The sequence below is a fragment of the Podarcis raffonei genome, chromosome 3 (assembly GCF_027172205.1).
Source record: "Podarcis raffonei isolate rPodRaf1 chromosome 3, rPodRaf1.pri, whole genome shotgun sequence".
In the NCBI taxonomy this organism is placed as follows: domain Eukaryota; kingdom Metazoa; phylum Chordata; class Lepidosauria; order Squamata; family Lacertidae; genus Podarcis; species Podarcis raffonei.
The window spans coordinates 61391897-61463985 of NC_070604.1; the positions used below are offsets into that span (position 1 = coordinate 61391897).

The 72089-nt window shown below is 43.0% G+C and overlaps 2 protein-coding genes across 2 annotated transcripts; both read right to left on the reverse strand.

Annotated features, from left to right (window-relative positions):
* Positions 1 to 21403: 21403 nt before the first annotated feature.
* Positions 21404 to 52653, reverse strand: STX7 (syntaxin 7). The gene is made up of 10 exons (XM_053381934.1): positions 52519 to 52653; positions 44663 to 44804; positions 36703 to 36772; positions 35155 to 35245; positions 33526 to 33663; positions 31556 to 31608; positions 31058 to 31148; positions 30227 to 30299; positions 28754 to 28836; positions 21404 to 23403 (listed from the first exon to the last, which is right to left on the reverse strand). Exons 2-10 carry the CDS (start codon positions 44745 to 44747, stop codon positions 23308 to 23310), a joined length of 780 nt encoding a protein of 259 aa, XP_053237909.1. The 5' UTR covers positions 44748 to 44804; positions 52519 to 52653; the 3' UTR covers positions 21404 to 23307.
* Positions 52654 to 63742: 11089 nt separating this feature from the next.
* Positions 63743 to 64762, reverse strand: LOC128411629 (trace amine-associated receptor 5-like). The gene has a single exon (XM_053384052.1). It carries the CDS (start codon positions 64760 to 64762, stop codon positions 63743 to 63745), a length of 1020 nt encoding a protein of 339 aa, XP_053240027.1.
* Positions 64763 to 72089: the final 7327 nt, after the last annotated feature.

The following is a 72089-nucleotide window of genomic DNA, read 5'->3' on the forward strand; positions in this document are numbered from 1 at the left end:
GAGCGACGCGCGCCCTGCCAGGCGGAGGGTTTCTCAGGTACCAGGTAGATAATAGGCAGCACATCCAACACCTGTAAGCCTGGTTCTGCAACAGGTAACAGAGTCAACCTGTTGGTCCTCCACTTTTGGCTCTAGATGCCAGAGAGGCGGAAGTAGATTTGCCAGTTCTCTCCATCCCCACCAGGCACAATAAGATCAGACAGAGCAGACATGTGTACCTGTGGCAGACACACAGGACAAGACAGTCTGATGGCAGAGTTTGCCCTGCCTTATCTTTGAAAACTTGGCTGGAGGGGAATGTCACTTGTTGGGACAGCTTCGCAGCTTCCATTTGCTTATGGACCTCTTGCCTTGCTCATGCGCCTTGGAATCCTGACTTCTGGGACTTGTGCTTGCCACTGAGCTCATACCACTATGAGCATGAACAGAGACATCTTCCTTATTCTGAAGTCACAGGTGCTACCAGTGGGAGCCTGTCAATGGCAAGAACCTGTAAGCCTCAGCATGGCGGTGCCAGGACACAGCCTGGTTCTGCACCCCTCTAGTCCAGGTGGCAGAGTCAACATGTTGTGTTGCAGTGCGTTTGCTTCACCAGAGGTGCTGCTGCTGCGCGACCTCTAAGTGGTTTCCACAGGTGGTCCCTTTCAGGTGTCAGATGTGCTGCTTTGGCTGCACTGCACTTTGGCCCCACTGCCCTGAACTGAATCATAGAACTGTAGAGCTGGAAGGGACCCTGAGGATCATCGAGACTAGAGCAGGGTTTCCCAAACTTGGGTCTCCAGCTGTTTTTGGACTGCAACTCCTAACATCCCTAGCTATCAGGACCAGCAGTCAGAGATGATAGGAATTATAGTCCAAAAACCAGCTGGGGACCCAAGTTTGGGAAACCCTGATCTAGACCAACCCCCTACAATGCAAGGCAGGAATATGCAGCTGTCCCATACGGGGATTGAACCTGCAACTTTGGCATTTTCAGCACTATGCTCTAACCAACTGAGCTATCCAGGTTGATCCTTTCTTAGCAGGCCATGTGACTGGTGGTCTGAAAGAGTGTCTTTAAAACAAAACCCCCCGCAGTGATTTACATCTTTTTCAGTCAGTTGCCCCTTCCCCCCAGTGCCATTCAGGTAGCTTGGCACCACAGCATTGAACCCAGACATAGGTATGGAATGAAGGGAAATGAGACGCTTGCTGAAGTGAAACAGACCTGGGAACTGTATGCTTGTTGCCTTGGGTTCTGTGGTGGAAGAAAAGTGCTATGAGAAAAATAATCCAAGCTGCAGCCTGGACACGACCTAGTGTATCATGTAGTCAGTATGATTGGGACATTAATTGTCTTACCCTATCAACAACCACATAGTGAAAACTACATTCCAAAAGTTTTAAATGAAAAAACACACATCAAAAACATAACCAGCTTAGCTGCTGTTTAATAACCATTAATAACCAGAATGGCTGAGGCAACCCTATCAGATGGGCGGGATACAAATAAGTTGTTGTTGCTGCTATATAACGACCTTGTCATATTTGGAGTAAGGCTGGGGAAGCGTAGGTTTTTAATCACCTTTTCTGTGCATGGTCATGGACTAATTTGGGATTATAATTGTTAACAACTGTGAACAGATGGAATATTCATCCAGATACAGTTAACAGCATTTTAGTGCAAACTCAGTTGTGGAAGAAGATGATGTCTGTACGAACCTAAGTTTCCACACACAGCAAAGAGGACTACTTATGGTAAATGGAAAGCATTCTGAAAGGCTTGATATATTACGGTCACTTTTAAAAAATATCAATAAACAAAAACAAACCACACATCATTTAGAGAAAGCAGAGGAATGCCAGACTTTCCAAAAAGCTCACACTTTGGCTGATCCCTGCGATGGCTGTGTGTACATTGCCATTTACTCCAGCTCCAGTGCACTCCCACTGCTGGTGTTTGAAACAGAGTACACATGACGTTGGCCACAACCCATATGTATCCTGAAATTTCTCGAGAAATACAGAGGTTTGATGTGATTGCCCTCAAATCAGCTTCTGTCTGACTTGTGAGCTTAAGCTGAGGTGTGAGAGTTGAGCTGAGGTGTGAACATTTCAGAAAACCTTTGTGCATGCTCAGATGACCTCATTGAATAGGAGTTTAGTGGGGTCGCAGGCATGGGGAAACCAAACAGGTAAAGCTCATTGGATGAAGATCTCTCCAACGTCTGTCTAGTATGAACAGCAATTTTAAAATGGAATGGGGCAGAGAGGAGAATGACCTCACTGCATTTTAAGCTGCTAATGTGTACATAGCCAATGTCTTCTGGAATTATGTCCCATTGTGAAGCACATTTATATATATTTTCTTTCTGTTTGTGCATGTAGGCTTTAGGACAGCATGTAGAGAATGGGATCTAATCCACAAGAAAGGGGGTAGCAAAAGGACGCCACCCTGTATGAAAGTAGAAGGGAGAATTGCCATTTATTTCAACCACAATGTACACTTTTCACACTTTAGTTTGTAGATAAAATGATGTCATCATAGAATTAAGGAGATGGAAACCGTTATTAAAAAAAGTACTATAACGAAGGAAAGAGGCCAGCTTTTAGAAGTGGTTGGGGGTAGGTGGGGGTTCATGCCAAGTGTATGGTACACAAACAGAGCTTCTTACACCACACTGCTAAATTAAGGGATGAGATCACATGTTTCCACTTAGTCTTTTAAGCTCACTTTTTGAAACCTTCCTTTAAAGCTGTGCCATGTAGAAATTTCCAGCTGAAATAGTTCCTGCTTTAGACGTTCACATCTTCATCTCAAACACCTTCCTCCATGGCGCATGGTTCAATGGGGCAGATATTCTGAAAATGTCTCCAAAGCTTGAATGTCCCCTGAGCCTTCAAAGAGCATTGCCTCCAAGCTATCAGGCTTTTCCACACACTTATGTCCCTGGTTTAAAACTCATATATCCATCAGTGGCCTGTGTGCTAATTTGTTTGGAAGTTTAGCAAGCTGTACAGGACTATATCCAGAGAAGAGGTAAAAGACCTTTGGATAAAAGTGGAGAAGGGCCATTTCAAGCTAGTGAAGAGGGGTAAACTACACACACACAAAAAGTCCAAATTGGATTGCTGCTAGTATCAGCAGTACATAACTTTGGGAGTGCACTTTACACTGAGTTACAAGGTTAAACTGACTTGAGGCTGTAAGAGGATATACTGAATGGATATCCGAGGGTTTTAAAACGAAGCCTGGATTATAGAAGGATCTACTGAGTGCATTAATTCTCAGTAATCACAGTTCCTATAACTGTTGTTCTGATTTCTCCAAGATTATATCTTTTTCAGATAATCAATCTAGGGTACTCTTTCAAGGCTTTTTGTAGGTCCGGGTTGCAAATACAGAGCCTGTGCTTTTAAGTTTCCACATGCCTTGTGTCTGTTTTCACAGTCTGATGAATGCACATAGAGTGGGGTGTGGGACCTGCCACTACAGCCCTGCTCCCTGCTGCCAGATGTGTTCATTTAGCTCACACTGATCGTCTGAAAATAGCTTACCGTTATTATCCCTCTTGCTTAAATGTAGGGAAATAAAACTGGGACTGTGTCTCTTGCTAAGTGTCATCCACATAGCATCCAAAGCTGGGCCTTGAGTTCTAGTCACCAAATTAATTACATTTCCTACCTTCCGGCTTTCACCACAGCTCTGAGTGCTTGTCGGGTGAAACTTGGGAGTAGGAGAAGATGACCAGTTTTGGTTGATAAATATAAGCTTGAGTGACAGAATTGCAAATTTAATAACTGTCTTAATGAAGGCAATGTAAATGTGATGGTAAATAGAACTTGTTTAGTGCTGACCTTTATCAATAAGCTTTTAGGAGGCCAGTGGGAAATGTTAGAAAACTCTGACATTTACAGAAAATCTCAAGGTCAACTGAGCGTTGCCAGTAAATTACAAAGTTCTGTCCTCATTTCCATCATTTAGTATTAAAGGACAAGATTCACCATAGCTAGTTTGTACTTTCCCAAAACAAACTTTGTGACATAAATATCTCTGATTATTTAACAGTGAATCTCAATGCCAAGCAATTTGCCCCAACAAAGAGCTATCACCTTAGGGTAGATGGCAATATTTTCATTGGAGCTGGGGTAAATGTTGAAAATGTGACTCATTCATTTATGCAGTTCACTGGTACATTTCAAGAGCCACCAAGTATCTTCTGTAAATTACCAATTTTTATCTTAATTTCTATCATAACATTTGCTGTTGGGATCTACTAGGGCAACAGTACATTGCTATGGATTCTTGCATTTATTATGAATGCTTGTAATGGTCAACGTATTGTTATACAAATGCAAAATGTGAGAATATGGAAACCAATGGATTTCTGAATGCTTTTGGGATTTGTCAGTGAACAGGCTACCCTTTCACCCTACTTTCACTGTGAAATGGTAAAATTCATTGGGCTATCAACATGATTTCTCATGGGCGCCTTTTCATCATTGTGGAGCTGATGTTGCCATTTGGTATTCTAGATAGCTCCAGACAAAGAAGCAGACTGGACAACAGCTAGAGCATGGATAGTGCAAGAATCATAGAATTGTAGAGTTGGCAGAAACCCTAAGGGTCATCTAGTCCAATCCCCTGCAATGTAGGAATTCTGCCCACAGATGTCCCTGTACTGTGATTTGAAGTGCTGTCAACTGGGGCTTCAAAGCACAGTATCACATGATGTCCCTATGACATCAGGTGACACACAGGTGAGTAGCCCTGTCCACCTGTGAGTTTTGACATGCCAGGAGCGTGGAGATAAAGATCTGGCCTGCTGGGCAGATAAGTTTCCCAACCCCTGGTGGAGAATTTCATCTCTTCTCCAAACTATTTGCCTCACTTCCTTGCGTTCCCTTCCTGAGAAAGTTAGTTGAAGCACATCTTCTGCAGTGAGGACAAAGAATTCATTCAGCTTCTCTGCAACTTCCTTTTACTGCTTTAGCACACTTTTCACTCCCATGTCATCCAAAGGTCCAACTGCTTCCTTAGTCAGCTTCCTGTTTCTAATGCATTTTAAAAAAATGATTGTTGGTTTAAATATTTTTTAGCAATTTGCTCCTCATATTCTTTCTTTTCTTTTCCTTTTGCTCGCTATTGCCTGCTTGCATTTCTTTGCCAAAGTTTGTGTTCCTTTTTGTTCTCTTTGTTTGGATAAGACTTGTTTTCTGAAAGAAGCCTTCTTGCTTCTAACAGTCTCCTTGACTCTGCTTGTGAACCATGTTGGCACCTTCTTGGCTTTGGTGGTACCTTTTCTAATCATCTGAGCTTCAGCACACAAAACCTGGAACTCCCTGCAGGGATCCTTCTTTCTAGTCAGAGCATATTGCTGGGGGTCACATTCTTTAAGAGATTACCCAGAACATTGCAGCACCTTCTTGGCAGTAGCTGTTTTCTAAAGAGCCTGTTTTCCAATGATCTTGTGAACCACTGTTGCAGCCAACCATCTAACACACCCATGCTGACTCAGACGGTAAGGCCATTTATTTTTTTAAAAAAGACATTTATCAAGAAACCACAAGCAGGGATCAGCCTGGTGTTCCCAGCTTCAAAAGAGCTTATTCCTATGTTTATATAATGGGTTCAAAAAGCATGCTAAAGGCTGCTCTTCATTCATGAGGCATTATGTTTCCTTTCTTTCTAGCACAAGCATATGGAACTTATGACTCTTGAGGTGTTGTTGGACCACAGCTCCCTTGACCATTGGCCATGCTGGCTAAATCTGATAGGAGATGGAGTCTAACAACATTTGGAGGACCACAGGTTTCCCATCCATTCATAGATCCTTCCACCCATTCAAATGATAGTGCTTGTTGAGCAGGAAACATGACTGTGGTTGTTGCCCCTCCCGCTGCCCCATATGTATGTTCTGGTGAAGGTCTGAAGGAGCCTATGCACATTCAACTTGTCAAACTGTAGTCCATGTGGTTACGGATGCTCAAATAGGGTCTGCAGTTGCTCGGACAAAGCCTATGCACATAGCTTGTATGTGCACATAGGTTCTTTCTCACCTTCCTGAGCACCTGTGTGGGGCTCTTCCACACTATGAATTTTCAGTTGTGTGTGCAAAACATAAAATATATGTTCACCATAACATAATTCTGGAAGGAAATTTAGTTTTCAAAGGGGATAGGAATTATTATGTACCAGGTTTCTAGTGTAAGACTTAACATTGCCCACCTGCCTGTCTACTGCAAAATTTCAGGATCTCTTTAGCAGTCTTGCCAAATGGCAAAACATGTAATGTAAGCTGGTAAGCTGGACATGCAGGGAATCAATCTGCCAGCTTCATCAACCATACAAAGAACTCTGCACAGATCAAACTGTGTTCCTAGCAAACCATATATATGGTCATGTGAACTGGCTGAAAATCAGTTTTTAATCCAAGTGCTTTGATGTAAGTGTGCTATGGATTAGGCTACTAGAGATCCAAGCAATCCCATAGGGCTTAATTTTTAAGAAACAGAAATGAATTAAAGTCCTGTATCTGAATTAAGGTTCAGCGGAGCTGGCTCACTGCTAGTTAAATTCAACTTTGCATTAGTTTTAGAAGAAGGAATGAAACCCATACATTTAGCAAATTTGCACTGCCTTTACATTCTCAATGATCCATTAATAAGCCAAGCTCTCTTCCACAAAGGAAAAATATTACACTACCATTGGCACTCAACTTCCAGAATTTTAAAAAAAGTTTTGATTTGCTGATTGAGAAATAGGAAAGTCAATTAAGGAAAAAGAGAATGGACCACAGTTCAAGAGGATCTGTGGAGCCGTGATGATTGATCAATGTTAAATGGTTTCAGGAATGTAAATCATGGCAATTATGCAACTAGACATGCAACTAATTTTGTAAATTATAGTTTTTTGCCATCTAAGGAGGACCTTTTTGATTTTGAAAGGAATTTTGACTATAGAGTATGGATTGTTTTTGTACTCCCTGGACATTTTTTAAATTTTCATTTGCTGTCCCTGTCTATTTTAATGGTTCAGTTTTAGCACATTTATTTCTGGTTGATCAATTTTATTTCCAGTGTGCTAAACCAACTTGAGTATATATTTAAAAAGAAAAACAGAAAGTGGGGTATCAATGCTTTTAATAATTCAATAATAAATACTGTGCACATTGAAATCAGCAACAGCAAATAATACAATGAAACAATGGACCATAACCCAGCAAATATTAGCTGCAACTAAAACCACAATTTCTGTGTGAAAGAGCACATAAAATGCAAAAATTAGCAAGGAAGGAAATGTTGGGAAGAAGAAACAAAGTGCCATCTGAATGCAGCCCTAGAGTGGGTATAGAACTGAGATGTAAAGCATTAAAAGGGAATTGTAAAATATTAGTACAGTCTTGATCCTACAAGGTGAAGAATATCTTCAAATCTCTTTATGACACAAAGACTTTGTAAATGTTCAGTATAGCTCTTGGTTCAGATCTATGAGTCAACTGTACTCACCCTTTTTAATAACAGTGATTAAAGAAAATAAAAAGGGATTAGGGTGTGGATGTGACAGAAAATACCCAGCTCTGCATTTGTTTCTTCCTGGGATAAATATTTTGAACATCTTATATATGCCAAAAGCAGGTGTGTGTGGGGGAGTAGAGGACAGAGGGTGAAGAAAGAACTGGGAGTGGATAGGGGATCTTTACCTGTCTTTTGGATCCACCAGGAAACTCAACAAACCTACTGTACCTGGAACTGGGTGTGGAGAGTTCAGCTGGGTGGGCAGCACAACTTCCTGAGGAAGTAGCATCCACCTTGGGCCTGCCCATAAAAAACAAGTCTAGAGTGAGAGACTAGAGTGATGGCCGCTGTTTGCAGGAACTCTTCTAATTGTGAGGCTTTTGTGGGAGAGCTGAGATGTGTGTGTGTGTAACTTTGCATTAATGTAACTTTTTATGTAACTGCATTTTTGTAATATTTTGTTTAAGTTGTTGCTTTAGTTTTTTGTATAGCACTTACAGTTTTTTAATGTATTAATCAGTATAGAAATTAAATAATCAATAATCAAAACTTAGAGGTTTCAACTGCGTGGGCATCACAAAAGGTCAGCAATAGTTTTTAGTACAAGCTCTATTTTAAAATAAAAATAAAATTTGAGCAAATCAGTTGACACAAAATAACAATTACTCATCAAACTCAATAGAAGCTTAAAAGGTTAAAGCAGATGCTTCCAACTTTTTTTGGGATACAAGAGTCACCAATGATTAGATGGTGGTTTTGAAGGGATTTCTTGGTAAAAAAGATAAATAAGGATCTATACCTCAGAACCATGTTTTTGCAGCACTGGCAGTTACCAGATCCATGGTTTTTATGTTCATTCAATGGAAACAGATGTGGTCTGTGATTTGGCAGAGGTGGGGAACCCGTTAAAAAAGGCTAGTGGGTTTTAAGACTCCAACAGCATCTGGAGGACACCAATTTGGGGAAAGATTGGAGTAGACTAGAGTTTCCAAAACTTGTATTCAGCTGTTGTTTGACTACAACTCCCATCATCCTTAGCTAACAGGACCAGTGGTCAGGATAATGGGAAGTGTAGTCCAAAAACAGCTGTTTGGGAAACCTGGACTAGACAATACATGTGCACACAATTCTTCAACTTTTTGATGAAGGAAAGCTATGGGAGTCTGCAAGTCTGAGCAGAGGAATTGGCTGTTTAGCCCTTTCTCCTCTGGCCATTCTTCTGCTAAAAAAGAGACACAAATTCAGAGGAATTTGTTTGCATCATCAGGAGGACTGTTTTTAACCACATTGCACAGAATTTTAGGTAGCAAGACTTAAAGAAGGGAAAGGGTTAAGTATCTCCTCTTTTCACTGTTCCTCTGCTCAAACTTGCAGCATCCTTAGGCCATACATTAAGTTTAAAAAAATGTCAGGAGATGTATACTTCATCTGCCTTGAAACATCTCATTTGACCTGAGTCAAATGGTAGACTTGGGAATTCTCAGCACATGGGACCATAATAACCCCCAATAGCCTTTGTGGGATATTCTTTAGAAGATATGAGCCCAAGAACTTAATCTTCTTTGCATTAATTGTGATTCCTATTTTTGTCCTGCTGAAATCCTCCTAATGGAAAGCAGAGGAAGTCAAGCCCTGCCTTTTAGCAAACCCCAAAGCTAGAATCTGAATGGGAAGCCTAATTTTTCCCCATCTTGATATCAACAATTAAATCTAAATTAAAATGTTCCTGGAAGTTTTCCACAGCCAAGTGATTAAAAAAAATCTGCCAAATTTAGTTCTCATACAGCAGTTGCAAATGTGTTATGCTGTATAAGCTTGAGTAAAAGAAAACTATTTTTGTGATAGGTAGGTAAAGGATTTCTAGTATGAGATTTAAAAACAAAACATGAAAATTGAGGAAAATGTTAAGTACATAATTAGGGTAAGCCATGGTACTTTGATCATGGCAATAAGCTATTAGCACAGAGGCTGCCATGCATTTGCAGAGAGAACTCAGTGGTCTTCATATGTCTAAAATAGAATCACTGATGAATAAATGCATAACAAGAAACTTCATTTATTTAGTTAATTTAAGTAACTGTTTTTATTTAATTAACAATTGTAGAGAACTGCTGTGTTGAATCCATCGTGGCAGCAGGTTTTCATGCTTCTTTCTCCTCACTGAAGCCCTCTCTGCTATCTAAAATTCTCTCCTGAGGGATGAAGCACTGTGGTGATCACACAGGGTCCCAGGACGTTTAACTGTCTATTGATCTCTGTGCCACCACTGTGCTTGCTTCCCCACTGCCACCAACCAGTTACTCTCTGGTGAAACACTGAGTCCAGACAGTTGTTAAAAGTGAACCAAAAAAAAAGTTTATTTTACAAACATTAACAAGTTTATGGTTTCTCCGATAATATTCCTGTCAGTACCTTAACTTTAGTTTCTTTACCGGCCTATACCTTCCTAATACCTTCTGACTGATTATCTCAACTGTTTGACTGACTCCTCTTAACAAATTCTCTCACTCTCTCACCCCAGACTAGCCCAACCCACAGACTTATCTGTCTCTTCTAACTCTAGACTGTCTTCTCAACCACCCTAACTCTAACTCCCCTCCCCAAAAAACCCCCCTCTGTGCTTAAACCTTATACACAGTTAATGCTGCCCCCTGGGTTCACATTGGTTAGTCATTTTACAATTAGTTAACCCTTTCCCTATGAACCCAGTATGATGTCACACACCTAGGAGGGCAAACGCCACAAGCACCCTCAAGGAAGACCTGGGATGTGCCCTTGGCCTGCAGTGGAAGAAAGGAATGTTAATATTCAGTTGGCTGTGATTCCTGAATTGCCAGGAGTTGGACTAAATGATCCTTGAGTCCCTCCTAACTCTACAGTTCTATGACACTATGATTTATGAAATTGCTTGTATAAATCAGAAGTTGTTTGCACAAGCTGGCTCCACCAGGTTTTTAACTCCCCACTTGAAACTGCTGCCTGCATTGGCTTGTGAAGAGACATTCAAGTGCCACCATGAATACAGTTGTAGTTTTAGCTCACTGGTACTAGCCTACAGTGGTCTCATTTGAACATCACAAATGTTTCAATCCTGACCACTTTGCTTGTCCCCACTTGCATTGGAAGAAACTAATCCCCGTCCCTGGCTTAGTGTTACATCTGAACCAAGGATCACAATTTATTTCATTCCCAAAACCCCACAATCTGTAGCCAAGGTTTATTGGTTTACTGACCATGATTTGTTGGAGCAAGAAATACCACAATTTCTGGTACAGAAATAACATTAAGTCAGGGAATTGTTTCCATACCAGTGAGGATGAGAGAAAGAGCCTTACCATGACATGTGAACTGGAATGGCCTGGAAATGCATTCAATAAGTCTGATCTTGAGCACTGAGACATGTGTGAGTGACCAGCTTGTGGATTAATAGCCTCATATAACAAACATGCTTAAGACAAATTAATGCATGAAGGGGTTAACACCACAGAACAAGCTGTCCTGCCAGGCTTAGCTAGATCACTCCCCCTTATCTTGGGAGGGAGGCTTATCAAGCCTTTGTTCTTCCCATTCTGCCATGTGAACCCTACCAGTAAGCATGTCTAAACTAGATTCTCCAAGCTTAGACTGTGAGTCTTCAGTGAGCTGTCTTTGTTTCTATACCAATAATTTAGAAACTCTCACCACTTTGGAAGCTAAGTTATACTGTCTATGTGTCCTGACTACCATGTTGAAAAGCACAAGAATCTGACGTTTGAAGACTTTGTAAGTGAATCATTTTTAACTTACCAAACGTGTGGTCTCTTTCTATGTTAAGATAAGAGGTGAACTTTGGAAGCAACATAAAAAAAGGTAAAGTTAAAGGACCCCTGACAATTAAGTCAAATTGCGAACGATTCTGGGGTTGCGGCGCTCATCTCACTTTACTGGCCCAGGGAGCTGACGTTTGTCTGCAGACAGTTTTTCCGGGTCATGTGGCCAGCATGACTAAGCTGCTTCTGGCGAAACCAGAGCAGTGCATGGAAACGCTGTTTACCTTCCCATCAGAGTGGTACCTATTTATCTACTTGCACTTTGACGTGCTTTTGAACTGCTAGGTTGGCAGGAGCAGGGACCAAGCAATGGGAGCTCACCCCGTCGTGGGGATTTGAACCCCTGACCTTCCAATTGGCAAGCCCTAGGCTCAGTGGTTTAGATATTTTAAAAGCTTAACAACCTATATTTCCACCCTTCACTTTGCTACATATTTTGTGATACTAAATCTCTACTGGGGTGCTCTCACCCAAGAGTACTTGCTCCAAACATCCAGGGAATTCTCCTTTTATATCTATATATATTTTCTTTAACCAAAACAAAAAACCAACACAGGTCATGGTAAGCAAGGAGTCAGCAATTTCAAACAGGTTCCTAGCAGCTGTCAAAAGTCTACTAGCTGTTTTGAAGCAGCCTTGCATTGTGGGTTAGGCTGTAGCTGCCACATATACAAGTGAAGATCATATTCAAGATCATGGAGGTTTAAACTCATGGTGGTAAACTAATAATAATAATAATAATAAATAAAAGCTTTGGCCAGAGCCAGAGAAAACTGCAAATGCTGGAGCAGGGTGGGGAAATCAATAGCCAGGGTCTCATGCAGAAGAACACCTACACATCTGCTTCAAAACTTTATTGGACTAAAGCCCAGGGTTGCACACTGCTCTCAAAAAGCATTAAAATGCTCTCTGGGGATGACAAAAAGCTGGAGATTGTTGAGCTGCTCTACTACCGTAAAAGTGTTAAACTGCAGTAGTAGTAACAATTTTATTTGTTTAGCTATGAGCCATTACAAAGATAAAAGACATTCAGAGTCGAGCCACAAATTGGGCTCTTAATTTTCTGGCAGCTAGCGCAAATAGAGAAACATGCAAAGTAACATAATGTTTCTTGTCCAACAGCAAAAAGCACACAAACTCACTTGATTTAGCATCCCCCCCACCAGCTATACTCAGATATTTTTCATAAGGATCTTTATATGGAGGGAACTGCGAAATGGAGTGAACAACATCCTCTATAACCATTTTACAAAACACACAGAAACTCTGTTCTAAGGGTAACTTTTTTTTTTTAATATCATGGCCTTCCAGAAAGGCAGGGGACATAAAAAGTCTTAATTCTGTAAAATTAATTCTACATGCATCCAAAGTAACTAACTGTAACATATGTGAAAATAAAATAAATGTAGCACATGCAAATGTAAAGTTTCTTCTTGGATAGAGTGTGGTGCTGCTGATAACACCGAGGTTGCAGGTTCAATCCTCGCACGGGGCAGCTGGATATTCCTGTATTGCAGGGGGCTTGGACTCCATAATCCTCAGGATCCCTTCCAACTCTTGTTGTTGTTTAGTCGTTTAGTCGTGTCCGACTCTTCGTGACCCCATGGAGCAGAGCACGCCAGGCACTTCTGTCTTCCACTGCCTCCTGCAGTTTGGTCAAACTCATGCTGGTAGCTTCGAGAACACTATCCAACCATCTCGTCCTCTGTCGTCCCCTTCTCCTTGTGCCTTCTATCTTTCCCAACATCAGGGTCTTTTCCAGGGAGTCTTCTCTTCTCATGAGGTGGCCAAAGTATTGGAGCCTCAGCTTCACGATCTGTCCTTCCAGTGAGCACTCAGGGCTGATTTCCTTCAGAATGGAGAGGTTTGGAAAAGGGATGCCAGAACTCTCCATGAACACTTCCTTGTTCTCTTATAATGGCAATGGTGTCCACCTGAGAGGTGCTGGAACTGAGTTCCGGTTGGAAAAAGCCCTGTTCGCATTCCAGATGGGCATGACTCACAAAAAATGCAACAGCATCCAATCTCTAACACCCAGAGACAAATATAATTCCCACCACCCCAGGAAAAGGAACTAATAAAAGCCTCAAACCCCAAAGCTTTCAGGGATGCTGGATTTTGTAGGTTAAGTAGCATAACTGTGGAGAAGTGGTGTGCGTAAAGCATGTCACAAAATCAAAGGATCTTATACATCCTATGGAATTTATATCATTTAGGTGCACTGTGAGAATCCTGTTGGTTTTTTAAATGCTAAAATGGTTAATAAAAATATGTAATGTATAGAAGACAGCTGCATAAATACTGCAGCCCAGAGACAGCTCTGACAGATGCCGTCTTGCTGACAGATTGTGAAGACAAACATGTAATTATTCTGTCATAAAATTTTCTAAGATATTTCAACATTAGGTTTATCGCTAGTCTGCTTCAGTTGAAGACAATGGCATGTCCTTTCAAAGCTTCCAGAAGAAAGCCTATGGCGTGTTTTCTTGCCCTGGTTGGGGGGGGGGACATTTTAGTGCTAATTTAACTGCAATGGGAAGGAAGGAGGGAGGAAGTATGGGTGATTAGCAGAGTTATAGTGTATGAAGATGAATCTAACTGACCCGTCCCTTTGCAATTCAGGAGGCACATCCACTTTAACATATGTTGAACAGCAATGTGATGAACTCAGCATCTATAAACCTTGACTGCCGCTGTTACAGATAATGCTCTTTTTGTCCTCATCATGAAGTGTAAAGGGTGGCATGCTCAGGAATTCTGGAACTAGGAATTCACTGAAAATGGAGACAACAGGGAGACAGATGCCTTTTAAAGTTAGGAACTGAATTTGTCAATGAGAGGCTGAAATCTCATCTTAAGATTTTGGTGCAAAGCATAGAGTTTTGCCACCAAGGGAACATCCAGCCACCATTCTATGCAAGCAGTGTTCCAGTGAGGCTGACTGCCTTTAAAGTGCTCTGCATCTTATGATATTTGAATTATTTGATTGTACGTCACCATTGGATTCTTCATCTTATTTATTTGAATGGGGTTGGTGGGTCAAAAATACTCTTATAAAATAAGATAAAAAGTGTGCATAGGATGGAAGCCTTACTGCCTCTTGTTTTGGTACAATAGTGCTTGGTATCTAGTTCTGCTAGACAAGGGGTGCTCAGTTTGATGTTCCATTGATATTGTGGAACACCAGCTCCCATAATGCCTGATCATTGGCTGTGCTGGCTGGTCGGGTGGGAGCTAGATAACATCTGGAGGCCACCACATTCGCTACATTCATATTACTCCTGAATATGTGAGTTGTAGATGACTGGCGTTCTGATTCAAAGCACTAATCACCAGCTCTGTGATTGCTCATGTGTGTGTGTGTGAAGTGGGGAAGTAACTGTAGCAGGCATAGCAGAAATGTTCACTATTCAGAAGATATAGAAGTGATAATGTATTTAAGTCAGTGTCACCACTACCACCTTAGGTACTGTGTCCCAATGGGAAAACAATGAAATAGAAAAGGAAGGGAATTCACAGATGATCAAAACTGTGCCATGAAGAAGGAAGCAAAATACCGAAAGTGCACATATCAGCAGCTGAAAGCTCCTTACAGTCCCAATTCAGTGTTTCAAAGATCTTACAGTGATGAGACCTTGAAACTTAAAAAATAAAGAAAGAATCTAAGAGTTGAAATCTTAATTAATAGCAGGATCTCTATACAGGCTGAAGCCACATCTGTGTGCAATATAAATGTGAAGGTTTTATCCTACTACAGGGACAGTGGCTCACCATATCTTAGCAATTTTCCTAGTATAATATTTTTCACTAATATAGGCATTTTAATGCACAGTTTGTTGAAGAAACAGAATTTGGAGAAGAGCGGGTTAAACAAAAATAGCTGTGTTCTTGCTCATCTATTGTTTCATCAAGTGCAAATTAGATAAGTTCAAATTAGATAAAACTTGAACCAAACTGTTTTTTTACTCCTGGATGCATCTGCAAGGTGGCTCAGGGCAGAAGACCTCTGCATGCTGCTGAAATCCATAGCAGGGGGGGACAGGTCTAAGTGGCAATTAAAATTATCAGCATGACACATAGTATAGCACCATGGCATTATACAACTTTAGAATGCAGGTAAAAAAAATGTGTGTTTAAATATGCTCCCATTTCAAAATATTTCACAAAACCAATAAAACAAATTTATGGCAAGCTGTGCTTGTTTAGTGAGGCTAGAAGAACATTACTGAAAAAGACATTTATCATAAGGCGGCAAGGTGCTTTGTGGGAGGTATTAAAAATGTAAAAAAATGAAAATACAGTCAAATTCTGAATATCTTTTGAGAATGAACAGGAAGCGAGAGAAAATAGGGCAATGAGGATAAATTCTAATGGGAGAGGGAGAGGGAAAGGGAGAGAAGGGTGTGTCCCCCCCCCCCGTTTTCAGAAGAAAATTGAAGAAAGCATTGGATTGTATTATGAACCTGCAACTGAAGAATGAGCACATGGGATTTAGTTTCCTTTGATGAATGGCTGTCTCCATTCCATATCTCCGTTGAGGCCAAATAATAATAATAAATTTTAATAAATCCTGCAAAATATCTTTTAAAGCTACAAATAAATGCTTTGCAGGTAAAGGCAGCATCTGTACTGGAGATCGTGTAGGAGTGGATGGATGCAGTGAGAGGGAGTTGCAAGGCTGAAACAAGATCCACTCTTTCCTTGGAGAGGCAATTAGATTTGAGCCCTTCAGAGATATTCCCTTTACCCCCCCACCACCACCCCAACTTAAATTGTGGGAAAAAAGAAAAGGTCAGGGAGAGGTAACTGACTGTGCCGTCTGTTCCTGTCACAATTGTGCCTTTTGCCCCTTCTTTTGGTATGTATATCCGTCATAACAGTAAAACGTACACACACACAGAGATATGTACAGATGTTCCCTTATGTCAAGATGCCTTTCAAGTGCTGGGAAAGAACCTCATCTTTCCAAAACAGCATTTGCTTTAAAGCGTCCCGGCACTGGACTGCTTTCATCTAAAAACTGCAATCAGCTTCAAATATGGGGCGTTTTGAAGCAAAATGTTCTCGCTTTGATACGATTGTGGAAAGTTGTGTTTTAAAGAGATCCTTTCTTAGCTTCTCTAGGGAGTTCACACATAGGAGAGACGCACAGCATAGGTAGTAGGCAGAAGAAATGAAGCTGTATTCAAGCCAAATCCAATACAAACTTATGTCATAAATAAATCCCATTTAACTCAGCGGAGTTTACCGGTATTTGTAAATGAACATGTATTGAATTGCACTGTCAGGATGTCAGAAGACGTAAAGGAAGGGGGGTGAGAGAAGCTTTCTTGCATTAGGGAGGAGCTTCTCACTGAATTTAATGTATGAACTCTAGTCCTGGAAGGGAGTAGGTTCTGGAAAAAGTGAGGAGTTATGATGGGGATATGCAATTCACCAGTAGACTTGGAAACTATGGTTAGGTGATGATGCTACACATCAGAGGCAAAACCCAGTATCTCCTCTGGCTGCCATTTCTTAGCTCCATATCACCCCAGCGATATTTTTTCTCTCCCACTGAATTCTAAAAACTCCAAAACACCGAGTAGCCTTTGGCAAACTTGCTAAAGTTTGATATGGCCAGGAGGGGGTAAATTGAGGTTTTGTTTTCATATCTTTTTCTCTTTTTTGTAAGTGTTATTATATATTGGAAGCAATAAAACTATATGTGTTGAGGGCGGGGAATTCTAAAAACATGTTTTTAGCACTCTTTTTTCCTATCCCCTGACCCTCTCTGATACTGTAAGCATTCACCCCTTGCTCACACCATTCTCCACTATCTCAGCAACTCTCAGGACCATGGACTTGGTGGTACAACATCCAGTTTGGCCCTCATTCATAGAACTGATGAGAAAAACAGTAAAGCTCTTCACAGCCTGGGGAAAAGGAGGGCCTCCTGTTTTTCAACAGCGATTTATCATGCCTATTAACGGTAGTGTTTTAAAATATAGATTTATTATGCCCTAAGGCAGCTTCTGTGATATTCTCTTTAGGTTAAGTGAGCTCTTTTGAAGACCTGCAGCCAAAACATAATTGCACATATTTTTTAGTATTTTGAGGGCTAAAGTTAAATGATACTGTAGGTGTATGGAACAGCCTCCTGTTGTGTTGTTTTTCATTTGAAAAAAAAGATCATGAGATTGTGATCAGTTGCTGAGGGCATCCTAGTGATCCCTCTCACCACTATTTCTTTAGTCACATTTGGAGCATCCCATGACTGCATATTACTACTACTACTACTACTATTATTATTACTACTACTACTAGAAACTGTTATGGCATCTTCTGTGTAATGTCCAGATTAGTTTGGAGAAGTTCTGTTAAAGCTTTTTAACAGAACATTGACAACATACAGATGTCCAGCAGAAGTTCTTCACTTGTTAAAAGCAAGCATGAGGAATTTGTAATACTGTATGAGGTCCATAAACAAACAGAAGATGCATGCTGCACTAGTGACATGCTTGCCAGGGTCCTGTGACTCCTGGTTTTACAGACATTTCCATAACTGATGTCTTTTTGACTTAGCAGCTATGAATCTCCTAGGAAGAGTATCCAGAATTTAGCTATCCAGCTAATTTTATTCATTTATTTAATTGCTCCCTGTGAAACATCCTGAAGCTATTTAACAATAAAAAAATCAACAGTACGGTAAAAGGTAAAGGACTCCTGGACAGTTAAGTCCAGTTGAATTCAACTATGGGGTGTGGCGCTCATCTCCACTTTCAGAGCATGGGAGCCGGCATTTGTCCAGACAGGGAAACATGTGGCCAGCATGTCTAAACTGCTTCTGGTGCATGGAACAGTGTGATGAGTGCCTGGGCACACAAAAATGCCGATTACCTTCCTGCCACAGCCGTACCTATTTATCTACTCATGCTGGAATGCTTTTGAACTCCTAGGTTGGCAGGATCTGGGACAAAGCATTGGGAGCTCACTCCGTCATATGGATTCGAAACGCTGACCTTGCAATCTGCAAGCCCAAGAGGTTTGGTGGTTTAGACCACGTCCCAACATATCTAAAAGACAATTTCCAAGTCCAGTACGGGCCCAGGCTAGGATAAAATCCTCCACTTAAAAGGCTATTTGGGAAAGGAAAATCTTCAACAGGTGCCAAAAAGATAATAGGGGTAGCACCTGTCTGATATGTTAAAGTGGTGTGTTGCTGATATGCTTCAAATCTTCAGTCCTAATCTCTGCCTCTAAAGGACTGTGAAGTGAAACCAAACGTTGGAATACTTCTGTCTCTTTTGTCAACTGGTGTATTGCTTAATTTCACTTTGAAGTGTACAGCTTTGGGATCGCTTCCTATACTTGTGATTTGATGGACAATAATAATACACCATAAAATGACATTTTGTGAGCGCATGAGTGAGCCCTGCATTTGCAGATTTACTTGAAACATTTCTGCTTCAGCCTTTACTCTTGCAAGAAATACTTGGTAGTTCCACTTCTCCCTCCCTCCGAGCTGCCAGCTGCATGTGTGGTTCACTCTTTGATAGCAACTCAGGTCTTTAGGACAAGGATGGGGAACTTGTGGTCCTCCAGACAGTAGGACTCCTACTCACTCTCATCAAACCCAGCTGACATGGCCAATGGTCAGGGATGATGGGAGCTGTGGTCCATCATTATCTGGAGGGCTGCAGGTTTCCCATCTCCGTAATAGGGCATCAGGTGCACTAGATGCCACTATGTCTCTTTAAACCAGTTTATACATCATAGCTTCATCTCCTAGCAAACATGAAAGTATTTACCATTGGAGGTTTCTTGCGGCTACAGGTTACCTAGGGAATATTTACAAGGCTAGTACTTTTCAGAGTCTAAAATAGAACGTAGACAAGTCTTTTATTTCATTCTAAATAGGTACTTGTGGCTAAGTGACATGTCCAACCCCACCTTCTGACATTAAATCCCAGGTGTTTGATATTGGGTTTAAATATCTAAAGCAAATTGGTACAAATTCCTCTTCAGGAATTAAACTGCAATGTCTGAGGTTTTGCTGATGCTGTCCTGGAATTAAAATGGTACTTTAAAAAAGAAATCCCTTAAACCCAAAATATGTACAACACAAACTCTCTTAAACTAGTCAAAACAAGTCTTGCCTACTAATGAAGCTGGCAATGAAACAGAAGCCAAAACAAGTCTGGGGATAAAAGGCAATTTCGATATCCACTTTTCATGTGCGTGCAAAGGAAAGGGAGATACTGAGATACAACAAGAAAACAGGAGCCTTTTGGCCTTTTACCTTTGGAAGGTACATTAAATGATACCACAACATATGATTAGGTGGCTAGGGTTTAAATTACTGCTCAGACATAAAGCTTCATAAATACGACCCAGGTATAAAGAGCCACATTCTCTTGTGCAGCATGCATTCCTTTATCCCTTCTGTACTGTGGAAGAAGATCTACATAAACATACGCACACATTACTTTTGGGGTAATAAATTAAGGAAAGGTGTGCAAACATCACTTCCCCAAGGGAAGCCCCAATGATGGCAAAACCAGGAGGCTGTAACAACTCTCCGGTTCACGTTGCAATGCATCATTCTGACGTTTCTCCTTCAACTGCACAGGTCACTGAAAGAGCTGCGTGAAATGCATGCTTCCTCAAGGTTAGGCCACTTTTCCATATGTGGAGAAGGGAGTATTTATCGCAAGGAATGGGATACCATCAGAGCAAACCCACATATTACGAAGTTCCAAAAAAGCTTACAACTTTCCAAGTGTGTTGTTGACAAATTGAACGCTGAAGAATCCAGGCAACAAGAGCATTTGACACCCCACCTCTCACCCCATGCTATACCCTCAAAAATGGCTGAAAGGGAACATGATTAGTTCAGCCACTTTGGCATACAAAAACTAGTGGGCATTTATACATTATTCTTGTAAATAAGAAAGGCTGAACTGCAAAATTCTAGAGCAATTTCTCCATTTGTGGGAACAAAAATACCTCACTGCACATATATTAGCGGACATTTATGGAAAGGTTTCTTATTCATTAGGACTGAGTTTTTTTCGTTCCTGCACCCCTTTCCTTTGGTCATAGACAGTGCCCCAACAAGTGATAGGATCTGAGGAGCAGAAAGGTGCATCTCTCCCGTTGAAAACTATATGGCTAACTTTTTGCTCACCCAAATAATATACCAATGATCAGATATGGGGTTTACTAGAAATCCCAGTTCAGGCTGACTAGCAACCAGGAGGAGTGTTTACTTTCATGTAAACACTTTAGGTTGTACATTAGCTTAGTTCATCAAAAGCTACTTGTATTAGCATCTTTTTTAAAAATGTGCTTATTCTGAATCAGATAGGCTGAATTGATGGACAGAACAGTTGGGTTGCCTTTTGGATTCCCATTACTTCTGAGATGGACAAGGATTCTTCCAAACAATAGGTTTCTTGAGCTACTAAACATTGCTCTTTGTCTACAAGCTACTAGGGAAATTGCAAATCATCTTGTAGCTTACAGCATTTTTAAAGCATGTTTCTAATTAGCACTGTAATGCTCTTATTAATTTATATATAGCTGGAAAAGTTATTGACGTGCATTGCTTTTCCTGGATTATGTTCCAGCCTAATGTTGCTTCCTTGCAAAATGCTGAGATTTTTTTCTCATTGGTAAGCTGTATGAACAGAAGGCAATTGGCAAAGGAAGGGATGCAGGTGGCGCTGTGGTCTAAACCACTGAACCTCTTGGGCTTGCTGATCGGAAGGTTTGAATCCACACAACAGGGTGAGCTCCTGTTGCTGTCCCAGCTTCTGCCAACCTAGTAGTTTGAAAGCACACCAGTGCAAGTAGATAAATAGGTACCGCTGTGGCAGGAAGGTAAATGGAACTTCCATGTGCTCTGGAACTCGTCATGGTCTTCTGTGCACCAGAGGTGGTTTAATCATGCTGGACACATGACCCGGAAAACTATCTGTGGACAAACGCCAGTTCCCACAGTCTGAAAGCAAGATAAGCGCCACACCCCATAGTTGCCTCTGATTGGACTTAACCATCCAGGGGTCCTTTACCTTTTACCTTTACCTAAATGGCAAAGGACAACCTGCAAAGCATTCACTTTCAAAACTGCCTTTATTTAGATGGTGCAATCCAAATTTAGATTGTAGATACTTTCAGTTTTCCCCAAATCACAAGTCTCAGAGCTTATCATGTAAACATTGCTTCTCTATCAAACTGCATACAAAAGATGTATAAGCTAGAGATAATATTTGTGCAATACATTTTAATTACTTCAATAATATATTAAAAAATAACCTGATTAGTTCGCAGATAACAATGAATAACTTTTCCAATATATGTTACTACAAAATGGAACCAAAAATAATAATAATCAAGTTGTTGTTTTTTTAATAAAAAAAACCTCAGGACTTGAGAGAATTAAATTCAGCTTAATCATCTGGAAGTCAAAACTTTCCAAACTCTGTTCTGGACTCCTAGTACTTACTAATACAATGAGGGATCAGTCACTTTGTTAAAAACAAAAACACCAGGTTTGATGTTTATATTGGCCTGAGAGCCCTGAATTCAAGCAGTACACAACTCAGAATTTTCACTAGTCACCATCATATACAGGAATATGAAGACCAAAGTAGTAAAGATAGTGAGGATATCCATCACCAGATCAGCTGTTGTTGTTTTTAAAGGGTAAATGCAGAGGCAAACCCTTTTCCCTTCAGATTGGGGCCATGAAATGGGACATGGTTGATCCTGTCCCCATGCTGTATTCCCAATCCAAATGGCTTCCTTCTTCTCAGCTGCTTTGGTCCTGTGGGGGATCTTGTCCAGATGTTCACAAGTATACAAATCCATGATTGTGAATCCCCCACTGCCCCAATCCAGCTGTGTTGCCTTGAGTCACAAACCAACTAAAAACAGTTTTCTAGTTAGGAATGTGTACATTATTGGAGATTCAAATCAGAGAGCCAAGTTTGAAGCTAAGCCACTATATATATTAATTTCGCCCATATACTTTAAACTTCAGATACCTAACAAGTACATAAATTAAGGTGCAAATCTTAGCTAATTTTTAAATGTATTCCAAAGACTTATCTTTTAAAGATAAGTACAAACACACAGCCTACCATTATCAAACCCTTTTTGCTAGATTAGCCTTTGCCAAGTTTGCTGATACCCAGTATCAGGTTTTTAATATCAAAATATGAAGAGAAAGATACCGTTCTTTTGTAAAACAGAAACTGCACATTTAATCCAAAAAAGTTTCAGAAAGATTAAGTCAGAAAGATAACAACAGAAGCAAGGCTCCAACCTCCAGTAACCCAGTTATTAGATTTGAACTGTGCAGAGAGTCAGTCAGTGGACAGAAATTTCCACTAGTTTATGGAAAGAAATCCTTGGGACTGTGTGTGTGTGTGTGAGATCTCAGAAATGAGAAATGTTTCACTTAGTCCAGAGATACAGGTTAATATTAACAGTCATTGAAAGTGATTGATGAATGAATTGTTGCAGTAAATTAACTTGGCCCTATAAAGTTGGGGGTCAAGCTGACATATCAAACAGCGTGTTTGACAATTTGCATCCTGCTCACAAGCCCCTCTATGATGCCTCTAAAGGGTTCAGCTGAATGACCTTGCAAGACAACTCTGTTTGTGTGTGTGTGTGTGTGTGTGTGTGTGTGTGTGAGAGAGAGAGAGAGAGAGAGAGAGAGAGAGGGAGAGAGAGAGAAAGCCTGGCCTACTTGATCAACAGATCCACACCTGGAGGTAAAGAGAAGAGTAGTAAGCACCATATAAGAAGTTGCCTATACCTAGATCGAGTATGGCAAGTTACATTGCCACGATGAATTCAAATTAATCGTACTACACAAGCTGAGAGGGAAGCACTCGTGGATTAAAAATGCATCTTGTGACAAAGCAGAAGTGATAAAGATGGGCACATCATTTACTGAACAGCTTCACAATGAGACATGACTGGAAACTCTACTACGTAATTTAGCACATCATGATTTTGTTGCTCCCCAGATGATGAGGCCAAGGATAGTTGCTCCTGCAACAAGCACAAGAATGAGGATACACAATTTCTTGCGGGACTTGCGCTGTGGAGAAGCAAAAGAGGAGATTGTCAGAGTAGAAATTCCTGAACTGAACGGTTCAAAGTGTTCCATCGTCAGATGATCTACCATCCAGTTCTCACCAGTGGCATGGAAAATTGTGTTTAAACCTTTCAGACTTCAGGTGGGGATACCCACGGTTTGAATATTGCTCTTCCATTTGAAGCAAATTCCCCCCACACAGAAAACTCAACATTAACAAAACTCTACAGAATCCAAAACTGAGACAGTTCACATGTTTCGTTGAGAGACAGAGTGCAAGTTGAGAACTCGCAAGTTAGAGGTCTCTGGCGATTTCGAGATAGCAACCATGCAATCCTAACCGTGTCTACTCAGAAATAAGTCCTACAGAATTCAATGCAATTTACTGTTAGGCAAATTGGGTTAGAATTGCAGCCTTAGTCACTGTTTAGATTTACAGAAAAGACTAAGTTATAGGCACTGAATAGTTTGCTTTTAAAACCTGAAATACCCCAACTCATAGGGAAACTTATTAAAATTTGTGGTACTTAAATCTCTCAACAACTTTTTAGATTACACATGACTTATTCTGCTCATAAAAAGAATAATCTTACTACTGGGGAATCATAACTAAATAGGTTTGATGAGTGTAACATTCACAACTGTGCTAAAGTTAGTTTTTATAAATACTATACATGTGATGGGACAGTCTGTCCAATAAAAATGAGAGCACACCTCTTCAAAGCCACTTGCTTTCCATTTCAGTGCAGTGTGTTAAATAGGTTCATGGTCATTACGGTTAACAAATGTTTTCAATCTGTGCCTCAGGGCTGTCCCAGGTCAGCAGTCCTGGGCTTCCCCTTCCTTAAGGGCTTTTGCATGGCTGAAATGTATCCTTGAACTGGGATCATAGTTCTTGCTTGCCTGGAGAGAGGATGGTTTTGTGTGTGTAGAGATCGCTTGACCTTCTTACGATTGCAACACATGACTCTTACTGTACAAAGGTGAAAGTTGCATTTGTTGTTCTACCCATTTTGGTCTCTGCTCTCACCCACTTTTTGCTTCTGCTGCATCCCCTGAACTTTGACCATGATGGAATGCAGCCCTCAGCCTGAGAAATGTTCCCCAATACTGTACTACATTATCAGGCTTGCCGCTTGAGACTGCTTTTAGATTGGGCCTTATTCTCGGAGGCTCAAGTGGCACCTGTGGATCAAACTGCATCTCCCCAACTTAGCTATCCATGAAAAGTTGCAACAAAGTGCTAATAATAATAATAGTAATTTATTATTTATACCCCGCCCATCTGGCTGGGCCTCCCCAGCCACTCTGGGCGGCTTCCATAGAAACCAAAAATACACTAAAATATCACACGTTAAAAACTTCCCTGAACAGGGTTGCCTTAAGATGTCTTCTGAATGTCAGGTAGTTATTTATCGCTTTGACATCTGATAGGAGGGCGTTCCACAGGGCGGGCGCCACTACCGAGAAGGCCCTCTGCCTGGTTCCCTGTAGCTTTGCTTCTCGCAATGAGGGAACCGCCAGAAGGCCCTTGGCGCTGGATCTCAGTGTCCGGGCAGAACGATGGGGGTGGAGACGCTCCTTCAGATATACTGGACCGAGGCCGTTTAGGGCTTTAAAGGTCAGCACCAACACTTTGAATTGTGCTCGGAAACGTACTGGGAGCCAATGTAGGTCTTTCAAGACCGGTGTTATATGGTCTCGGCGGCCGCTCACAGTCACCAGTCTAGCTGCCGCATTCTGGATTAGTTGTAGTTTCCGAGTCACCTTCAAAGGTAGCCCCACATAGAGCGCATTGCAGTAGTCCAAGCGGGAGATAACCAGAGCATGCACCACTCTGGCGAGACAGTCCGCAGGCAGATAGGATCTCAGCCTACGTTCCAGATGGAGCTGGTAAACATCTGCCCTGGACACAGATTTGACCTGTGCCTCCATGGACAGCTGTGAGTCCAAAATGACTCCCAGGCTGCGCACCTGGTCCTTCAGGGGCACAGTTACCCCATTCAGGACCATGGAATCATCCACACCTGCCCGCCTCCTGTCCCCCAAAAACAGTACTTCTGTCTTGTCAGGATTCAACCTCAATCTGTTAGCCGCCATTCTTCCTCCAACTGCCTCCAGACACTCACACAGGACCTTCACCACCTTCACTGGTTCTGATTTAAAAGAGAGGTAGAGCTGGGTATCATCTGCATACTGATGAACACCCAGCCCAAACCTCCTGATGATCTCTCCCAGCGGCTGCATGTAAATGTTGAAAAGCATGGGGGAGAGGACAGAACCCTGAGGCACCCCACAAGTGAGAGCCCAGGGGTCTGAACACTCATTCCCCACCACCACTTTCTGAACACGGCCCAGGAGGAAGGAGCGGAACCACTGTATGACAGTGCCCCCAGCTCCCAGCCCCTCAAGACGGTCCAGAAGGATGTTATGGTCGATGGTATCAAACGCCGCTGAGAGATCCAGCAGAACTAGGAAACAGCTCTCACCTTTGTCCCTAGCCCGCCGGAGATCATCAACCAGTGCGACCAAGGCAGTTTCAGTCCCATGATGAGGCCTGAATCCCGACTGGAAGGGATCCAAATGGTCCGCTTCTTCCAGGCGTGCCTGGAGTTGTTCAGCAACCACTTGCCCAATCACCTTTCCCAAGAATGGAAGATTTGAGACTGGGCGATAGTTGGCCATCGTGGCCGCATCTAAAGATGGTTTTTTAAGAAGCGGTTTAATAACTGCCTCTTTCAGCGGGTCTGGGAAGGCTCCCTCACGGAGGGAAGCATTCACCACCCCACGAAGCCCATCGCCCAGTCCTTCCCGGCTAGCTTTTATAAGCCAGGATGGGCAAGGATCCAGGAGACAGGTGGTTGGCTTCACTCGTCCAAGCAGCCTGTCCACATCCTCGGAGGTAACAGATTGGAATTGATCCTACGCAACTTGACTAGACAGGTCTCTAGCACTCTCCCACCCCGGCCCTGCTCCCACGGTGGAGTCTACTTCTTCCCGAATCTGAGCGATTTTATCTGCAAAAAACTTTGCGAAATCATTGCAGGAGAACATGTGGCCCGTACTGGGCCCCGATGTTGCAGGTGGTTCCGCTAAATTGTGAACCACCTGAAAAAGTCTGCTGCTGTTTTCTGCAGATGCAATAGAGGCGGTGAAGAAATTCTTCTTCGCCGTCGCTATCGCCACTTGGTAGGCTCGACGTTGAGCTCTAACCTGTGTCCAGTCAGATTCGGAATGAGTTATCTGCCACAGGCGCTCTAGCCGTCTCAACGATTGTTTCATTGCCCTCAGATCCGTGGAAAACCACGGGGCTGTCCAGGCTCCATGCAATCGGAGAAGGCGCTTCAGAGCCAAACAGTCAATAGCCCTGGTTAACTCCACATTCCAGCGGGCCACCAGGGAATCAGCTGAAAGGCCATCAACATGGGATAAAGCATCCCCTACCACTCTCTGGAAACCATTTGGATCCATTAAGTGGTGGGGGCGGACCATCCGAATTGGTCCCACCTCCCTGCAGAGGGGATGGGTCGCAGAGAAGTCCAGTTGCACCAGGAAGTGATCTGACCATGGCACTTCTTTAGTTTCGCTTTTACTTAGTGTCAGATCACCAACATCCATAGAGGTAAACACCAGGTCCAAGGCATGTCCACGGCTATGGGTTGGGCCAGACTTATTCAGGGACAGCCCCATGGAGGCCATGCTTTCCACAAAGTCCCGAGCGGCCCCTTGTAAGGTTGTGTCGGCATGGATGTTAAAATCTCCTAGGACGACCAAACTAGGTGTCTCCAGGAGAGCAACCGCCATGACCTGAAGCAGCTCGGGCAGGGAATCCTTGGTGCAGCGGGGAGGTCGGTACACCAAAAGGAATCCTGTACTGCCCCTATTGCCCAACTTCCAGAACATGCACTCGGAAAACTGGGTCTTCCCAATAGGACGCCTGGTGGAAACTAATGACTTCCTAAAAATCACTGCAACCCCCCCTCCCCGCCCACATCACCTGGGTTGCTGTGCGTAAGAGAAACCTGGTGGACAAGCATCGGCAAGGACAGGCCCATCTGCTTCATCCAACCAAGTCTCTGTTACACATGCCAGGTCAAATCCTCCATCCATGATCAAGTCATGGATGGCAGTGGTCTTATGAATCATTGACCTGGCATTGCACAGCAGCACCTTCAGGTCATGTGGGTATCCCTTGCTGATTCTAGTATCCATCCGGTCAGGACGAGACCCGGAAGTAGGAATAGTCCTCAGACAACGACTAAACCTGCCCCCTCTGTAATGACATGGTCTAATCTTAGCGTAACTCCTCCTCCTACCCGTGATCACTGAGATCGGTTGTCCCAGTGCATCCCCCCCTGTGGAACATGCCCCAGCCATTTTGTGGGCTGGGGCCCACTCCCCGGCAGCCCTGACCCCTCCCCCTAAGAACAAAATAACACCTTAAACAAACAAACAAACAAACAAACAAAACCAATAAAACAATACAAACAAAAAACTGTAAAAATTACAAAAGCAACAAAATCAAAAAAATTCCCCAAACCCAACCAAACATCCACCCCACCCCCACCCCCACATACAAAAAATTCAAAAGAAATTTTTTAAAAAACATTTTGCTACAGTTTTCCATCTTCTGGTCATGGCATGGTTTAATGTAGTGCACTCTACATGGAGCTGCCTTCAATGGCTTTCTGCCTGTCCAAAAGGAGTTGGCAAGGCTTCTGGGGTGCGAGTGTAATTCAAAGTGATGGTTTTGATTTAAAACCCAAGATGGCCATGCCTCAAAGCATCTGAAGGACCACCTTCTCATATAATTCCCTTGTCATATCTGCACTGGAAGTCCTTCTCTGGATCCCTTCACTTTTTTGAGATAAGACAGCTGGTGATTAAATTGTCGCTGGCACCCATCTGTCTTTGAAGACGATGGAGCGATGTGCCTTGGAGGTTGAAAGATGGGCCCTTTTCTGTTTCAGCACCACACATCTGCAACCCATCCTGTGGAACCAAGAGGTCTGCTTGTTGCCTTCTAGGTCAGCATTCAGGAACCGTACAAAGATATTCCTGTCCATGCATGATTTTGAGCGGTGTACATTTGTGCTTTAACTCATCCTGCCTCCCTTATTACAAATGGAATGTTTAGTATGTGTGTTTTTTAATACGATTGTAAACTGCTCTGATTTTTTTGCTGGAAAAGCAGAGCATTAAAAACGATCATTAAAAATATGGCCTAGAGGAGAGTGAGTCACCTGTACCTCACATTGCTAGCCTCTTAGTAAGTCTGAAAATTAAGCTTCAATTTTTTAATCAAAGGATGGAAAATTCCCAACATAATCTACCTGCTTCTGCTCATATTTACCTGGTAGTCTGCTGCTCTGGACAACTGCTGATTTGCTTGCTGGACATGGACTTCAGCTGTTTCTACATTGGCTTCTATGCTGTCTTTGAGGAGAAAAATAAACCACAGAGACTTTAATCTGAAGGCAGAGTGAAATTCTCAGTAACAGATAGAGATTGCTCTGGAACCTTACATCTTTAGTCCTGTTACTTGACTATGACACAGGAAAGGGGGGGAAATCCTAAGCACACTTACTTGCAAGAACGTTTAGCTGAAACAAACCAGGAAAAAACTACAGGTAACAAAGGACATGGGGCGGATGGTGGCTCATTCAGCTTAACACATACACCCTCCCGACAATACCAGCCCATTGACATCGCACCCCTGCAACTTGGGCATCTGGCTAGCATGAAAAGGGTTATGGTGATCCAACTGGCTGATTCACATACCAGTCAGATGCACAGGCAGTTCTGGTGGGAGGCTGCTACATGTGTGGGCAGCAAGGGGCAGCCCCTGCAGTCCTTTGACCTGCCTTGCACTTTCTTCCAACATGGGAGTGCGGAATTACCTGAGCCTCCACCTGAGATCATTACAATGTGCATTATTTGCTCCTGCTGGCAGCAGTCAAAGATGAGGCATTGGCAGGGACATACATATTGTACTGATACTGGGACATGAGACAAGTTGAACTACACATTACAGTGGGTAACTTTAAGTAGTGGAAGGGTGGGACTCAATGCAGAATCATCATTTTTAATGGCAGGCCTCTACTGTCCCCCCCCCCCTTTTCTTTTCTTTTTAAAGGTGTGATTCCACTCCTACTAAATGTGCTTAGGATTTTTCACCCCAACTAATAGGCTTCGGTTACACATGCAGAGAAGGAAAACGTAAGCTATTTCCCCAAGGTATGATCATAACCAACTTGTGGAAACAGACTGTATCCTGGACAAAAATGACTGCCACCATGGTGGCAGTGCTCATCCACTCCATATGCGGGCACAGTATTTCTTTTTTTTTAAAAAAAAATCTGTTTAAAAGTCCAGCTCCTTCCTGAGCTTAATGTATAGGTCTATAAAATGTATACTTAAAACATAGATTTTTCTTATGCATAATGCTTTTTCTGTCAACTCTTCATTCTGAACATGCTCTGAATTTAATCCTAGGAGGGCACAGCTCCTTTGAAATCTGAAAAGCTGTCAAGAACCATGTAAGTTGTAATACAAGAAACCAAGCTGAAGTACACTTTTTCCCACAACAAAACAGAACAGCCCCTTAAGCACATTTCATATTGTATCTCTTTTAGCCTGAAATATAAGGCAGCTACACGTCAGTTAATAAAATCCAGAAGGTGCATGGGCATATTCAGATTCCTCACAAGCCAAATTTTGACTAACCAGATGATTGGGAAACAGCTAACTCTAGCTTTTATCAAATTACTGGGAAATTTCTAGATGCTAACTGAATCCAGCTACTGTGCCCAAATGTTATGCTTACCTATCACATCTCCTTGTTCATGAATCATCATCCCCAGATCTTTAAATATTTCATTAATATCCAAAATGTCTGCCTGTAAACACAGAAGATGTTCATGTTTATACATCCCCAACAGCACTTAGCACAACTGCAGGAATTCACTCCCAGCAACGAGTAGAAAAGAATGGAAAAAGTGACAGGACAAATGGTTGGGGGAAAGAGATGGTTGGACTACGAAACCACAAAACAGCAAGCAGCACACACAAATCCTTTAACATTCACCATGCTACTTTTAACATATCTGGAAAACAAATTGGATGTCGTGTTTGCATATGGAATGTTTTAGCTAATTAATTAGGGTATAACCACGATCAATTCCAGCCCAGATAGCTTTGTGTTAACGAGACACCAAAGTGTTCAACTTTGTGCAATCCATGTCTTTTTAAAGGTACAATCTAGTCTCCCTGTTTTAGCTAGATAAATCAGAGGTGTAATTCCTCCAATGAAATCAATAGGATCAAGTGGACCTAGACTGTGCCATTGAGCAAAAAAATTTGTTATCTTTACTTAGACACTGTTTCACTCCATTTATGGTTTAGGAATTAAAATTCTGAAATATAGATGTACTTTGGTGAGCATGGTTCACTAGGTGGTGCAGGATAAGACATTTTCTTTGGTTTTAGAAACTGACATTCAATCAATCACATGGAAGCACAAGACTTAAGGGCAACAAATACTGGGGTAGGGAGAACCAGTACCACAAGAGAAGTTTTTTAAAATACACTGTCAAATTAAGGAAAGAAAATTCCGCTCTTGATCTCAGTGCATTTCTAAACTTTGCCCTCTGCTCACCTCAAGCTGCCTGATGGCAGACTCTCTCTCCTCAATAAGACGAAGGTCATCTTCTGTGATTTCTTCTTCTAGTACTTGGGTCTGAGGCTGGCTATAAGTTAAAGCACACAGGATATCCAAATAGATTATTAATTAATATACTTTACACAGGAACGTTGATTGCTAGCTGCCACTGGCAACCAGATTTTGGGACCTATTTGAATACCACACACAGTACCCACCGAGTGAAAGTCATTAATGGAAGCTCTTAAGAGAAAATACATATAAAAGCTGTTAAGTTTTTCTAACAGAACAATGCAGGATTAAGATCACATCACACTTTGGCAATGAAAGAACCACATTTATGACACCTCATAAGAAAAAAAACTTCAACAGGTTTTATTGCCTACTTGTGAGTGATTTTAGAATTTATAGCAATATTATATGCACACAAAGTTTTTTACCTAGTTTACTTAATTCAATAAATGAAACAATGTCAGATTTTACAGCACTTCCTACCTGTCCCAGGACACAAGTGTTCCTTCTTTGTAGCTTTCCTCTGGGGCACCACCCTGCAAAGTTAAGAGATGGAAAAACAACTTATTCTGAGGCATGGAATTACATCTGCTTCAATATGACACATCCACAAAAAAGAAGGTATAAGGAAAAAGGAAAAGTTGGATCAGCCCAATTTAATTTGTGTTATATCCTTAGCACTCCCTGAAGGGGAAAAAGTAATGCAATTGCAGGTGTAAGTTTCTACACTAGGGGGGAAAATGACACTGGAATAAATGCTTGCCCAGTTTTGGACTATTCCTCCCACATTGTTTAGGAAGACTCTCCAGAACGGTTTCTGGGGTGGCTGTAGCTGGAGTGGAAAAAAGAAGAGGGAAAACTTCCTTCTGTGAACTTCTTCAACTTAACTCATCTTAGGATCCAAGTCAATGTCCCCCCCCCCCAAAAAAAATAATTCAGTAAAAACAGAAAAGAAGCAAGACCACTTCAGTGTCATAGCACTTCTTAGAACCACCTTAACTTCTTGCTCACATTAGGTTGGTCTGGGTACTGCTAGATCTGCATACCCACCATACCCAACAGCTATGGAATATTTAATGCACAAAGTAGAGCAGCCATGATAGAATAAGATGGATGAAATTATATTCTCTTAGGCAGTGCTTTTTTTCTTAAAAAAATAATGTTTAGGGGTACTCTCATTTTCCTACTCATATTGAAATGCTGCCCCTCAATGAGGCCAAACTTAGATTCACAAAATGTTTAGGGGTATGCACACCCCTGCGTCTGCCCCCCCCTAGAAAAAAAAGCACTGATCTTAGGACTCAGCTAGACAGGTAAAGAAGAAGCGATTTATATGTGTTGTATGTGTGATATAACATTGTGCCACCAGATGGCGACGTGAAGTCCTGTTTTTCTCTACCTGTTTTCCCTGTTTAAACTTACAACGCTTTAAACTGAAACGCTTCTAGATCCAGCCTTGGGTGTCAATTCTTGCAAAAGCTTATTTCACCTTTATGCTAGATTCTGCTGCCATAGATGCTACTAGCTGAGACCTGTTTGCAATTATGTGGAGTATCACATGGTAATTCCTACTCACGTAAATATCAGTCAGCTTCAGATCAACAAACATGAGAAACCACACCGTGTTCCCCAGGCAATTGCCCGCAAAGCCACATGCTGACAAAATCAGGCATGCTGACAGGGTCTTCTGGGTCCTGCATGCTATTGTATTCAAACCCAACTTTGACCACATGAAAGCTTCCCTTGTTTTATTCCACCCCGACCAAAAAGCTCCACCCTTGCTTGCGGCCCTAGGAGATTATCTGGTGCTTTAATAATAACAATTTAAAAAGCCACGACTTTTTGTTGCAGGTGAAATTCAAGAGCTTGTCATTCATTTCACAAATGGAGCTTAGCAACTGACTGCATGTGAAACACACATTTCACCATGCATCCTAATATGGAGATAACTGCTAAAGTAGTATTAGAGTAGATAAATGATAAATTCTACCCTGATTCCTCCATTATTCTATGTAATTTGTTTATTTTAAAAAATTTATGTACCACGTGATTGTAAGAAAACCCTCAAAGTGGTTTATAAAAGGTTAAACAGTATAACCAAGAAAGATTTACAAACCTACTTTAAAACATGCAAAAGTTAAAACACTGAAACAGATTTTATACAGTGGTACCTAGGTTTTTGAACAGAGTGTGTTCCGGGAGTCCGTTCGACTCCCGGAACCATTTGAAAACCCAAGTGTGGCTTCTGATTGGCTGCAGGAGCATCCTGCAGCCAATCAAAAGCTGCAGAAGCTGCACCGGACGTTTGGCTTCCGAAAATTGTTCAAAAACCAGAACACTAACTTCCAGGTTTTGATCGTTCAGGAGCCGATTTTTTTTCGGGAGCCAAGGCATTTGGCTTCCAAGGTACAACTGTAAATGGAAACATCACACATACATTGGTATATACTTACCGATACCCTAGAGCTGGCTCGCACTCTGGCTACAAATTCTCTCTCTTTCTCAGCAGCTTGTCTTTGGACCCTCTGGAAATTTGTCAGTGCTGTAGTGAACTCATTTACAAGTCGGTCCTTCTGTATTTTTCTCTGACGCTAAGGGGCAAAATGTAATATATATTACATATGTGATAAAATGAGATAAATTTATTGTACAGTTGTTATTTAACTGGCCCGGAGTCGGTCATCTGTTATTATTCAGTGCAGGAGTTTTCTACAAGCTGCTGAACAGAAGCAGCATATATGACTGCACATTTCATTAAGGCAGACATCAAGTAAGGTCAGGGGCGATATGGACAAAAGTATTCTACACATGGATGCATCACCGCTCTCTTTTCAACTATACAGTGTGATGAACACACGTTTATCTAAGTTGTGGAAGGGCATTTTATTATTGCAAAGCCTCTGGCCACTGAATGGTGCTTTTTATGACGCCAAAGCCTCGCACATCAAGGCTTTGGAATGGATCGCAGTGAAAGTCCAGCACTTGCACAGACAGGTGGACAAGTGCAGCAATTTTAAGTAGCGCCATGCCAGAGCAGGCTCACATGTACACCCCTTCCCCTGAGTGGGACCCACAGTAAAGATCTGCAATGAATATGCATTAATGATAGTGTAAAGGGCTTCATCGCTAAGCAACAGTTCAAAATTGGCACCCCGTAGCTATCCCCTAGTCCATGCTGGGTTCTAGCTTCTGACAAAGAGGCAAGAGAGGCAGTCATTTAAACCAGTGGTGCCCCACCTAAGCACTACTCTATGAGAAAAATTTTGTGCTGTGTGTCCTGTAGCATAAAAATGCCACCAGTATGACAGTGGTGAGATGACTGGCAAAATAATTTCCCCCGGAGTTAACATGACGACGCCTCAATTTTTAACACGATAAAGAAGAAGCTGAAGGAGAATGCTATATAATTGCACATATTTTGAGCAAGTGGGAACCTGCAGCTCTCTAGATATTGTTGGACTCCAACTCCCAACAGCCTCAGCCAGCATGGCCAACGTTCAGGGATAATGTCCGTTGTATTCCAACAATATCTGGAGGGCTACAGGCTCCCCACCAATGAAGTAGTGCTGGATTTCCTCTGCTTTTATTCCTTTCTCAAAGCCAAACACAGGCAGACCTGTACTCTTTTTGATGGAACAAAGTAATGAGAAAATAATAAGCTATTTGTTAGAATGGCTGTTCATAAGAATGAAAGACAACTGCCCTGAAATGAATGTTGATTTCATTTCCCCATATAATACCATACAAGCACACTCACAGTTAAGACAAAAATGTCCAAGTTCTGCACATATTTAGACTGCTTAAATCCCACTGAAGTCAATAGGATTTAAGCAGCCTAACTGTGCACAGGATTGCAGTCAAAATGATTAAAATGATCATAATCCAAGTGCCTGTACCAAAGTAAATCCTATAATCCTAGTAGTTCAAAAAATACTTGGCCTCTTAATTATACTACAAACCAAGTTCCATGAATGTATTTTGCTTGATATCCCTCAGTAGTAAAATGTTTTCAAACACACATGGCAGAAATGAAAAGGGCAGTTTTAGGTTGTTGTTTTTTTTAAAAAAACACATTTTTATACCTGCTCGCTTATTGAAGGCAGAGATCCAAACTCCTTAATGTATTTGTCTGTCTCTTTGGCAAGTTGGTTTGTATACTGCTGCTTCTGCTGCCTAAAACAGAAAGTTATAGGTCAGTGACTGGATTACTCAACCAACATTTTTACTCCATTGCTGAATATCTTTAGAAATAAATCTTCAGGAAAGGCACATTTATTATTTAATATTTGCAAAATAACTGCTGGTTCCACTTCTGTAGAAACCAAGAATGAAGAATTGAGAAGTAGTGGACCAAACTTTGCTTTAAATCTTTTTTTAAAAAAATGAGTACTTAAATGATAAAGATTGCATTTGTCTGACAGGTTGATAGATGGGCCATGAAAAGTAGATTCGCTATTTTAAAATGTAAATAGTCAATATGGGAAGGGGAAAGAGAGAAAACATTTTAAATTATGACTAACACCATGATCAGGGGGAGGCTTACATATTCTTTTTTGGAAAAGGATAAGAGTAAAAAAATCTCTCCACCCCGCCCCCGGAATTATGATCACAAGTTAATTCTAAGGAAAAGAACATATTCTAATGTAGAACCACGATTTGAGTAGCAACATGATGTACTTGATTACTGTAAGCATTCCTTAATCAACAGCTCCTGTGTCAATTGAAGAAAAAGGCCATCTAGAGAACGGGTTGCAGTAAAACACAAGGCACCCTGATCTACCAGTTAAATCTGGACAAAGCACTGGCAATCTGGCCCAAGTGGAAGTTGGTAGGCATTAGTTAGCATGCCCAGTGATATTAACTGCAAAGCCAGCTCTTTTAGTGTCCATGTATATGCCCAACACCCCTCTTTCAGGAGATTTCAAGCAAATCTCTCACTAATGAGCAGGGGCACAAAAGATATAAACAACCAAGATCTGCAGAAACCACCAATAAAAACCTGTAGGCACAGGACTGTATACATCTATAATCATGTGGTTTCAGGCTAATCTAAATATTACATTAGATAATCTACATAACCTTCTGGTGCATGAGTGACACTTGCCAACATCACACTGTAGAAACAATGCATTCCTAATTTCTTTCTTTCTTTCTTTCTTTCTTTCTTTCTTTCTTTCTTTCTCTCTCTCTCTCTCTCTCTCTCTCTCTCTCTCTTCTTCGCAGTTATTTGGAATAAATTCCTTCTTTTGATTTCATGCTATACTGTACTATACTTTTGCATCACTTAACAAAACCGAACTTGCTGAAACTGTTGTCAAAAGCCTAAGAGTCATTTCCAAAATGCCGGAAGTAGCAAACATGAAAGTGGTTTGAACTTTTAAAAGAACCTCAGTAGGCTTTGTTGGCTCTGTACATTCTTGCTTCCAACACCATCTGGGTGCTTAATAGTGCCAACAATGCAACTTGGAGGATTAACAAGTCAACATACAGATAAGATGTTGGTTTATCCCCACACTCCTTTTCTGTTCTCAAATGTTTCAAAGACGCAGAGCACTTTGGTAAGACAGGAACACATATTGAGAGGCTATCTACAATGCAGTTAAATGAAGGTCATCTCATGAAGCGCTTACAGCTGTTGCCGCAATTCATGCGTGTCTTGTGGCGTTCCAAGTTGATTCAGTACTCTTTGTATTTCTGCAGCTGTTTGCAAAAAGAGGAAGAGGGTTTTTGTAAATGATACATTTCCACCACAATTTCATGCATCTCTAATTGACAATTCAGAAACATATACCAGTTGACAGAGCTGTGGTAGGTCAAATTCAGTGAAGTTTTCAAAAGCAAAGCTATACATACACGTACACAAAAAAGATCATGTTACAGCTGAACTGCTGAAAACGAAAGCCTTTCAAATTATGTTTTTAAACTTAAAACATTTCAAGAGCCCCAACACACCTTTTGTCTGTCCTATTTAGTCCAACATTCTCTTCCCACAACAAAATGCCTATGAGAACCCTAAAAGCAGGATATATGTGCAGGAGCACTCTCTGTGTGTGTGATTTCCAGCAACTCATATTCAGAGGCATATTGCCTTCAATACTGGAGGTCATATAGGTAAAGGTGAAGGACCCCTGGACAGTTAAGTCCAGTCAAAGGCGACTAAGGGGTTGCGGTGCTCATCTTACTTTCAGGCCGAGGGAGCCAGTGTTTGTCCACAGACAGCTTTCCAGGTCATGTGGCCAGCATGGCTAAACCACTTCCGGTGCAACGGAACACCGTGATGGAAACCAGAGCGCACTGAAACACCATTTACCTTTCCGCCGCAGTGGTACCTATTTATCTACTTGCACTGGTATGCTTTCATACAGCTAGGCTGGCAGGAGCTGGGACAGAGCAACGGGAGCTCACCCCGTCGTGGGGATTCAAACCGCCAACCTTCTGATCAGCAAGCCCAAGAGGCTCAGTGGTTTAGACCACAGCACCACCCACATCCCATTGGAGTTAATATATTGTCATCATGACTACATGCATTGATAATATCCCACATGAATTTGTCTAATCCCTTTTTAAAAGTCATTCAAGTTGGGAATCATCGTCACATCTTGTAGCAGTAAATTCCATAATTTAACTACGCCCCTTGGTCATTTTGCTTGCCCTTTTCTGCAGCTTTTCCAGCTCTACAATATCCTTTAGGTGCGGTGACCAAAACTATTTCAAGTGTAGCTGCATCATGTGCATAAAAAGCAATATTATATTGGCTGCTTCATTTTCAATTACCTTCCTAATGATTTCCCCAAAAGGAATTCACCTTCTTCACTGAAATATCCACCACAATCACAATCCCTTTCCTGATCCCTTTCTTCGTCAGTAACCACCAGCTCAGACTCCATCAGCATATATTTGAAGTTGAGATTATTATTATTATTATTATTTGCCCCTCTTTATACTTGCTTACAATGAACTGCATTTGCCATTTTAATGCTTATTCCCCAATTTGGAGAGATCTTTCTTTGGAGCTCTTCAGTATCACTGTTTTATTTTATTTTACCACCTTAAATAAATTGGTGTCATCAGTAAACTTGGTTACCTTCCTGCTCACCCCTAATTCCAGATCATTTACCAATGAATTAAAAGCCCCGGCAACCAATATAAATCCTTGGAGGCAGCCCACTTCTTACATTTGCTTATTCCTACTCTCTGCTGGCTGTTCTTTAGCTAGTTACTGATTCATAAGGTTACTTCTCCTCTTAGCCTGCGATTTCTAAGCTTATCAATATTAACTAGTGACTACCTGATCATCCCCATCTACTTGCTTTCGGAGGCAAATAGCTCCTAGAGGCTACTGAGATAGAAGTTGCCTCTGCAGATACTACGTTAATTCTTGTCCACCTATATGCTTGATAAAAGTTATCTTTGAAATAATGTTTCAAATCAAGAGGGGAAGATAAGCTAGTGGGCCTGTAATATCCTGGGTGCCCTTTGGATCCCCCCCCCCAAAAAAGGCCCAAGTCTTTCCAGTCCTCTTCCTAAAACCCTGGAGAGTCATTGCCAGTCATATCAACAATATGACTAGATGGACAACTGCTCTGACTTTCGACAAAGCAACCCCCTATGTTCCAGACATACAGGTGTCAGGGGTGGAGCCCATGGGTTGTGAGCCACATGCTCCTTCAGTATGTGGAGCCAAAGTTGAGAACAGTACTATCTTACTACCCTCATTCAACCATACAGCATATGAACAGTTGAGCAGGATTTGAACCTAGGTTTCCCACATCTCAGCCATTATTAGTACAGCAAGTTGGAAGTCAGGCATTACTATAGGGAACATACTCCTGAGGAAATCACACATTCAGTGGAACTCAGACCATGATATCCATTCATAAAGTAGCTGACTTTCAGGAGCCATTTACTGTTCCACAAGGCACAAGTGCAAAGCCCTTTGAGATGTGCAGAATGAATCCTAGTTGCAAAGAAATGTGGTTAGAATAGGGATACAGCTCACCTGCACATGTTATGAATAAATGCCACCTGCTGGCCATCTTGAACAGACATAAGCATCCTAATTCACTAATAGGAAAGTGTTTGTCGTTGTGGATCTTCTATATTGTAGGCGCTAAAGGCTTACAGGGAACCCCTTGCACTTAGCAAACAGGATGCAGAGTGAGTGCCCTGCACACCACATAGAGCAGATGATCCTATCAACTCTTGCCTATGTAACCCCTTCCACATCTATGCTAGAGGCTCGCTACCGTGTTAATGCAAAACACAAAGTTCATGGACTGAAGCGGAATACCAAGTCATTTTCATAATCAAATACTAGGTAAATCCAAAAGGAAGAGATTCCATCTGATCAGCCTGGATAGCTCAGTTGGTTAGAGTATGGTGCTGATAATGCCAAGGTTGGAGGTTCGATCACCGTTTGGGACAGCTGCATATTCCTGCATTGCAGGGGGTTGGACTAGATGATCCTCAGGGTCCCTTCCAACTCTAAAATTCTACAAATTTTTATAGCTACAATACTCTCTTTGTTCATGTCCTAAATTGATCAAACAGCAACAACCTAACTTAAAAATTAGGGCAGACCAAGTTAATTAAGACTTTAGACAACTGAAGTTTAATTGGAAAGATCATTTTAAAGCCAATGAGCTGTCATGTTCTTACATCTTAACGTTTTCTTTATGCTTGAATTTCGGCACCTAAGATTCTTGCAATGTTTAGCTTAGAAAAGTTACCCAATACTGCCCTCTGCAGGATGCATTGTGCAACAAGTTGCTAAAGTTTTTCAGCGGTGCTCTATAAAGAGCAGGCTTTTATGACTACACACATGTGGCAGGGCTTACCAATGCACTTGTTTTGCATTTTCCTTTTGCTTGACCTCAGTTCATTAAAAATAAATATATATGTTATCACAAACAAGTTCTGGACCTTCTCTTTCTCCTCAGCTAAATGTCAACAGCTTGCAAAAGTGGGGCTGTGCCTTCTAGTTTCAATTTGAAACCATAGACTTCTTCTAAACTGCAAGCTCATGTTTTTTCTCTGACAGGGCCCAATTATGTCCCTGTTGAACTCAGCCATGGGGAGCAGTTATCAACAGCCTCTCTCAACATGTTCCTCCTCCATTCCAACTGCTCTCTCTTCTTTCCTTCTGTATTTCCTCCTACCAGTTTAGCACAGAGTGCTGAAGCCAACTTGGGGCGTGGGGAGGCAAAAGTGCCCTCTAGACAAGCAGATATCCATCAGTTATCTGAGTTACTAACCCACATTTTCCCCCTCTAGCCCAGCTGCCCACATATATGTCTGTCAGTCACCTAGGACATAGGAGATAGTGCCTCCTTGCACAGAGGCTTTTCCTGTTCTACCAGACGAATGGATTTTTATGTATTATTTTCTGGCTGAAAATGGTCCTACAATTCAGATTTTTTATTATTATTTTTACAATTTAATCGAGCTCCACAGAGAAGAATCTTCAGTGAACGGATATCAGCTAGAGAAAGAATTGCCCTTTATTGCAGCATTCTTTGGGAGTGGGCTTCTTCTACAGGAAGGGCAAGACATAAATTCAATAAATAGATTCAGTATATAAATAAATTCAACTGTTGTTGGACTACAACTCCCATCATCCCCAGTCACCTTAGTAGCTAATAGTTAGGGATGATGGAAGTCACAATCCAACAACTTCTGGGGACTTGAGATTGAAGGACACTGCTCTATTGTACGATTCAACCTCCATTAGGTGGAATGGAAGGAGAAAAATGGTATACAGGAAGTTTTCGACTACAGTCAAATGTAGGTGCTTTACTATTCTTTCAAATCACTGCACAATAGTCACCTTAAAGAAGATAACCGCCCCAGTTTTGCAATCAAAGTGTTAGCCTTTACCTCATAATTTGGAGCGTTTATTATTTAAATTACAACCAGAAACTCCAGGGTTTAGCCTCATAGCACATCATGCAGCCTATTTGCAAAAGCTATGCAGTTCTAGTTCTGGTTAATGATACAAAATGCATTCAATAAGAACTGCATTAAATAAGAACTGCATTATATGCCCAGAGCACAAGAACTTTGCATTCACTACCTGAAAATAAAACTTGCATTATAAGGAACTCCTTACACATCACATAGGCCTGACGTATCACCTGCACAAAGCAATTGTCCAATTAAAGAGAAACAAGTTACACCATTAGAACTTGTTTGTCTTGTTTAGTCATTAAGGCAAAACCTTCATGATAATCTAGTCTGGGTGCTAGAGCAGTGATTACATCATCCATGTGGGCTGATTTTTCTGACAGCAAATTCCTAGTACTAGTAATTTATTTTCTCCTCCCTTGACCCACACAGCATTCCAATGTGAATTTAGCTCCAACCAAAATGCTTCAGAAGTTAACAGATTAGGCTACCAAGGTTAAATAGATTGTGATGTTGACAGAGTTTAAGGAGCCTCCCACTTTCTAGCAGTCATTCATTCATCGTCTTTTAATTCAAGGACTTTGGCGATACCAGAGTCCTGAAGTGGAAAAGGGGCAGGAAATCAGGAAGAAGCACTATTTGGCAATTCAGTCTCTAGATCAGCACAGGACCCTATGAACTGAGACAACCCCAAAGAGAAATTATTGAGAGAAGTACTCCCACTGCGAGCTTTGCAATTTCCATGCTTTCTACCAATTTTGGAGAGAAAGAAATGGATGACAAGCTCTTCACTCCCTTTCATTTCCAACTCAGGGATCTCCCCTCTGAAGCCTCCTCCCATTTCAAGATTTTATTTTAGTATTAAGCATCTCAGTGTTTAAAACTTGGGGCACTCTCTAACTAGCTGTTTCAGTTCTTATTAATGAAGTAATATACACATTTCATCAATCAAGCAGCCCCAAACAGCGTCATGCTCCCACCCCAAGCTCTTTTAGCACTCAGTCCTCTTTTTCATCTTTACCAGTTCTACAGCATCTGCCCTGCCGGCCCAACCATAAGTGCACAGGAGTCTTTCTTTCCCATGTGGTTTCCCTTCCCTTTCAGAATTTCATGACACACAAGTGGGGAACCTCCTAAGGGGCTGGGCATTGCCACATAAAGCAAGATGAGTCAAACTGGTAGAAGAAGCTTGTATGTGGCAGAGAGAAAACAAATGTAGCAGCAGCCACCAGTCATTTAAGCAAAGCATGAGTGGGAAACCTATTGCCCTCAAGCTAGCTTCATGTCTCTTCCCCAGCAGCACTGAGAAGGTGGCATGGCAGCATGAGAGCTAGGAAGAGAAAAGCGGGTGGTCCCACCCACCACAATACAACCCCACCCCCACCCCAGTAGCACATTACCCCCAAGAGAATATAGCCTCTCCCCATATAAACCGCCCTGAACTCTGTGTTCATCGCCTGAGGCCTTTCTTCATGTGCCTCCTCCATGTGAGATCCTGAGAATGGACATTCTCTGTAGTGGCTCCCTGTTTGTGGAATGCTTTTCTCCTGAGAGACTCGCCTGGCGTCTTCATTACAGAAGAGGCAAAAATGTTGCCCTTCAACCAGGCCTTGGGCTGATTAATATTCTACCACATTTAAATGTGTCTGTGAGAAGGGCAGAGGGCCTTCTCAGTAGTGGCGCCCACCCTGTGGAACACCCTCCCATCAGATGTCAAGGAAATAAACAACTATCTGACTTTTCAAAGACATCTGAAGGCAGCCCTGTTCGGGGAAGTTTTTTATGACTGATATTTTATTGTATTTTTAATATTCTGTTGGGAGCTGCCCAGAGTGGCTGGGGAAACCCAGCCAGAGGGGCAGGGTATAAATAATAAATTAGTAGTAGTAGTAGTAGTAGTAGTAGTAGTAGTAGTAGTATAAGGGGGGGTATTGTTTTGCTGTTTTGTTTTCCTTACATTCATGATTTATCCGGCATTTTATTCTGTGAACCGCCCTGAGATCTTATGATGAAGGGCGATATATCAATCAATCAATCAATCAATCAATCAAATAAATAAATAAGCCCTTGACAAATATAATGGTTCCCCACCCCTGAGGAAAAGGTATATGAGAAAGGGAAGCAGGCAATCCACACATTCAGAAACAGTCTGACACTGTTCTTTGGAATTAGATTTCTTACCATGACTTAGTGGAGAAGACTGAATGCTTCCCACATCAATAACACTCTGCCTATCCAAAATCAGCACGTGAGGGAGAAAGCCTCAGGCCTACCATTTTTCCCAGCATGCTAGCTTTCCATCGAAAGGATTTTCAGATGGAAGAACATCTGAACACATATAGAATGGCTTTTACCAGTTACTATTTCTGAAGGTGTGGCTCAACACACAGTTCTACAGAAGGTTGTGTGTTGTGACACACAAGGATTATGACATTGTGAATCTTTTACAGCGGTATGAGTAAATATAAGTGGCCCAGTACAAAGGGAGGAGGAAGGATGAAAGTGAGGGTGGAGGAAGGAAGAGATAAGTCAGCAGATACAGCTCCTAATCATTTAAAGGAGAAGCAAGGGCATGGCAACCAGAAAGTGCCCTCTCATCATGCTACATTGGAGCTTGCTGCACATATATTTAACAAGGTCACAACAATAATTACTGTATGGAATTGAATGAGGATTCAAGCCACCTGCTCAGAGCTGAGGAATAATCAGTTGGTATGCATTGATAAGATCATCCCAAAGCTAAACTTGTTTAGCAAATAAGAATAAGAATAAGAATAAGAATAAGAATAAAATACAATATGTAGATGCAAATGGTGCATCACTCATGATCTCTAGCACCATTCTCAAAGTGATGAATTTTCCTCCACATTCATCTGGCCCAGTGGACTTCAATCCATGAAAATCTATGTGACAATAATATGTATTTTAAGGTGCCACAGTACTCTCTTCCAATTTCTTCTTTTCTACAACAGTTTAATATGGCTCTCTTGGGAGAGAGGGAATCTTACCAACATATTTATGCAAACCAACAATAACAGTTTTTCTTCAAAACATAGCCTTATGACCAAAGTACTCTCATAGCAGGCAATATCTACAGAGGATTTTTGAAGACCATTTGGGTACATTGTTTTTACACACACCTTTCCACACCATTCAATTTTGTGCTGCCTTTTCCTAGTACTGGGCCATACTGAATTCAATCCTTCACCGCCCAGAACATGTACAACAGACTTCAGATAAGATAGTTAAGGTGTGCAATTCATGACTAGGTCCTGAAACCTCACCATAAACCAGATATTGAAGTATAGTTGCAGAACTGCTGAAGGTTTTGCTGACAAAGTCCAGAATTTTAAAAACTGACATAAAACTAATATTGGCACAAACCTTTGAGATGTTAAGAATCTTGTCAATAAAGGGCAATATACTGTGCCTATCTGCCAGTGGAACAGATGACTGCTTGTACTATGAGACTTTCTCTGTCTCCTCCACGCTGCCGCCCCTCCACCCAAAATCTGCTCCGAAGTATTGGGTGGTCCTCTGGGCAGAGGCTAGGAGGAAGAGAGGGAGAAACAGAAGTCTGCTTGGAAAACACTGGATTTCACCCAAAGCTCCTAAACCTGTCATGACAAAAATAAAAGATATAGGGACAGGAACATTTGTAAATAGGAATAGCTTTAAGGAACTTACTGCATTGTGTGATTTTCTGGATATTTGAAGTGATGCGTTGTGCTAACTGGTTAGGGTCTCCAGCGATGCCTGCATTGTACGCCATGGTTGATTGGGACGATGCACACTAGGTCATAAACAAAAGATTCACCAATAATGCCACCTGAAAATATAAGGAGAATATATTTTTTAAGAAGTTACACATAATAGGGAAATGCATCATAAAAACTCAAATGTTCAAGTAAAACTTTAATCACCCTTTTTAATCACCCTTCCTATGGTACCTCCTATTTCCTTTGAATGATCTGCAGAGCAAGTTAGATTTGGAAAGGCTAGGAAGGAAATCCAAAAGTGCAGTAAAGAAGAGGTTTATAGCGCAATTAAGACATCTGGCTAACTCTGTTTATAACTACACTGTAGGCAAGTAATGCTGATACATAAGGGGAAGTAGAGAAGAAAAGAGGCGACTTTGGAAGGGTGTCAACACAGAGAATGCCAGTTTCCACATCCAGACAAACTTGCTTGCAGCTTATACGAATCAAGACAGACACTCTATAGACTATTGTGTTAATTCCCTACGAGTGGATAAAATTATCAACTTGAGCTGGGGAAGTTTGGTCATGAAGTTTGCTGGATAATTATGAGCAGTAACCATCCTTCACTGATCCCATGGGATTGTTGTGAAAATAATAAAAGTGGGAAGCATATTCTGTCCTTTAAACTCCATGAAGAAAAAAAGAGAGTAAAAATAGGGGCTGTGAATCAGCTCTGTGTGGAGGAGGAATAATGCACATCTTCTCACACTCCTGGGTTGAAATGTGATTTCAATAAACACTCACCCATAAGCCAGATCCCCCATCCCCAAATCACTTGCCACATGGCGTAATAGTTCTTTCCCCCATATAATTCTAGGCAGGGCTTTTTGCAGCCAGAACTTACTGGAACTGGGTTCTGGCACCTCTTTGGTGAGTGCTAGCACCTCTTTTGTGCATTCTGGCACCTCTTTAGCATTTCAGCATGACGGCATGGCAGCATGGCATTAAAGAGGCTGCGGACAGTGGTGGCATAAGAATAGAAGCTTTTTCAGGGGAGATGTCCCCTAAAAAAAAGCTTAACAAGTTCTGGCACCTTTTTTCTGGACAAAAAAGCCCTGTATCTAGGACCAAGGGCTTTGCGAGGAGTGAGGTTGCCTTCAAAGCCCTGAAGAGCAATGGATTACTTTTTGTTAAAGCACAACAATGAAGGCATGTCTTTCATTTTATGAGCAGCCTCAGACATTACAGAAAGAGCCAGTGTAAGCAGCGAGAGGAGCCCCATGGACCATCTATTTCACTACACTACCACCTCCATCTTGTAATAGGAGCTGTGCAGAGATGCACACAAGCTCTAGATGCAGGAGCAGCTTGAGAGAGAATAGCCTGAAGACACTGGTCAGGGATGGGGAATTGTGGCCCTCCAGATGTTGCAGGGCTAAAACTTATGTGAAGCTAAGCAGATGACAGTGCAAGCTGTTTGGATTGTAGACCATGTTCATAGAATCATTTGGATGGTTTTCCAAGTCCCTTGGAGGAACAGCAGGACATTCATTTTGGAGGTGAGCTAATATTATTTTTAATGTTATTGGAATATTGGTAGATCTTATAATATATTATAAGGGGATTTAATTTCATAGTACGTTTTATGAGATGTTTTCATTAACTTGCTGTTTAACTACTTGTTATATTTTGTAACTTAGTGAATTATGTAACTTTTTCACAATTCGATGATTCTGTGTCATGAGAGCATAGCAGCATACAAATAAATGCAGATGATAACAATAAGACTGAACTTCCTCTGCTCACATTTCCCCATTGTTACACTAGGAATTCTCACAAAGTCTCCTGAGTCCTGACCAACATTTAAATGTTCTCTCAACATAAAGATATTCCAGTGTTTTAACATACACTGTTATTTTGAAATAGCTTTTTGCTACGTTGTATGAAAGCATATAAAAGACAGTTACTTTGAAACTACTCTCTGCTACGTTGCATGAAATAGCAGTTACTTTCTCATATAAACAGCTCCACGATAAGGACACAGTTAACTGCCAAACCAGCTTCTCATGCACAGAACTGGTTTGCACGTAATGGTAAGCCAAACCATGGTTTAGCACAAATGTGCACAAGTGAAGGTTTTCACAGAGAAGATCATGGATGCTGCACTCCTGAACTGGTCCTCCCGATGGTATGAGTTAAACCATGGTTTGGCTTAGTGCGATGTCTGAACCTGAACTTATGGTTTGTCTCCTGCAGACAAACCATGAACGTCTAGAATTTGGACAACACACTCAGCCAAACCACTGCTTAGCTCATGTTGGTACAGCAGGAGGACTGGAGGTGCAAAGTGGCCCACACGGTCATGCAAAGATTGCCGTGTTGCATTCTGGTACTGATACACAGGCACAAAAAACATGTACCCTCTGTTAGCTGTAAAGGGCGTTAGAGTACATCACAAATCTCTTTAAAACACATGGAAGTACAGTGGTACCTCAGAAGTCGAACAGAATCCATTCCGGAAGTCTGTTCGACTTCCAAAACATTCAGACACCAAGGTGCAGCTTCCGATTGGTTGCAGGAAGCTCCTGCAGCCAATTGGAAGCCACAGAAGCTGCACTGGATGCTCGGGTTCCGAAGAAAGTTCACAAACCAGGCAAAATTTTTGACTCGGAAAGCATTTGTGAACCAAGATACGACTGTAGTAGGTCAGAAATGGTGCTATTTCTGTAGATACACAGGAATCTGCCTTACAAAGAATCAAACTGTTAGTTCATCTAACTCAGTCTACACTGAGGGTCTTCCAGGGTTTCAAACTAGGATTTTATGTGGAGATGCTAGGGACTTAATTTGGGATCTTTTGCATGAAAGGTATGCACTCTCCCATGCACTGAGGAGGAAAGTCTATATTTGTAGACATCTATGGGCCTTCACTTTTGCGAGAGCTGAGAGTGCAGGGTTCAAGCTCCTGTAGAGGTTTGTACACATAAGCTTCAGTGCTCAATCAGTGCTCAAACATGAGAGCAATGTATTACATGATCCCGAGGCAAGCAGGATTACACTGCTTGTAATGTGTGAAGGGGCCACTGAATTATAGGGCATGGAAGTGTGATCATCTGCTCTAGGGTAGAGGATCTATACATGAAAACCCACCCTGGCTGAGATCATAAACAACTTTACTGAGAACACGTCTGTCAGCCACCTTGTATAGGCCACAACCATTTTGCGCAGGGGTTCCATTCCCACTCCTTGTGGTTGCCCTACCCAGCCCCGTTCCAGCCTGCCCCCATTCCGCCTTCTTCCGGATCCAAAAGGACCCACACATCCACTGGACATGCCTAAAATGGTCTCCACCAGTAATTCATAAACCACTTTGAGGACTTGTTGCTGAAAAGCAGGTACAAATACGTATCGATAATGAAGAGCAAGCTTGGGAAGAATTCCAAGAAGATCGGGAGACAAACAGGAATAGTCTGGAATCATCAAGCCAGGTACAGAGAGCAGAAGTGGGCTGTGGTCTTTCAAATTTCAGCGACTCCCTGTGTGAGGCCAAAATTCAGCGCCTTCCATTCTTCTCAGTTCACTACGTCATAGGTGCAACGCCCTGTGGCACCCCCTAGGTTTGGTGTCCAGTGTAGCAGAACTGGTTGCACTGCCCTAAATCCATCTCTGTGGGAAGGCAGCCCAGTCCAGCAGGAGTCCAGGCTTAGGACCATGTTCAGGGCAATACCAATGGTTTCCCATGGGACAACTTTCAAGATGTAGAGCTCAATTCTATTTTTAACTCCTCTTTCAGTTCCTTTTACTGCAACATCACCTCTCTCACACACCTGGTGGTACTTCCTCTTCAAATTGACTTTAAGGTGCCTGAAGTGTCCCACAGTCTTGCACTGAGATTTATGGATACTAGCACGACTGGGTGGTGCACCTAATTATCCTGTGGAAAGAAACTTGCTGGAGTATATCTATGTAGGCATGGGAGATTTAAGATACTCTGTTGCCCAACTTTTGAGATTGTTTTGCAAACGTAGTAGCGATTAGCAACCCTAAGCACCAGGGTGGAGCATCCTAAAGAAACACACTCGGAATAGAGGGTAGGGACAGTTATTCCTCTACAACAGGGGACAGCAAACTTTTTTAGGAGGGGGCTGGTTCACCGCCCCTCAGACCTTGTGGTGGGCCGGACTGCGTGCACGCACACATGCACACATGCACACATGATGGAGGGGGGCTTCTCTCTCTCCCCCAGCCCCTCCCCTCCCCCTGCTTTCCTACCTCCTCTGCCGCTCTGCCTGCGGTTGGGAGCCGGCAGTGGTGGTGGCGCCTCTCCTTTCTGGGCCAGCTTTCCTGGATGCCAGGCATGCCAAGCTCCAGCTGAAGCCCCACAACACTGCCATCACAGCGCAGCCATAGATGGAGAGGCCAGCGCACGGGCGGCAAGGCTTCGGATTGGCTGGCTGCTCAAAGCCCAGCTCCCTTCCTCTGCATGGCAGGGAGAAGCCAGGAGGAGGGAGGGAGAAGGGAGGCAGCGCCAGAATTGCAAAATAAAAATAAAAATGGCGCAGCCCGAACGATCATGCCGATCCAAGCGGTGATTCTAGGACCGCCTGCAGGCTGAATCCAGAGGGCAATTGGGCCTGATCCGGCCTGCGGACCTTAGTTTGCCGACCCATGCTCTACAAGGTCATAGTGGTTAATGCCTCTCTTCCTGGGAACCTCATGGTCAGAGCATAACATCCCAGGATTCTCTGCACCCGTAAGGTACCATCAATGGTAAGATACACACCACACTGGATTCAAAGCGTAATTGATAGGACTTTCAAAGATGACTTCCAAGGAGCCAAAGAATTTAAAAGCAATTAAATAGTTACAGTACTAGATTTAGGATCTTTCTTTCATATAACTGCAGTCTAAGAAAAACAATAGATTGGTAAACTCAGCCACTTAAAAGGCTTTCTCAAAGATGTTCAAACCATCAGTTCAATCCAAAAGTACAACAAGCCCAGTTTTATTTTAGAACAATGCATCGTACTGGATAGATCCTAGGATGTTTTATAGATGTATGCAATCCAAGTTTTAAGATCGTTCACAAGATACCTCAGAAGACATAAGAGTGTTACAGAGGCAATTTTCATCCTTCTTTTGTCCTTCTTTAAGAAAAAGAAGTGTCCTTAACTGAATTATAACATTTATTGTTTCAGACCCTACTGAAGATATAGACTAGCGGTCAGCAATACCTCATCTGTTTTACATTCTTGAGATAGCAAGGACAGCTCAGTCAGTAGAGCATGAGACTTAATCTCAGGGTTGTGGGTCGACCCCCACGTTGGGTGAAATATTCCTGCATTGCAGTGAGTTGGACTCAGTGGTCCTCCTGGTCCCTTCCAACTGATTCTGTGAGGTTACTTGCTAAGTAGTTACGAACACAAGAAGAGCCTGCTGGATCAGGCCAATGGCCCATCTAGTCCAGCATCATGCTCTCACAGTGGCTGGCCAAATGTCTCTGGGAACCTGCAAGCAGAATTCAAGCACAAAGACACGCTCCCTTCCTGTGATTTCCAGCAACTGGTATTCAGAAACACTGCCGCCACAAACTGTGGAGGCAGAACACAGCCATCATGGCTAAGAGCCATTGATAGCCCTCTCCCCTGTGAATTTATCAAATCCTCTTTTAAAGCCATCTATGTTGGTGGCCAAGGGGACGCGGGTGGCGCTGCGGGTTAAACCACAGAGCCTAGGACTTGCCGATCAGAAGGCTGGCGGTTCGAATCCGCACGACGGGGTGAGCTCCCGTTGCTCAGTCCCTGCTCCTGCCCACCTAGCAGTTCGAAAGCACATCAAAGTGCAAGTAGATAAATAGGTACCGCTCCAGTGGGAAGGTAAACGGCGTTTCTGTACGCTGCTCTGGTTCGCCAGAAGCGCTTAGTCATGCTGGCCACATGACCCGGAAGCTGTATGCCGGCTCCCTCGGCCATAAAGTGAGATGAGCGCCGCAACCCCAGAGTCGGTCATGACTAGACCTAATGGTCAGGGGTCCCTTTACCTTTATACTTGGTGGCCATCACTGACCACTGATAGGAGAGAGTTCCATAGTTTGACTATGTACAGAACGAATAAGTATTTTCTTTTATCCGTCCTGAATCTTCCAACATTTGGCTTTATAGTTCCCAAATGAGATTTAGTTTCAATCCATAAACGATTTAAAAATCACCCTGTATTATTTATTAGGAAGGGAGACTGCATTGACAGTGGCAGAGAAAGGTTTTGATGCATACCAGTTTTTCAAGCAACTGGCCACTACCCCATATTCCTGCAAGCATTCAAAAGCTGCAAGAACTCACGCCACAGCTTCAAAAACTTCTCACCACATCTTCATAAAATGAGGAAGCCTCCAGAGGAAATTCTCCACCCCAGTGTATTTTGTCTTATTAAAACAAAAGCAGCTTCAGAATGCTGCAAGTTTGAACAGAGGAACAAGAGGAGAAGGGACTGGCTAACTTTCTCCCATCCATGTTTCCTCACTAAAACCCTCCCTACTCTGCCACTTGTCTCTTACAGCAGAGGGGCAGGGGGTTGAGACGCACAGCTGGTATTGCATTCAATAGGCATGGTTAACCACAAGAATGGTATTTTCATTTAGCCCTTCAGCCCTTTCATCTCTCTACCCAGTACTGCATCTTCCAGTGACATGTGGCAGTGGCTGCTGCCCACTGGTGAGGGGCAAGGCAGAAGGCAGGGACAGGAAGCCAGAAAAAAGCAGGAGCAACTGCCTGGGCAGAGTACACAACATATATTTAAAGCACACGCCTTCTTCCAAAGAATCATGGGAACTGCCGGTTAAGGGTGCTGGGACTTGTAGCTCCATAGAGGAAAACTACAGTTCCAAAGGATTCTTGGGGAAGCCATGGGCGTATTGTGCGTATACAGCCCTGAACTATATTCCTCCAAATCGCAAGAGGTTGCTGCCAGTCCAGATAGAGAAGCATTAAGAGCTGCTGTTTAAAGCCTATGTGGCTTCCTTAGCAGGTCTACGCCAGGAAATGTGTCGCCGCAGGAGCTGCCACGCATTACGCGGCCTCGGGTGTCCGCAACATGCCCATCCACTCATTGGTGCGCGTCTAATACTATCTCTCCGAAGGCGCCCATTGAAAGAAACCCTGTGATTCCTTATCGCTATCACATGATGGGCTCCTCCAGCCAGAGGAGGGAGGAGGAGGAGCAGCAGCAGCAGCAGCTCCAGGGAGCCAGAAAAGAACGTTGGTTTCTCATCCCCATCAGCGCCTGGAGCGCGCGCATACGCAAAGCGAGCACATTCACACGCACACGCGTGTGTGTCACACACACACGTATCTCGGGGGGGGGCAGCCCTTCCTCTTCCCCCGCCCACATAATGACTTCCCGAAAGCAGAGGAAATCAGTTCCGGAAAAACAAGGCGAGCGGCTCGACCGGGTTGGCGGAGACTCCCGAGGAACCGCGGAGGCAGGCAGGCAGGCAGGCAGGCAGACGGCCGGGAGAAGGAAGGCCGTCGTGCGGAGAGAGCCGTCCTCCGAGGCGGGGAAGGCTGAGCCGCGGGGCGGGGAAGGCGAGGGGCTATAGGAATGCGGAACTGCCAGCCAGCCAGCCAGCCCTCCGCTCGCTCGCTCCACGCTGAAGCCGCCTGCCTGCCCGAGTTCGACGGGGCGCCCTTCCCGTCCGAGCTGAGGGGAGGGCGGCTGCTCTGCGACAGGGCGGCGCCCACCTGAGCCCCGCCACGCACGCCGAGCGGCTGCAGCGAGCGAGCCAGCGAGGAAGAGACGCCCTTCGGCGCGCGCGCCCCCAGCCCGGGGACTCCCGGCGCTCCTTACCCGCCTCTGGTGTGGCCTGTCGGCGCGTCCCCGCGGGGCGAAGAGGGCAGCCTGCCTTGCCCCGCTCCCGGACTTGGTCGCCCTGCCCGCTCAGCTGACCTGCGGGAGGCGGCCCCGCCCCGGGAGCCCCGCCCCGTTGCTGCAGCAGACGGAGCTGCTCCCGGGAAGGGGCGGGCCGAGGCCACAGGCTCCGCCCCTTTTCGCTTTATGAAATGTGCAGCCTGAGTTTTCTGTGTGGAACATCTAGGGGTTTTGTTGTTTTTAAATTAACACCCAGCAACTATATGGAGATTCTGGTGTTTAGCTCCGTGTCTTCTTGTAATTTACGTCTTGGAAAAGACTTACCTTTTTGCCCTGGTCCCGTAAGAGTGGACCCTGTTTGATGTGCTGGAATCCCCTGGGGTTCTGTTTTACTTGCTTTTACATGTTTTTATACTGCTGTCTGATCGGTTTCGGGCTGCATTTTTGTTTCGATTGTGTGTTTTTCTGTGTTGCACACAACACAGAGATTTTTTAAAATAGAAGTTTATAAACGCTTTTAAATAAGTAAACTGATCTGTCTGCTTGTTTGCTTTTGCATCAGCCTGCACTGCATCTAAGCATGTAAAACAGCAACTGTCACTAAATTCCCTGGCAGAAAGGCGGGGGGGGGGGCGTGCCCACAGTTTCTGCTATACACCTTGACTTCTTGTGCTGTGGCCCGTTTAATGTGGAATTTTTACCATTAGAAAAGAGGAATGCTCTTGACACCCATTCTTTCAGATGCACTCATACAATAAAAAATAAAATAAAATACCCAACGCTTTTCAGAATTACTTTTTTAATTATTGTCGACTGCTCATCTTGTATGATTAAACTGCCACTTTAACTGTATTATTTTTAGTGTATGATTGATATTCTACATTTGATTTTCTGTATGCAGTTTTCTGTGTGGAATTTTGTATTTTAAGCTTCCTGGGGTGGGGGCCTGCCGTCTGGTAGTCTGTGAAGTGCCATGCATACACTGTGGAGCCGAATATATACTATAATAAATATTCAACAAATAGCAGCATGTGCACTGATGGTGCACACTGAGGGCAGTGCCAAGTAATACATATAATAAGAAGGTAAGGGTGTTGTCATCCTGCAGTTTGCTTGACCACCACATGTGGTGATGTGAGCGACAGTATCACAACAGACTTCTGAGAGCAGCGTTGCCATTGCTGCTGCACTGAACCATAAGAAGAATGGAAGTAGAGAAGGGAGATGTAGGCAGGTGTATAGTGTACCTTTGAATCACCTTATTATGGTGCAAGTTGGGATTAACATAAATTGTTGCATATATATATATATATATATATATATATATACACACACACATACACATATACTGTATTTTTCGCCCCATAGGACGCACTGCCCTATAGGACGCACCTAGGTTTTTTGGGGGGGAAATAAAGAAAAAAAAATTATTTTCCCCCCAGGCACGGGGCTGGCACGGGGGAAGCTTGAGCTTCCCCCGACCCCAGCCTCCAGAACAGTCTGCTATCCACAAGCCTAGGGAGCCGTGCAGGTCTCCCCAGGCTTGCAGACAGCTGTGCAAAGCCCGGGCATGCTCTTCAGCGCGCCCGAGGCTTCGGAATGCAGGCAGCTCTGCGCGACCCTCCGGAGCCTGGCGTGGCTTGGCGCCGGGCTCCAGAGGGTTGCGCAGAGCTTCCTGAAGCCTGTATTCACCCCATAGGACGCACCCACATTTCCCCTTCATTTTTGGAGGGGGAAAAGTGCATCCTATAGGGCGAAAAATACAGCATATATATATATATATATATATATATATATATATATATATATATATATATATAAATTTTATATGTTTATTTACTGTTATTTTTTGCTCACTGTTCACCGCAATGGCCCTGGGCATGTTACAACCATATAATCATAGGTAAAGGTAAAGGGACCCCTGACCATTAGGTCCAGTCGTGACTGACTCTGGGGTTGCAGCGCTCATCTCGCTCTGTAGGCCGATGGATCCGGTGTTTGTCCGCAGACAGCTTCTGGGTCATGTGGCCAGCATGACTAAGCCACTTCTGGCGAACCAGAGCAGCACATGGAAACGCGGTTTATCTTCTCGCCAGAGTGGTACCTATTTATCTACTTGCACTTTGACGTACTTTCGAACTGCTAGGTTGGCAGGAGCAGGGACCGAGCAACGGGAGCTCACCCCGTCGCAGGGATTCGAACCGCCAACCTTCTGATCAGCAAGTCCTAGGCTCTGTGGTTTAACCCACAGCGCCACCCGCGTCCCTCATATAATCATACATCTATGCTAATCAGCATATTAATATCATTTCTCAGCAATTTGCTGAAGAGCACAATTCTTATTTCTACTTGCTTTATATCATTTCAGTGGCAAGATGAATACTGTACCCTTCTAGTTAATTTCACAGTTATATGTAATCAATATTTCAGTAGTTTATTTAGAAGGGCAATTTTAATAACATTTCCTACTAAGTATGAGGAAAGCCTGAGAAACAAGGATGTACCAATTATTTTGAAATATGGAGGTGGCCGTTTGAAGCAAGAGAGTCTAGTAAGGATCCTGGCATTTCATTTAGCCACTAAATTTATCATAGAGCTCACAGTATAAATGGGGTTCTTGGTGTTCCCCCATCCAAACCCTGAGCAGACCTAGTCTTAGCCTAGTCTTCAGCAAGTTGCATCATGTGAACGCAGACCATACCCTGGGATCGACAGTAAGGCTTGGAAGAAATAGAGCCCCACTCCCAGATGAACGAGAGGTGTAGTTGGAGTCTCAATCCTAAAAAAACAAAAAAACAAAAAGTGTCCAAGGTATAATATAATAGTTACCTTGCTTTGTGATAAATATTAGCTACATGCTTGTGGTTTTCTGGAGGTATGTCCAACATTGCCATACTCTTTTGCTGAATACCGACAGCCTCACTGACTTCTGCCACCAACCACGTAACAGGGATAAATGACAGATTTAGATAAATCCCAAGCCACACAAGTGCCCTGGGGGAAAACAAAGAGACATCCCATTTTTTCCTGTGAGAGCATGGCAGCCATTTTGGGTGCCATGATCTCTCGCAATTTCCAGTCAAGATCTCGCCCCTCAAAAAGCACCTTTGGGGGGGCATGATCTTGTGCAGGGCCCCCAAACACACATTTTGGGGCACTGTGAGAGCACAGCCACCCCAAAAGTGCTTCTTTTGGGCTGTGTGATCTTGCATAGACCAAGTGATTCATGCAAGAGCCTGGATGGGAAAATGTGTGTCCCAGTTTTGGGACTCAACATGTTGGAGGGCATGGCCTCAGGGCCTGTCTGAGGCGAAACAGGGCCTCTGCTAGATGGGCATAAAGAAGCAGGGACCCCTGAAGCACCCTGTGGTACATTGGGAATCCAGACATCACAATACCTGAGTTTGCCATAATAACATTTTGATGATGGAGGAAGGCGGAGCAAATAAAAGAGTGGGGATCAGGTACAGATGAAGTGGTCCATTATGACTGATGGGTCTAGCTTGTAATCAAGAGAGGATGATTTAAGCAGTGTTCTCCAATCCCAGTGCTTTGGGATAGGGGCTAGCATTGCAAGAGCAAAACTGAATGCCTCTAAGGAAGATGCCAGGGTGGAGAGGATCCTTCACAAGTTTAGCTTGTAACGAGAGGAAATGAGTTTTACCCAGAAAGCAAATTCTTTTTAGGATCCCGCCAGGTGTCCTTTTTAGTGATTATTTCTGCTCATGACGCTATCAGGACAATCATACGTAATCCTACTTTCAATACTGTTTGCACCTGCAGACGTTTTAGGGCAGTCACACTGATTCATTTCCAATCAGTGCAAATTCCATAACTTCCTGCTTAAAGCAGTATTTCTTTTATACCACAAATGATTGGGTGCTCCTCACTTCGCCTCCCACTTCTACTGCTCTTCTGGACAGGAAGACTGTGAAAGCCTTGGGGGAGCACTGCGGAATAAAGTAAAGCAAAATAAATCTATTAATGTATCAAGAACACATTTCAGAATACACCTGCAAAAAAATACCAGTCCAGAGGGGCTCAGTGTTTTTATCACTCCAAAATCAACTTTAAAGTGACCTATCACAAAACCCTCTGGACCTGTTTTTCTGCAATTTGGTAGGTTTACCGCCTTTTCATACCAATTGCCCATAAAATGCTAAGTAATAAAAAATAATAATAACAGCACTTAATATTTTAACATCTCTAACCAGTGTTCAACTAGTAAAACAGCAGTATGAAAGCATATACAACAAATAAAGACAAGAATTCAGGGAATTCAAATGAATTAAAAACAGGACCCAATTTTATGGGTCAGGGAAAGCCTGGACAAAAAGGTATCTCTTTACAAGACATCTGAAGCAACTGATGGTTTCTGCTTCACATATGGCAGATGAAAGTGCATTTCATAGCACAGGGGCATTAGCAGGAAATGCCTGCTTTGAGGTCACCACTGTATGGTATTCTGAAGGTTGCAGTACCATGAATAGAATTTCCCCAGATGATCTAAGTGAGTCTATACAGGGGCAGTTGGCATGTAAAGTAACTGGGAACTGCAGCAGCGCCTAGACAGCAATAGAGTTACCACATTGCAGGTGGTATAAAAGCACATATCATGTGCAACTTCTGAATCAGCCACATGTGGGAGCCAAATATCATGGATCTAAACATAGTATAAGGCTCCTTTCAGAGCTAGGTATATAAGCATCTGGTCACATATTCTATTTGTTTTCAACTTCAGTGCACATATTATGTCTTTTAGTTTGTGGGTTTATTCTTTTACCGGTAGGTTAAACATTTGCAAAGTGAGTTGCACAGGGATGAAGCAACAGATAGGACTTTTTCTTTTGTATAGTAGGCTACACTCCAGCCACACAAAGATCAGAGATTTCTATATGCAGACACACACACACACACACACACACACACACACAGACCTCTTCAGCCTGGCAAGGAAGAGGAACCACAGTTCAAGGATACAGTCTAGTTGGACCAAAAATAAAACCACACAAAATGGCACGTTGTAGGGCTTCTGAGGGCCCTGGCTGAGGACTCCCAAGAGCCAAGCATATTTATTTATTTATAAAAATATTTATACACCACTATAAAATTAAAATATATGATAAAAACACATAAAGAAGTTTAAAATCAGAGGTTATAAACCAACATGGAAAGATGTATTCTTATTTCTTTTTTTAAAGTAAATTTTATTTATAATGTTCATCACTACAATTTCTCCACATTAAAAGTAACAATGCATTAAACCTTGACTTCCCTTCCCGCCTTTCATGGTTTCCTCCAAAACTCTATTACTACTGCATATTCTAGTCAATCCATATCCCCTCTATCTCACTTCATCTCAACATAACTTATACTGCTGAATTTACTTTTAAATCTGCTAACGTTTTAACCTGTTGGGAAGATATAATCAGTGCTTTTTTCTGGGGGAATGTAGGGTACCTAAACATTTTGTGAATCTAACAGGAGAAGAAACTAAATTTTTTATTAAAAAAAAATTCTTCTATAGCACGGTGAATCGTCAGTGTGTGAAGCAGTGTGGAATGTGTGGAGGTAATGCATGTTCTTTGTACTTTTGTCCATTTACTCTATTTATTTTCCCCGATTTGAACTATAAAATGGTGATTTTGTTGAGTCAGAATGAGAGTACCCCTAAACATTTTTTTTTAGAAAAATAGCACTGGATATAACATTTTAAAAATCCTAACCGATCACTTAAAAATCCTAACCAACCACCCATTCAACCACCTACTATAACCTCCATTTGGAGGTCAATGACGTCCGGGGGTCCGGCACACTTCCTCTGCGCGGCTTTGGTCTCCCCCCCCTGGGACCTTTGACTCAGCAGAGTAAACACAGCGGAACAGAAGCTTGAACGTTCTTCGTGTGATGGCAATAATTCAGGCTGAAACGCAGCAGTCTCCTTATCTTAAAGTCTTTATTCCTTAGCAAAACACAACAGCAATAAATCTCCTGGCGACAGTTCGCCCATCGCTGCTCTCTGCTCGGAGCAAACACGCACACTGAAAGAACACAGTAAACCACTCCCTTCAGTGTTCTAAACCCGCCCTCAGAATGTGAGGTGTCACTCAGAACTCTTAACCCTGTAAGTTCTGAGCCTCTCCTAACACCCCCTCTCGAATCATGTTCTGAGAGGACTTCTGAGTGTTCAACACCTTCCCCATTGCCTTCCGCCCCTTCCTGGCATCGTTGTTAGGCACCTGTTGAACCTCACAAACCTTAGGTTCGCACTGTGCGAAACCAACCCACGCATTTGTGACCTGAAACCTCTCAGGTGGAATTCCCTTTGTAGCCCGTGATGACCGCCTGGGCACAAACTGGGGTGCTCCTTTTGACCCACTGGGGCCAGCATGTGCGTCTTCCTCATCAGAAGACTCCCCCTCTGACTTGACACGTTTGTGAGCTTTCTCCATTATGCGCACAGGAGATGAGGGCTCACTCTTGGACACTCCCTTAACAACCTGTGGAGACGCCCTACTCTGTTCAGGGACCTGGTCTCCACCAGTAGGTTCAGGCTCTGGCTCTCCTTCCTCCTCAGAGTCAGACAGACAATCTGAGTGAACGTCAGAGCGCGCTTTGCGCCTTGCCCAACCATCCTGCTCAAAGAACTCAGCCTGTTTACTGACCAGAAGCTTGGTCTGATCACCTTCTGGGTATGCGAATCTCCACCCTTTTGTCGCAGGCTCATATCCACAGAAGATCATTTCCTGGTACCTTGGACCACCCTCCTGCTGCAGAAACTTTGGTACAGGCACCATGGCTCTGCTACCAAAAGTGCGAAAGAAATGCACAAGCGGCTTCTGCCGATGAAGCAGGAAATACGGGGTGTCACCTACCACTGCATTGTAGCACCTGTTCATCGTGAAATTGGCTGTCTTTACCGCCTCCCCCCAAAAACTTTGAGGCAAACCAGAGTCATCCAGTAGAATCTCGGATGCTCGAACCAGAGCTTTACTCCTAAGCTCTGCCACGCCACTGTCCTGAGGAGAAGTCACCTTGTGACGTATCCCCCTCTGGCGAAAGAAACCCTTTAGAGCAGACCCAGTGACCTCTGAACCTCGGTCACATTTGAACCCCTGCACCTTGGTGGAGAACCTTAGTTCCACCTCTGCAACCCAATCTTTGATCAGTTGTGTTGCCTCATCCTTCGTTCTCAGCGTGAACGCCCATGCGTTCCGCGTATAATCATCTGTCAGCACCATCAGCCACTTGGCCTTGCCCAGACTTGGCTGTGGCATACCAAAAAGGTCTGCATGCACAAGCTCAAAAGGCTTTGTGGTTACTCTCTCCACCCTGGGATCATTAAATCCCTTGTTTCTGGCTTTTCTGCAAGCTTTGCAATTCAAAGGTTGACCACATTCCTTTACCCTGCAACCTTTGGTGCACTCTGATAACATCTGAACGTCCTCACAGGACCCATGTGACATTCTCTTGTGCCACACGCAAGCACACGACACATGAGTGTGATCAGTGGCTTTCCCAGTATTCCCCTCACCCTCCAGAGGTGTTTCCAGAACAAAGAGGTTGTTCTGATCTTTTGCAACACTTATGAGCTCCTTCCCATCTCTGGAAATTGTGCAAACATTTTTTTCAAAACTCACTGAATATCCCTCCTGTAAAAGGCACGGTACAGACAACAGGCAATGTTTTATCTCAGGGAGAACATAGACCTTCAGTTCAGCCTGTAAGAAAGAGACAAACATGTTAGAAACATGGGTTACACGTCCCTGTGAACCTGTAGCAAATTTAACTGTTTTCCCAGTTGAAACAGCCTTGCAGTTCCACATTTGTCCATCAGGTGGCGCTGTGACCAAATGGGCATTCGCAGCCGAGTCAACAACCCAACGTAGGACTCTCCCCCCTCCGGAGTTGTCCTTCTTTGTTGCCTTAGCAACTGACTTCCTGCTGCCCCCGACCTTGGGGCTCTCGTTGCAGGTGTTCTCCAAAACAGCCATCGAAGCAGTCAGCTGATAAGCCTTCCCACGCCTGCCTTCCCTGCAGGCCCAGTTGCCATGGAAACCCGGCTGGTTCCCATGGGAAGCGACCTTGGACACATCCTGCCCTGTCTCCCTTGCTCTCTGTGGGCAGCTGCGACGCAGATGGTCAGCCGAAGCACAAACAAAACATCGCCTAGTGGAAAACTTTGCAAACTTGCCTTTGGTCTTCTCTGCCCCCCCAACCTTTCCAGCAGCACTGCTTGCAGCTTTTCTGCCGTTGGGAAAATGGCCTTTGGCTTCTGCTGTGGTTTCTCTGCAAACCCCCTCCAGCTCCTGCCAAACAGCCTGGGCACTCTCAAGACCCTTGGAATGGCCTGCACCCCCATTCTCTGGTGCAAAGTTCTTCTCTTCTCTCAGCTGCTCTCTAGGACGCAGCTCATCTGTAGGGGCATTCCGGCAGCCCTCCAACACAGTCCCAGCCCCCTCTGGGCCTTCTGGGCGTCCCTCAGCCCCTCCTGGGCTTGGTGCCTCCTTTGAGTAGCTCTCAGCCCCTCCTGGGCTTGGTGCATCCTCAGAGCAATTCTCAGCCCCCTCTGGCCTGGCTCCCACTGCTTTCTTCGGTGCCTGCCTTCTCCCGGCCCAGGGCTTGCTCCCGTCCACCTTATCGAAAGGGATTGACAACTTCTGGCTGGCTGCCATCTCTCCCCCGGGGCTCAGCCTACTTACAGGTAGCAGCAGCGCCTCCCGGTCCGGCAGATCCCAGCTCCTCCCAGTGAACTCCTGGCTGGCACCAGCTTCTCCTCAGCTGGCCTTTAGCTGCTCCTCAGCCTCTTTGCCTGCAATCATCTCACCTCACGAACGTTGCTTATCTTTATTGCTGATCTCCCATAACCTTTGGAGGTCAATGACGTCCGGGGGTCCGGCACACTTCCTCTGCGCGGCTTTGGTCTCCCCCCCCGGGACCTTTGACTCAGCAGAGTAAACACAGCGGAACAGAAGCTTGAACGTTCTTCGTGTGATGGCAATAATTCAGGCTGAAACGCAGCAGTCTCCTTATCTTAAAGTCTTTATTCCTTAGCAAAACACAACAGCAATAAATCTCCTGGCGACAGTTCGCCCATCGCTGCTCTCTGCTCGGAGCAAACACGCACACTGAAAGAACACAGTAAACCACTCCCTTCAGTGTTCTAAACCCGCCCTCAGAATGTGAGGCGTCACTCAGAACTCTTAACCCTGTAAGTTCTGAGCCTCTCCTAACATGCCTTCAAAAACAAGCAGCATGCAGAGCAGGGAAGGCGGAGGAGAAAAAGAGATGAGGGAGCAGAAGAAGGGGAAAGAACAACCCAAGATAGAGAAGGGAGTGGGAAGGAAAGTAAGAAGTAAGTAAGTAAGTAAACAAACCTCAAATCCCAAACCTATTATTATTATTATTATTATTATTATTATTATTATTATTACCCCACATATCTGGCTGGGTTTCCCCAGTCACTCAGGGGGGCTCCAACAGAATATTAAAATACAATAACCTATTAAACATTAAAAGTTTCCCTAAACGGGGCTGCCTTCAGATGTCTTCTAAAAGTTGTGTACGTAGTTCTTTATTTCCTTGACATCTGATGGGAGGGCGTACCACAGGGCGGGCGCCACCACCAAGAAGGCCCTCTGCCTGGTTCCCTGTAACTTCGCTTCTCACTGTGAGGGAACTGCCAGAAGGCCTTCGGCGCTGGACCTCAATGTTTGGGCAGAACTATGGGGTTGGAGATGCTCCTTCAGGTATCCTGAGCAGAGGCTGTTTAGGGCTTTAAAGGCCAGCGCCAACATTTTGAATTGTTCTCAGAAACATACTACTGAAAACTTGAGTGCAACCCCAGCACCCGTTATGGTCTATGGGCCACGTGTTTCAAAGTGTCCACAGCTGGTTTCCATTCTCCCCTCCCCAAGGTCAGTCAAGGTAAGGCAAGTGCCCAGGAGAGCAGGGCTGCCAGGAGATAGGTGGGCAGATTTGGCTGCTGCTATAATTATATCTGAAGCTGAAAATATGCTTCTGCTATTTAAATATTTCTTCAGGTCAGAAGGTCAGAGGACAATCTATTTCCACAAAGAGAGTCACATTTGCTCAATATATGCAAACAGAAGAGCAATCAAATAAAAATGGAAATAATCGTTCTTATGAAATAAGTTGTGATAATTATTGAGAGGCTTTGTGGATAAAATCACAGATGTCATCATTCACAGAAGAAACTGCTGATGCATCCTGCTGGAGCAAAACCCACCAAAAGAGAGGAGGGGAGGGAAAGAGAAGATAGAAAGCGCTGTTGCAAGAAATATTCTCAGCCGGGCAAAGAATTTTAGTCCATTAATCATCTTGATTGATTGATCGATTGAGCATTAAATATATTTGCATATTTCCCAAATATTGTCAACAACTTGAGAAATATTGACAAATATTGACAAATGTGTGAGGTGACTTAAAAAGAAAGCAAACTTTTACAATTGAAATCAGTTTAATATTTTATTCATCATCCTTTGTTACAATAATGCACCAATATCGTTTCAAAAAGCAAACTGAATAAAACGTACCCTGAAAGTAGGCTCCTACTGAATGATCAACCAAAAATCAAGGTGTTTACTGTACTGATTAAATCCATTTGGGCTTTCAGTCCTATTTCGGCTTTTGTACTTTTAACTGCTACCATGTTTGGATAACTTTCTCTTTTCATTTGGTAGCACTTCAATCCATTACTAAAATGAATTACTCGTATGGTAATACATACATACATACATACATACATACTGTATTAATAAAGCAATAAATGAGTCCCTCTCCTCGCCATATCTTTCGCTTACAGGGTTTCGTTTAATTCCACATTTTTCTCACTCTATGGCCACCATACGTTTACAACACTCTTATACCAATTTAGCAGTCATGGAGAATCCTGGGGGCTGTAGTTTGTTAAGGGTGCTGGGAACTGTAGTTCTGTGGGGTCAACAAGCTTTGCAAACTAAAGTTTGCAGAATCCTTTTGGGGAAGCCATGATGTTTAAAGCAGCATAAGAGTTGTTTAAATGTATGGTGTGGTTGTGACCAAAATTACTTCAGCCATGGGCATTGATCCATGGGATGGTCCAGGAGATCTGAATCCCAAGCCTTTTGTGCTAGGCCCCAGATCTCCTGACTCCTCCATCTTTGGGTGGTATCCAGCCATGTAGTAAGTTAGCACCTCTGGGTTATTCTTCCTGGTACAAGTCCACAGTAGACGTTCTTGTATAGAAGATCTGACGGGATAAAACAAGCTTTACAGCTTTCCTGAACCAGTGGTAGGAAAACACATAAATCAAAGGGTTGCAGGCTGAATTAAAGTAAGCAAACCAAATGAGAACATCAAACACAACAGGTGGGGTAATGAAATCAAGAAGGCTGTCTACCATCGTGTCCACGGTAAATGGCAACCAGCATAAGAGGTAGATGCCAACAGCGATTCCCAGTGTTTTCGCTGCCTTCATTTCTCGCCTTGTCGCTCCTGACCGACGCATGGACCCGGCTCTCTGATTGACACTGTTTATCTGCTTGGCTTGCCTGGTCGCCACGATAAATATCTTGACATACAGCCCTACCATGATGAGGCAGGGGAAGAAGAAGAGCGGGAAGTTTATCCAGCCCCAGAGTTTGTTGAACAGCAGCTGGCAGCTCCCAACGCAAGGCATGTCCTGCAAGAACTGGCCTAAACTTTCCTCAACTCTTTTGCTATAGAGGAAGATGGACGTGTAAAGCACAGGAACTCCCCACCCGACCACGACATAGACGCCAGCGACCCTGACGGTGAACTTGGTGGTGTAGCGCAGAGGGTCGCAGATGGCACAGTGGCGGTCGATGGAGATAAAGCAGAGGTGGAAAATGGAGGCCAAGCAGAAGACAGTGTCCAGGAAGGTGTGGAAACGGCAGAAGGCATCCCCGAAGTACCAGCAGCTCTCCACCGAGCGGATCGTGCTGAAGGGAAGGACTGTTAAGCCTAGCAGGAGGTCTGCCAGCGCCAGGGAGAGCAGCAAGAAATTGGTGGGGGTGTGAAGGATTTTGAAGTGGAAGATGGAAATAATCACCAGCAGGTTCCCCAGGACTGTAAGTAGCATGCCCAGGGCACAGACCACGTAGATGGTTAGCTGGACCCCAAAGGGATGTAGGGTTCGGTAGCAGGAGCCATTAATCTTAAAGCAAAGCGGGGCTGGGGCAGCTTCCACAACAGAGCTCATTCTTCTCTACCACGTCTTTCTGCCCCTCTCAGCTGTTTTGGCTCTGGCAATCTTTCTTCTGTATCTGGGGGAGGGTGGGCGTAAATACTTAGCTACTAATTTTATTATATGACCGAGTTCATTAATTTATGAATCACCTCCCACGCGAGTCTCAAGGTGATTTACAAACACACCAAACAAACAGTTAAAATTGGCTCTCTCTCCTTTTTTAAGGCACAAAAGATGACACTCTGAAATACAGAATAAACATCTTTTTACCCAGCTGGAAAAGCTGGTTGAAACAAAAATGCCTTCCAACTGTCTCTGGAAAATATAAATAGTAATATTTAAGGGACTTGGAGTAGATACTCTCCTGAAGACAGCAGCAGTGACCTACTAGGTATATAAGGGGAAAGTCAGTCTTTCAAGTTACCTGGTGCCTAGCTCCAAAGGAGCCATCTCCATTTCAGTTTCTTTCATTTTCCTGATCTTAAGTTCAGTTTTCCATATTTCCACATTGGTTTGTGATATTTTTTTCTTGTGATGTTCTCATGAATATTCAACAGCATTTGAGTGCCATATATACATTTTTGCAAAACAATTTCCCCTAACTAAGTGCACCTCTGTGTGCTATTTTCACTAACATCTGCATTTTTATTACCCTACTTTTATACATGTTACTTGGCTGGAGAATGCACTACAGAATTTGGAGAAGTGCAAATGTAGAAAGATGGCTGTATTTTTAAAAATCATTTTGGAAAGTGAATTTAGTAGGTTCACCATTAAATGTGAACTGAATCAAATTTCTCCCTTGTCTCTCATAGGGCATTATTTGTTGATACCAAAACCTTGAACTTTGCCTGGTAATTATGAAGCACAGAGTGTAATATTTGTGCAAAGAATCCTTAGGAGAGAGTCTGTCTGGCTCAAGGAATATCATTACAAAACTAGGTGATCAGTCAAACTGGTGTAACCCCACTAGTTTCATACATACACAAAATCACATCCTTTTCCTATTGATTCATTAAACTGTAATAGCCTCCTCCTCTAGTTCTATACTGTATTCATGATCACAAAAGCAGACTAAAATCCCCCTTCCACTTTTAAGTGGATAAAGAATGGACAAAATCCACCTTCTCATTTTTAAATCACCCTGATTTAAGTACAGTGAAGTGTTACAGGGAAATTAATGTGAAATTAGGAGCTTTTAGATAGGGACTTCAAATGTGAGTGCTCACTAGTTCTGTTTTGTTTGTTTTTTGTTTTGCCTGAATGCCATGACACTTTATTATGATGATAAGGATGCCTGGTGTCAGAGGATTTTGTTTTTGGCTGCACCCATTCTAGAGGCGCAACCACATGCTTGTTCTGTAACAGCGATCACAGCATTCTTCAGGGTTTACAGGACTAATGTGGTGGTGGGGCAATATTTCCATACTGAGAAGACTTTAAAATGTTGTATAAAACATTGCAAATAAAAAAAATGCAACAACAACTCTCCAAAGAGACAAAGTGCATTTCTGGGGTATCCTAAATATGCCCCCCTCCCAATAGAGAGGTAGATAGTCAGATAGCTATAGATACAGACATTAGAAGAGCATGTTCCCTTTGTCTCATCTCTGATAATAATAATAATTTTATTGTTTAAACCCTGCCCATCTAGCAGGGTTGACCCAGCCGCCTTCTCCTAGAAGTCATAAGTCTATTTAGGAAACAGGGTTGTTAGGGTGAACTTAAAAATTGACTTGTTACATAATTTACATCTTTATCTTCTGCTTGTTCACTCAGAGGAAAGTCCTCGTACTTTCAATGGGACTTACCCCCGAGTAAGTGACAGCATGGCTCAGTGTTGAAAAAGGGTGATTTGGGCTACTTCAGTAAATCTACATTTTTGTTTAGAATACTGTACGTGCATATGGGAATATTGCACTGTGTGCACAATGGTGTATTTTTTAATCTTCAGTCTTCGCTTGGTTATGATTCAATTTTGTATTTTTATAAATCTGTTTTTAAAAATGAAAAATTGGTTATGTAGATGAAGAGGAGAACAAAATAAAAGTTTATGTAATGGTGGTGGTGGGAACTTTATTTCTCACAATTTCCAAAAAAATAAGTTTCAGGTTTTTTAAAAAGGGTATTTCTCCATTTCCAGTTACTGCAGAAATATAAACAGAATTACAGGACTGAAAATCTCTCAACCAAAAGATTAAAAACAAATAGTCAACATTTATTGATTTTTATGGTCTAGTATCACAGTTTAAATATCAAGCCTCTCTTTTACAAAGCAAATAAACCAGGATAAAGGACAGTACTGAAGTAATTTTCCAAGGTGTGTGTGTGTCTTTGTGTTTTTGGAAGTCTCCAACAATTACGGTAGTCTGGATGATTTGAATTTGTTACATTCTTTAAAGCCAGAATTAAGACAAAGTCTTTAAGTAGTTTATCTGAAACTTTCTTTAAAAAGTAACTGAAATGCACGTGAATGTAGTATAAAGACTTGGATCATATATATGAAAATGAAAATCCAATTTCTTGTAGTTGGGTTGAAATAGAACAAAGTACAGTAAGGATTACCTGCTGTTGCCCACCGCCTTAACTTCCAGAGTTTCTCTTCAGCTGGGAAGTCTGAAATCAGCCAGTGCCTTATATAATCCAGTCCTTTCTAATGAACAGTGTAACTGAAGGTGTGGTCAGCAAGGCACATGCGTCTTCAGCAACAGCAATGTTGCTGGCTGTCAAATGTCCTGTGATGTACAGACCTCCATGCTCATTACTCACTTGCCTGTTAAATCTTAACAGCAGGGTCACCAATTGTCTATACATGTCCTGCCCATAATAATGTTGCTCTAACTGTCCACTGTTTTTCCCACAGATTTGGCCTGTTCCCTCTCATCTAAGTCCCAGATAAGGTCCCTCTCATCAATCCTACCTCTTCGATTAAGCTGCAATTCTACTTTCTTTAGGATGAGCTGCATTTTCTTGTGAGACATTTCTCATTCTCATCCATATTACTTACACATTCCTTCACTGGAAGCTTCGTATATATGTTTTACCTTATCAATATTGCAAGCTTGGGCACAATATGCAATGAGGGCAGGCAATATTATTATTCCTTAGACATGTTGTTGGGTTGTATCAACTCTCTTCAGTGCAGACCCATTGAAATTAATGACTAAACTCTGAGCATGTCTAAAGTTGGAAAGCACTGATTGTCTCTCAGCCTAACCTCAAAGTATTGTTGTGTTGATAAAATGAGAACAGTCCATGTAATCTGCTTAGGCTTTTTGGTGGATGGGTGGGATGCAGCAGTGATAGAGGGAAAAAAATATGGGAGGTACAGAACTTGCTCAGGTCTTGACAGGACAGTAGAATGCTGAGAGAAGACTATAATGATATTTTGGGTGCTTGCAAAAAGTGTTTTAAAACCAGCAGTATAACAACAGTTGTTTGTTAGTAAGTGAGCTAACCCAAACAGCATCTTCTTTGTACTGCTTTACTATATACTTTGTGAAGGCTTAGAGTCTCACTTTAGGGTCAACCACACAATCACCCCCTGCCCAATGTGCTGCTCAAGGAAACACCATAGGTATGACAGAGATTATTATGGGCCAGAAAAAGAATGGGAACAACTGTCTGATTCCCAGCACAGTCCTGATGTTTCTGCCCAGGATCAGGACATCCTGTCTCTGTCAATGGACAGCTCAACTACCTGCCAGTTTTCTGCAATTTGCTCCAGACAAATCTAAGGTAGAGATGAATAGAGTCAGAGCACCTAAGACCTAAGACTCCTCTCCAGGATTGGAACTGGGGCTTCGTAAATCAGACCGCTGGTGCTAAAAGACTGAATGCTCTAGAAACTGCATTGAGTGTTGAATAGGGGGGCTGGCCTGTTGACTTCAAGGACTACCCTAATGTCTTTGATCATGCAGGATAAAGCGTGTCCTCTCTAAAAGAGGGCACGTGTTGCAGTGAGACCTGGAATAGAATCATAGAATCATAGAATCATAGAATTAATCTAAAATCTAAAAGAGGGCACGTGTTGCAGTGAGACCTGGAGACTGACCTCCTGGTTGTGGGCAGGTACGATATATTGGACAGCTACAACACCCGATTGGTAGGTCCCTCGTTGCTGGGTTGAATCTGGCCAATGGGGTGCATTCTAAATGGATCGAGGGACCTATATATACCTATTCACGTGACCCAGAGCTTCCTATTTCAGCTTGTGCATCGCAACACCCACCCACCTCTCCCTATATTTAGGGCATTTCGCGATTGACCTTGCTATGCCGTCGTGTGTCGTCTGTCGTTGGGACAGGAGCACAGCGGGAAATTTCCCCACTTGGCTGATTGGCTGTTGCCATTTGAGTTTCGCCTGCCGCGTAGCAAATCGTCACAACTTGTAAGTTTGAGAATAGGCACTGGTTCAGGTGATAGGGATGGGAGAACGGTCTCGCCATCCCTATGTGAAGGGTACAGTGGTACCTCGGGTTAAGAACTTAATTCGTTCTGGAGGTCCGTTCTTAACTTGAAACTGTTCTTAACCTGAGGCACCATTTTAGCTAATGGAGCCTCCCGCTGCTGCTGCGCGATTTCTGTTCTCATCCTGAAGCAAAGTTCTTAACCTGAGGTACTATTTCTGGGTTAGCGGAGTCTGTAACCTGAAGTGTCTGTAACCGGAGGTACTACTGTATTCCGTTAAAGGAATCCAGGGACTCAACTTGGTTTGGTCAACCCCTGAGAGGGGGTTGTGCCCGTGCCTGAGTCCAGGGGAGCATCTGGGGAGTGAACAGAGTCTGTTCCCGGGCCTTTCACCTACCTCCGGTGTTCACCCTTGGCTGACCTATGATGGAGCTCTGGGTCAGCACTACTGCAAGGGTGCAGGGAGCTAGTCGAACCAGAGCCTATGCAGCCACTCACTTTTCTGTAATCAATTAAGTTGTGGCCTAAATTCTGCCAAAAACCAAAACTAATATTTGAGTCAAATGTGTGTTTATTTAGGGGGGCAGTCTCTGGGTTGGAACACGCAAACATAGGAAGCTATCTTATCCTACGTCGAATTGAATTAGTGCATAAACCTCCATATTGTCTGCAATGAGTGGCAGCAGCTCACTTGCGTTTTGGGCAGGAGCCTTTCTAAACCCTACCTGGATATTATGGGGATTGAACCTGGGAAGCAGAACCTCTTCCACTGAGCTACAGCCATTCTCTGAGGCACAAGACAAGGCTGGTGTGCTTTCTATGGAAGACTGCAAATGGCATAATGAAATTCCAATAAATAAACAACGATGGGCATAGCCCCAGTTCAAAAATTGGTGTCAAAAGAAAAGTTTCCAGTTTAGTCAGACTTTTCTAAATAATATTCACTGGTGATGTAAAACTTGCTTGTGAGACATCAGTGTATTGTGCATCTCCCTGAGGGCACTTACTTACTTTTGTGGTCTCTTCTGAGCTGTTTACTTCCGACAAAAAGGTGTTGGAAGTGTCAGACCTGAACAATTATTTCAGCTGTACTCCCTGGGCTTTTCTTGTAAGCTCTCCTTGTTATTCTAGGTACGTGTAAATAAGGCCCATGAGCTTCTTTTACAATTACACAAAGTTCAGAAAGAATTACTCCAGCCTAGCATGTTCAAGAGAGAATGACAGTCTCAGCTTCCATCAAGTTACAGCTAAACCTTTGTTGATTTCAAGGGTGTTTGGCAGAGGTGGGGAACGTCAGACCTTGGCGTATGAAGGAGGTCCTCCAATCCTCTCTGCTTGGCCCTCAGAACTGTCCCCAGGTCTCACCTCACCAGCCCTGCTCTTCATCCTCCTCAAGTGCTATTGCCTGACTGGAAGGTGTCCTTGAATCATGATCATGCCTCTCACTTGCCCCATTGGAGAAATGCATATGTGGAATATGGGTGGGTGTAGAAACCCCTGGCTTTGGCAAGGCTGGACTGTTACCTACTGTACTAAGGCAAGAGTGCCACCTGTTGCTCCATCTGCTTTTTGTCCAGTGATATGTGGGCCCCAGAAGGTTCTGCATGAGGGAAATTGCTCATCAGGCTGAAAAGGGGTTTTCCACTCCTGGAGTATGGAGAGAGATAATTGCAGATAGAATGAATATGCAAACACAGAGAGACTGAAAGTCAATAGGCCATTCTGTATTATTTTTCTTGAATGTTAAGGTTTTTTTTTTGTTAATTCGTTTGTACAGGCAACTCCCAATTTATGCCTGGGTTACATTCTGGGCCTCCGCACGTGTAACTGAAATCACATATATTGGCAGCTGCCTGGAGACTCCTCCTGGCTCATGAGGAGACCCTCCCCAGAGCCTGAAGCTATTTTAATTCACAAAATGTGTTTCTTCAGCCCAGTGCTTTTTGGGGGGCTCCTCTCCCCCACATGTCTTAAACACAGAGGTTGGTGAATAAATTGTGTCTAAAGTTTGTAAAGGTCTGTTTTTGCTGTGACATTTGCCATTTTTGCTTTGGTGGACTACAACTCCTGGCACATCCTGTGTCTTAAACACTGAGCTTTGGGAATATATTGTTTCTGTGTGTTTCTGTTCCAATCAGAGGCTGGGGAAGTTAACCTGCTTTGTGCTAGTGCCCCCACTCCCACCAGATTGCTCCCCACTTCTGTGAGACTGATTTATATGCCAGACAGGAAGACCTGCACCACAGCTGATTTTGTATGCTGATGTTAATGCAATGTGCTCCTATGAACTCCTAAATGTGGTGGTGTTGTTTTCTGAACAAGCAAGCATGTCTTAAAGAGTCACCTTAAAAAGTAAAAAAGTGTATAATGGTATAAGGGTTGGTGATCAGGGTGTGTAAATAGGGAGGTCAGAAGGAAAGTAAAAATATATACAGTACTGACTGGCTTTGCATCATTACCACCAGTTGTTCACAAGAGCAGTTCACAACAAACATAGGTTGCAAGGCCACCTTCCTTTTCAGGTTCTGCACTATGGTTATTACTTAATGTGTCGTGCTTAATGACATCACCAGGGCCCATCATCATGACATCACTGTGGCATGCCTCTAGACCTCAGGTTTAGGCTTCAAAATCCCAGGATCTGGGGTACTGCTGACCTGACAACCCTAATAAAAGCAACATTCCAGCAAATAAGCAAGTATGAGCATAGCCCAAGATATGGTGTCAGAAGAGAAGTTTCATACAGGTGTTTACAGGTATACCTAAAATAGCTTTTGACTTTTCTGAAGAATATTCATAGGGGATGCAAAAGCTGCTTGGGAGACATTAATATACTGGGCTTCCCCTTGGGGGCACTTACTTCTCAGCTCTTTGCTTCTGACAAAAAAGTGTGTGTCACTTGGAAAGTGTCAAACCTGAACTATTATTT

Coding starts and splice junctions, on each gene's coding strand:
- STX7 (XM_053381934.1), bottom strand. CDS start 44,747: ATGGCGTACAATGCAGGCATCGCTGGAGACCCTAACCAGTTAGCACAA. Junction 36,773..44,662: donor CCAGAAAATCACACAATGCA/GTAAGTTCCTTA, acceptor TTTTGCAAACAG/CTGCAGAAATACAAAGAGTA. Junction 30,300..31,057: donor CTGCCATCAGGCAGCTTGAG/GTGAGCAGAGGG, acceptor CTGTGTTTACAG/GCAGACATTTTGGATATTAA.
- LOC128411629 (XM_053384052.1), bottom strand. CDS start 64,762: ATGAGCTCTGTTGTGGAAGCTGCCCCAGCCCCGCTTTGCTTTAAGATT.